Source organism: Triturus cristatus, chromosome 7 (assembly GCF_964204655.1).
Source record: "Triturus cristatus chromosome 7, aTriCri1.1, whole genome shotgun sequence".
Lineage (NCBI taxonomy): Eukaryota > Metazoa > Chordata > Amphibia > Caudata > Salamandridae > Triturus > Triturus cristatus.
This window is the reverse complement of record NC_140590.1, coordinates 241,663,733-241,735,821: the sequence shown is the minus strand read 5'-3', so window position 1 is coordinate 241,735,821 and position 72,089 is coordinate 241,663,733. Positions and strand designations below refer to the sequence as shown.

Here is a 72,089-nt window from a genome sequence, read left to right as displayed (position 1 = left end):
AGTGGATCCACTTTCTTAACTCCGTGGTATCTGGCTTGAATGAGCATGAGGAAATAGCGAGACAAATGGGGCAGTTATAAAAGGGTTACACTTTGCTTTGCCAGTACTGAATTGCCGGTACATGACATTTGTCTTTATTCTACACGTTCTGAACCACCCATGCTATTACTTTTTTGTTTAGGTTCAATAAGGTTTAGCTATTCTTGTTAAATTAACGCAACTCTTCGGCAACCGTTTGCACTGACCACGTTGATGTTATATATGTTGTCACACTGATAACACATCTCATGTTGCTCTTAAACAGATTTACAAGCTCCCATTGTTCCTCAATTCTATGCTCAGGGCGCATGCTCAATTGTCAGACAATCAATACAATGTTTTAACATATCCTATTTAACCACTTGCCATTGTGTCAGCCTTGTGCACTGACGGCGTTAATGTTTTATAACCCCAATGACAATGGCTCATGATGAAATAATATGCCGATAATTTTGTCTTGTGTGGGATCCAGTTCTCAATATTCACTGTGCACATTTGACACCAGCTATTCTAACAAAAAGCCCTGATGGCAGCCGTTTGCACTGACTACGTTGATGTTATATATGTTGCCACATTGATAATACATCTCACGTTGCTCTTAAACGGATTTACAAGCTCCTTATGTTCCTCAATTCCGTGATTAGGGCTCATGTTCAATTGTCAGACAATCAACACAATGTTTTAAACAGATTCTGTTAAACCACTTGCCATTACGACAGCCTTGTGCACTGACTGCGTTATTGTTTTATAACTCCAATGACGATGGCTTGTGATGAATTAATATGCCAACAATCTTGTCTTGTTTGTGATCCAGTTCTCAATATTCACTGTGTACATTTGACACTAACTATTCCAAAACCCTGACAAAAGTATTCGGGCTCACCGAACTCATTCTCAATCGATCTCTATGGTTGCTTAACAACCGGGCTTCACTTGACGTAACATCAACATGCACGCTGCCCGTTATGCCCTATGTAAGGTAGACTAGTAGCTCCTAGACAATAGGATTCACCCCTCGAGCTGCAGCAGGACTGACGCCTGCTCCTCCGCAGCCGAATCACTCCGCTACCAAACTTGGACTTCAGGTGAGCCACCGCAGGGAATTTTGCTAGCGCGGTGGCTCCATATAGTGGGTATGGTTCATTTAAAATAGGTACATACATTTTGCATTCAATTTTAAATGCCTAAGGCTTAGTCCATGGAGTTATTACCACCTGTCTCTCCACAACGCACATTTTGGCAGCGCGATCGTTTCAGGGGAGGATTTTTTAGAAACGTTTTTTTAGAAATGGTAATCATGACTCCGCTCATCTCGGCAAGATTGCACCCAATGAGTCGGATAACGTGTCCGCTAACCACCCAACCCCATACTAAGAGTGCCTGCCATCAGGCTTGGCCTCAACGCGCTGCACCCGCTCATTAAGCCTCTTACTATAAGCATTACAGATTACCCTGGCAGTCCTTCACTTAGGATGCCTTTAATTATGCTTGGCCTCACCGCGCTGAGCATGTGTACAGCTCGGTGCATGATATGTGTCCTACGCGCAACACTTCATGTTGGTGCTTTTCACTTTACGCTTACGGAGGGTCACGCTAGTAGGCTCCGCTTAGACCAACTTACCTTGCATAATAATTTTACCTTTGTATTCAACCGCTCAGCGCACCCACTCACGCACCGCGCATCATTTTATTTACAGCTCTTCACTTGCTGAGGATATCTCCAGACAGGTATCATTTAGGGACACATGCAGCCAGAACTTTTGTCCAGACTGGGTGAGTGGTCCACCTTAGTCTCCCTTCTTTACATATCACCATCATAAGCGAATCCACATGCCTAACAATCATGTATCTTTCATCCATAGGCTGTAACAAATAACCCCCCCCCCACCGCAGACAGTCCTGATGAAGACCGGTAGTGACTACCGAAAGGAGCACATCGTGGGTTGAAACGTCGACGATAGAACACGGCTCAGACCGACCAAGGCCCTGCTTACCCAAAAGAGCATTAATAGCAACCAGGGCTCATGGTTACGAGTCTGGCCATTAGAAACCTTGTCCTGTCCCCTGTATATAAATCCTGAACCCCTCTGTATATACTGCACAAATTGTTTTTTCACTTGAGCGCATATGTCACTTGAGCACCATAAATCTCACCCATTGCAAACAGCCGTTTTTTGTATCTTTGAAAAATGAACATATTTGAATGAATTAATTCAGATAAAATGCAAAGTGGATATCCATTTAATGTGTTTTTGTGATTATTGCTGAAAAGTGTATGTACATGTGTATAGGCGTGGGCGATATACATGCCCTGTGAATAGTTGGGTTTCGTGATACTTTGTACGCATATGAAATAGCGCTTGAGAAACCCGCCCAAACCACTTTTTTGATAAACTTTATACCCAGGGTCGCCCCTTTTTTATTTGTAGCGACAGGCTACGACCAAAAACATTTTCAGATGATTATCATGCACAGATGATTATCATGCACTGATGATTATCATGCACAGATTATTATCATGCACAGATGATTATCATGCACTGATGATTATCATGCACGCCAGCCTGCACTAGAGAGGCTTGTGCTGTCTGTTAGCTGCAGCACACTGACTGTCCGTGTCAAGTATTTAAGTCAAGTGAAGTCTGTGTGGCTGCGAGTGCATGTGTCGACGTTGTGTGTTCTTCCATGAAACTTACTGGCGGAAAGCAAGGCAAGCTGTGAAGCACAAAATTGGGAACTAAAACTTTATTACCCGCAACTACATTGAATTAACTGTACAACTTTAATTTATGCTCCTGCCCTGATTTATACTCCTGTCCGTGACCGCCTAGGGAGATATACTTGAATTTGCAATGACTGGCAGTGGCCAGGCTGGCGAGAGCTGCTGCATTTCTGTGTGCCGCCTGGGGCTCGTCTCTCTCAGGTGAGGCCTGGCTGGGTCTTGTCCGTGTCGATTGCAACGCGGGCGGGACTGCAGGCCGATTCTGATTACTGCAGCGCTGCGAGCAGCTCATTACCAGCAGCCTGCCCATTCTGAACTGCAGACCACATACGCCACAGGAGAGCGACAGCCTACAAATAACCCATAACTGTGACTCTGACACCTGACTTCACTCTGACGTCTCTGAGGTACCCATTGGCAGGCAATGACTTGACCTCCGTGGAAGATGCCGCGCACCCACTGTGGTTGAATGGTAATCAGTCCAGTCTTTATGTTACATTGTAGCGAGGCGAGCTAAGCCCAGCACCCAGTGGCGTAGCTAGAGCTTGTGGCGCCCGGGGCTATCCCTCTGATTGCCGCCACCCCTCCCCCGGGGGGGGGAAGGCCACGCACTTCAAAGAGATCCGAGAGACAGGTAGTATCGCCGCTAATAGTTACCTTGATCATGCAACTTACATGCACATACATGACACGGTCCAAGGCTACACAGTTGAATACAGCAGTGACTGGCAGTACAAAAGAGAACACACAGACTGCATGATCTATCTGGGGACTCAGAAAAACCGCATGTGACATCCATCAGAGAGCTGCGTGAACAATTACCTGGTAATCCCGTCAACACAATGCAAACATGCACATACATGACACTGTTCATGTAACCTTCATCTACAGCTGACATTAAATGACCATACATCATGCGGGCTCGATTTGTTGCATATATGTCTGGGCAGGCCTACTTCAGGGCCCTCCTTTATCTCTTCTTAGTCTTATAAGGACCAGTAAAACTCACTCTTTTCCAAATCTCTTTCTAAATATTATCACTTTCCATGTAATGTTCCTTTGATGGGAAGAGGAGGTTTCTGAGGTGGGAGTATCAGGCAAGTGATACTACTCAGGCTCCATCTGTTCGAGCCTTCATGGAGGATCCCTCTTCATTACTACCTCCACCTGACCCCGGACTCTGCAACACACTCCCTTACAGGCTCCCTCTGTGCGAGCCTTCAGGGAGAATCCCTCTTCATTACTACCACTACCTGACCCCGGACTCTGCAACGCACTCCCTTACAGGCTCCCTCTGTGCGAGCCTTCAGGGAGAATCCCTCTTCATTACTACCTCCACCTGACCCCGGACTCGGCAACGCTCTCCCTTACAGGCTTGATTATCCACTACTCCTCTCTCCAGTGCACCTTATCTCACAGCTGACCTTGGGCCCCAGCCCTATATCAGGCACCATCGGGCTCCACTTTGCTTTTTCCCTGTAAAAGCATTAGTAAAATCACCTTCAAACATAAAACATTGAATATAGCAGTAAATATAATTAGCATGCACTTTAAAGTATGTTCCACAGTAGCCCTTATGACCCGACTGCTAATTAAATAAACAAAAACAGAAAGACCATGACAGGGCTGGCTTTAGCGCTGATGCAAAAGTCTTTTTTGGCGCCACACTAATAACCTCTTTCTCCGTAAATACCTTTACTACCACCTTCCAACAGTACCCCTCATCCCTCCATGTCCCCCCTAGTGACCTCCTCCTCAGATTCCCTCACTGCCTCATGCCACAAGTGCCCCTCATCTCCCCATAGCCCCTCACCCTCATGACCTCCTCCTTGGACTCCCTCACTGCCACCATCCACCAGTGCCCCTTATCTCTCTGTAGCCTCTCCCCCTCATGACCTCCTCCTCAGACTCCCTCACTACCACCCTCCACCAGTGCTCCTCATCTCACCCTAGCTCCCCCTCCACACCATGACCTCTTCCTCGGATTCCCTCAGTGTCACCCATGGCACAAGTCCTAAAAAAAGAAGTGGGGGGGCGCTGACGTCACAACAGCAAGTGATGTCACGAAAGGTGGCTTGCACCATCAGACTCATTGCCTCCCCTCGCTCACCCCTTAGATGCCATTGCATCAGAGAAGCCAGCGCGGGAGCAGCGTTCTGAATGAGCTCCGATCTCGCCCCAGAGAGGCCAAAGAGTAAATGTGTGGCTCCATTTGCTCCAGTAATCGAGCTCCTGTTAAAATAAGTGAGGGGATGCCATCCACCCGCCTGGTACCCCGACTCGAGCCCTGCAGTCACCCTCCACCAGTGCCCCTCATCGCTCCACAGCCCCGCCAACTACCTCCTCCTCAGATTCCCTCACTGCCACCCTCCACCAGTGCCCCTCATCGTTCCGTAGCCCCTCTCTCATATGCATTTGTTGTTTAGTGCTACTCATATCAGTGTAGTGTGTCAGCACTTTACACCACGAACACATTATACAGAGACAATGAATCATACAAGTATGTAAATCAGTCTACAGGGAATGTCACATAAGCCAATGAGGATTACAAGGTGTAGGAATCACATGTCATCCATACTGGTGGGCAGTATATTTTGAGAGGGTTTGGTCTGGGGAAACACAACCTTAGGATTTAAAAGAGTATTCCATGGGGGTCAGCTTTACTGATAAAAATGTATCTCTGCCCAAACATACTCATTTTAGCAACATTAGAATGATGAAAGACTGAGGAAGTTCTAACTATATCACAAAACAAATCTATACCATTCATGCTTGTATGCAGCTCTTTGGTGACAGTTAATTGGTCACTGTCCTATGTTAGGATTGTGACATCTGAACCGCAAGTAACACAAGGATCTCTGTGGCAAAGGCAGCAACCCACTGAGCTTTCACACAAAATACAGTTCATCTGCATTTAAAAACTACTAACAGACAAATAATTGCTCTCCAGCGGATCATAATCTTCCACAGCGTTAGATGACTCTTTGGGGGTTGTTTGATGTGCATATTGCATCTATTTGTTTATGGTTTTATATAGTGCGAACATGGCTTATGGGCATCTTGGGAGGATGTACAATTGAATGACAAAGTTACAGGAGAACAGTTGATGGGAAATATACAGGGGGGTATTGCAAATAGACATTTATAATCACCAGTGTGGTGGGGATGGGAAACATACTTGGGACAATGCCAATAGGGAACTAAGAGATAAGACAGTTGCCATGTATACCCTAAATTCGGCATAGACCCTTATTATAGATGGAGCTGCAGTATACTCTGTTACATCAAAGACAGAAGGAGCTTTTTATAGCGCACATCCAGCACTCGTGTACTTTAAGGTGCTCTTAATTCAAGCAAAAATTAGGGAAAAAGAGACTGCGTGAAATACAATTTTTGCCAAGGATCGCACAGTGTGCCTGCTGGGCAGCTAGGATTGATCACAGGTTTTCTTGTTTCTCATTGTACAATTCAGCCACTAGATGGGTATTTTTTCTGTCGCTCTTTTTCGCATCAAAGATTAATTCTTTATCTACAATTTTTGGTGAATATGATTAGAGCGTGTTGACAGGCAAAAGCCACATGCAAGCTGAGCTCGTTTTTTGCTCCAGTGTCTAAGGCTCCATCTGACCCTTTCAATGATTCCTCCACTTTTAGGTAGTACTGGAACATGATTGGCACACATTCAGTCGACCACCTTGGCAGGATGAAGGGCTGAGCTGGCTAACCCTACTATTGCAGGCAGAGTTGTAATGAGCACTGAACCCACAAACGTATTGTAGCAGAGCCAGTTTAATAAAATTGTCCATGCTCAGAGCTCGTTTCTGGCTTCCTTACTAGGTGTTCTGGGAAATAGTTAAATCTCTTTGAAAGGAGCCAGGCGCCAGCGTTCAATAGTAGAACTTGTTCTTGAATGGAAGTTAATGTATTTTATTTTACTGTCTCATAAATGCATTCGTCTCCATGTTATTTAGGGAAAGATGTTGCGTTGAATTTAGGTTTGTTTGGAGAATCCCCAACAGACTTGGAGCTCACGAAGAGTCAGCCACATGTTAAGGGAAGCATGATGCGCGCGTGACTCGGTTCCAGCCCTACCATCCTTACAGACTTCAAAGACTGTGGGGCGCTGGACAGGTCACTAGGGCTCATGCAAACCCAACTACATGTTAAGGAATGTCTGACGTGTGACTGAACCAGCCCCAGACCCACCGGCTTTACAGAGACGTTCAACTGAGGGAAATCGACCCTTTTGCTAAAAGTTTGACCTGTCTTTTGTTGCGATGTGGCCCCCGCCGTTTTTGGACCCGAAATATCTGTTTTTCCGACTTCATATTGTTGGGAGGTCTGCGCCCCTTTGCCCCGGCACGAGCCCTTCCTGCAGGTTGTGGCCTCCGATCATGGGTCATAGAGAGACCTTCGTCACCATTGTTATTGGGGCATCTTTTATTGTTTGTCTTATTGTTGTCCTGCATCGGCCATAATGATAAAAACTATTTAAATGAAGCGCACACGAAGTACGTGTCCTGCTGGGCCTGCGCATATTTTTAATAAGAAAAGAAACCCATTCTTAGTCTTACCTACTAGTACTGCATTATCCACAGGGCACGGAGTACGGACGCAGCAGAGCAGACTGCCCCAGGCCACAAGGTCCTCACGACTCGAGAGTGCGTATTGGTGAAGCGCGTGACGCGTCACCGCTACGTTCTCATTGCGAGACGCGAGGGCCGGGCAAAAATGTAGCCCAGGGCTGCAGGCTGGGATGGGACCAGTATACGCAGGCGGCGCAGCGCGGGCAGATTAACGGTCAATGATGATGCATCAATCATCATCAATTGCAGCAGCAGGCGCTGACGCACTGGCACTGGCGCACACTACAACTAAGTAGGTCAGTGCGTGCAGTGCGCAGCGCGCTGCTTGCCTTGCAGTGTTGCACTCAAAACTGTGCCGCCCGGCCGCGCGCGCCGTTGCGGCCGCGGCGGGCTTTATAATTTATTTAGTGACAGTGTGCAGTGTCCCTAAATAAATTATAAAGGCCGCCGCAGCTGCCCTAAATATAGTGCCGCCTGGGGCGGTCTGCCCCCACCGCCCCCCCACCCCCCTAGCTACACGCCTGCCAGCACCGCCCCCTCAAGATGTTTGCCTGAGCAGCACGCACCGCTCTCTGCTTGACACTGTGCCTGAGCATTATAATAACAGCAGCAATACGGCTCGCTGCAACGCCTTGGCAGTAAGGCATTGGCGCTAATATGCATGACTTCGCATTTCAGTGCGGGGATGTGGACCACCACACTGAAATGCTTTAATATAATGCCTGATACATGGCACTTGGCAGGGCTGCTTTTCGGTCCTGATGTCAACATTGTGCCATGGTGATGGAGCCTTGAAATACGTCGCTGCGGAGACTAGGTGGTGAGTGGGGTGTGGATGTTTATGACTGCCCACTGAACCACACAGAGAACTTCCTAAACACGGTTTAAAAGAAATTAAACATTACTCCTGTGGGATCCCAAGGTAACCTAATTTGTGGTTTATGAGCCAACACCCAAATCCAACCACTGCTCTTTGTCCATCCCAGCGAGTCTCCACCATTCTCCCAACCGACCCCCCCAACAATCTAGAGATCCATCACCCTGCCACACGCCCTTCCCCCAACAATAGTCTTGGAATTGATTAATTCAGCGAGGTTCTACCTAAGCCCCCTTCAAACATTAGGCTTGGAATGGTAGAATTTAATTTCATCACTCTCTCCAGTTTGACTAAGTTTTGTTGGTGGATGCATGTGTTTATTATTTAGAATGTTTTGATTCATATTACATACATGAACTATAGAAACGAGCTCAAGCTTTATCATAAAGCCTGTAACACGGCAAGAGCCAACTATGTAGCCAAATCTATCTTTGAAGCTACAAACAAATCTAAGACTCTTTTTAACCTTGTAAAAGAGTTAGCAGGCTCGAATACATCAGCCAAACCTCTTCCTCTGAACAGATTCCAGTGTGAAGAACTAGCGAAATATTTTACAACGAAGATTGAGACAATCTACCAGGAGATATTAAAACAACACCAGGTTCATGCTAAAAGGGTTCAAGACCCCGGCCCTAACGGAGAGGACATTTCCTCTCAACCTCATCCGTCCTATGAGCCACTTACAGCGTGGCCCGGGATCGATGTTCAGGGTCTGCGAGACATCTTAGGGAAAGTAAAATCTGGTTCGCCTGTCGACCCCCTCACGATCTCAATACTCAGACTCCTGGACACTCCACTACTTGCTGTGATATGTCAAACATTGAACTTATCCCTTTCCACGGCCAAGGTCCCGTCATCCTGGAAACATGCCATGGTCTCACCTCTACTCAAGAAACCATCGGCTGATCCAAAAATCCTGGCAAACTTCCGTCCAATTTCCTTCCTGCCCGTCTTCTCCAAAATCTTGGCGAAACATGTCCATGAACACCTCGCAAGGTTTGCGGAGGCTAACAACATCCTGCACCCCTCCCAATCGGGTTTTCGCCCTGGTTTTTCGACGGAGACAACACTACTCGGAGTGATGGAAAATCTCCGCCTTCTGGTCGATAAAGGAGACTCAGCTGCGCTGATTCTACTCGACCTCAGCGCAGCGTTCGACACCATCTCTCACAACATACTGCTTGCCTTACTTTCCAACATGGGCATTAAAGGTGAAGCACTAGACTGGATCGCATCTTTCCTGACTCTCAGGACATTTCAAATCTCCTCCAGCAGTGCGGCATCTAATGTGCATCTTTCCCCCTATGGAGTGCCACAAGGATCGGTGTTGAGCCCCCTGCTTTTTAACCTCTATGTAACCTCGCTCGCCCAGATCGCTGAAGCAGCTGGTCTCAAAATGTTCACATACGCCGACGACTCACAAATTGTATTTTCCCTTTCTAATAGTGACAATGATTCCCCCTCCCTCCTGCAGACAGGCCTCAGGAACATCGCCACCTGGATGAGCACTAATATGCTTAAACTCAACGGCAGCAAAACAGAGGTTTTAATAGTGGGTCCTAACCAAAACCTCTGGAATTCTAGACACTGGCCATCTGAAATGGGCCCATTACCAACCCCGTCGCAACAAGTCCGTAATCTTGGCATTACCATTGATAATGGCCTAACTATGGAGCCCCAGGTCAACAACCTCACAGCTACCTGCTTTACAATTCTGAGATGGCTCAGAAAAATCATTTGGATGCTCCCGGACGATACACAAAAGACTGTGGTCAACGCACTAATCACCTCCCGCTTAGATTACGGTAATGTCCTCTATTTAGGGGCATCACAGGCAGTCATGTGACGCCTCCAACTGGTACAAAACGCTGCAGCCAGACTGCTATGCAAATGCAATAGGAGGGAACGCATGTCCGGTCACCTTAAAGCGCTCCACTGGTTAAGAATTGAAAATAGGGTCAAATTCAAAACTCTTAGCCTCATGCATAGAATAAAATGGGGCAATGCCCCCAGATACCTCCAAACCCTCATGAACACTTACACGCCTGCCTCGATGCCTGAGGTCCTCCACTCAAGGCCTTTTCTGTGTTCACACACAGAGCGAGGATGGGAGGAAGATCCTTCTCCCTTTTAGGCCCCAAGCTCTGGAACTCCCTTCCGCAACCTCTCCGTTTGGAAACCCGCTACATTCATTTCCGCAAAGCCATTAAGACCTGGCTTTTCAACCAGTAACATGCTCCGGTCTCTTTCCTGAGACTTTCTCTTGCCTTTATGGTTCAGTATCTTATAGCGCGAGGAAACCCTTTTTGGGTAGCTGTCGCGCTCAATAAACCCAATAAATAAAATAAATAAATGATACCTCTTGTTTGTAATCCAGCAGCAATCTCTAAGTGAAATCCAAGGTTTTATTGTAGTGAAATCCTAGGCCCACTCTGTGAAGAATAAATGGGGGTGGCTGAGGATGGCAGCTGTGTCTTCAACCACGGTACAAAAGGGGGTGGTGATGGACGGAGCATCAGAACCAATCAAACACTCACACCCAGTCAACAGATCTGGGTTTGATCCATCACCGTTCTTTAGCCCACTCTGCCACCCCAGTTCAGACATGGCCATATGCAAATCAGTCTGACCCTGTGCCTCATGGGAACTGTCCATCCCGAACTGCCAAGCCATGCCTTCCCTGGACCGGAAACAAGCTTCCTAGGACCGATTTCTGGCATTTCAGACGTCTTCAGCCAGGCTTGCTTGAATCCAGTGGCAAAGCGACTCAACGTCTGAGCATACCCTGCCAAATTATGGAGCACAAAGCGGTACAAAAGGGAGTGGTGATGGACAGAGCATCAGAACCAATCAAACCCTCACACCCAGTCAACAGTTCTGGGTTTGATCCATCACCGTTCTTTAGCCCACTCTGCCACCCCAGTTCAGACATGGCCATATGCAAATCAGTCTGACCCTGTGCCTCATGGTAACAGTCGAGCCCGAACTGCCAAGCCATGCCTTCCCTGGACTGGAAACAAGCATTCTAGGACCGGTTTCTGGCATTTCATCCGTTTTCAGCCAGGCTTGTTTGAATCCAGTGGCAAAGTGAGCAAGGTACTCAACGTCTGAGCATACCCTGCCAACTTATGGCGAACAATGCGGTATAAAAGGGGGTGGTGATGGACGGAGCATCAGAACCAATCAAACCCTCACACCCAGTCAACAGATCTGGGTTTGATCCATCACCGTTCTTTAGCCCACTCTGCCACCCCAGTTCAGACATGGCCATATGCGAATCAGTCTGACCCTGTGCCTCATGGGAACAGTCGAGCCCGAACTGCCAAACCATGCCTTCCCTGGACTGGAAACAAGCTTTCTAGGACCGGTTTCTGGCATTTCATCCGCCTTCAGCCAGGCATGTTTGAATCCAGTGGCAAAGTGAGCAAGGGACTCAACGTCTGAGCATACCCTGCCAACTTATGGCAAACAATGCGGTACAAAAGGGGGTGGTGATGGAAGGAGCATCAGAACCAATCAAACACTCACACCCAGTCAACAGATCTGGGTTTGATCCATCACCGTTATTTAGCCCACTCTGCCACCCCAGTTCAGACATGGCCATATGCAAATCAATCTGACCCTGTGCCTCATGGGAACAGTCCAGCTCGAACTGCCAAGCCATGCCTTCCCTGGACCGGAAACAAGCTTCCTAGGACCGGTTTCTGGAATTTCAGCCGTCTTCAGCCAGGCTTGCTTGAATCCAGTGGCAAAGTGAGCAAGGGACTCAACCTCTGAGCATACCCTGCCAACTTATGACGAACAAAGCGGTACAAAAGGGGGTGGTGATGGACGGAGCATCAGAACCAATCAAACCCTCACACCCAGTCAACAGATCTGGGTTTGATCCATCACCGTTCTTTAGCCCACTCTGCCACCCCAGTTCAGACATGGCCATATGCGAATCAGTCTGACCCTGTGCCTCATGGTACAAAGTCCAGCCCGAACTGCCAAGCCATGCCTTCCCTGGACTGGAAACAAGCTTTCTAGGACCGGTTTCTGGCATTTCATCCCTCTTCAGCCAGGCTTGTTTGAATCCAGTGGCAAAGTGAGCAAGGGACTTAACGTCTGAGCATACCCTGCCAACTTATGGCGAACAAAGCGGTACAAAAGGGGGTGGTGATGGACGGAGCATCAGAACCAATCAAACACTCACACCCAGTCAACAGATCTGGGTTTGATCCATCACCGTTCTTTAGCCCACTCTGCCACCCCAGTTCAGACATGGCCATATGCAAATCAGACTGACCCTGTACCTTATGGGAACACTCCAGCCCGAACTGCCAAGCCATGCATTCCCTGGACTGGAAACACGCTTCCCAGGACCGGTTTCTGGCATTTCAGCTGTCTTCAGCCAGGCTTGCTTGAATCCAGTGGCAAAGTGAGCAAGGGACTCAACGTCTGAGCATACCCTGCCAACTTATGGTGAACAAAGCGGTTCAAAAGGGGGTGGTGATGGACGGAGCATCAGAACCAATCAAACACTCACACCCAGTCAACAGATCTGGGTTTGATCCATCACCGTTCTGTAGCCCACTCTGCCACCCCAGTTCAGACATGGCCATATGCAAATCAGTCTGACCCGTGCCTCATGAGAACAGTCCAGCCCGAACTGCCAATCCATGCCTTCCCTGGACCGGAAACAAGCTTCCTAGGACTGGTTTCTGGCATTTCAGCCGTCTTCAGCCAGGCTTGCTTGAATCCAGTGGCAAAGTGAGCAAGGGACTCAACGTCTGATCATACCCTGCCAACTTATGGCGAACAAAGTGGTACAAAAGGGGGTGGTGATGGACGGAGCATCAGAACCAATTAAACACTCACACCCAGTCAACAGATCTGGGTTTGATCCATCACCTTATTTAGCCCACTCTGCCACCCCAGTTCAGACATGGCCATATGCAAATCAGTCTGACCCTGTGCCTCATGGGAACAGTCCAGCCCGAACTGCCAAGCCATGCCTTCCCTGGACCGGAAACAAGCTTTCTAGGACCGGTTTCAGGCATTTCAGCCGTCTTCAGCCAGGCTTGCTTGAATCCAGTGGCAAAGTGAGCAAGGGACTCAACGCCTTAGCATACCCTGCCAACTTATGGCAAACAAAGCGGTACAAAAGGGGGTGGTGATGGATGGAGCATCAGAACCAATCAAACACTCACACCCAGTCAACAGATCCTGGTTTGATCCATCCCTGTTCTTTAGCCCACTCTGCCACCCCAGTTCAGACATGGCCACATGCAAATCAGTCTGACGCTGTGCCTCATGGGAACAGTCCAGCCCAAACTGCCAAGCCGTGCCTTCCCAGGACCGGAAACAAGCTTCCTAGGACCGGTTCCTCGCATTTCAGCAGTCTTCATCCAGGCTTGCTTGAATCCAGTGGCAAAGTGAGCAAGGTACTCAACGTCTGAGCATACCCTGCCAACTTATGGCGAACAAAACGGTACAAAAGGAGCATCAGAACCAATCAAACACTCACACCCAATCAACAGATCTGGGTTTGATCCATCACCGTTCTTTAGCCCACTCTGCCACCCCAGTTCAGACATGGCCATATGCAAATCAGTCTGACCCTGTGCCTCATGGGAACTGTCCAGCCCGAACTGCCAAGCCATGCCTTCCCTGTACTGGAAACACGCTTCCCAGGACCGGTTTCTGGCATTTCAGCCGTCTTCAGCCAGGCTTGCTTGAATCCAGTGGCAAAGTGAGCAAGGGACTCAACGTCTGAGCATACCCTGCCAACTTATGGCGAACAATGCGGTACAAAAGGGGGTGGTGATGGACGGAGCATCAGAACCAATCAAACCCTCACACCCAGTCAACAGATCTGGGTTTGATCCATCACCGTTCTTTAGCCCACTCTGCCACCCCAGTTCAGACATGGCCATATGCGAATCAGTCTGACCCTGTGCCTCATGGGAACAGTCCAGCCTGAACTGCCAAGCCATGCCTTCCCTGGACCGGAAACAAGCTTCCTAGGACTGGTTTCTGGCATTTCAGCCGTCTTCAGCCAGGCTTTCTTGAATCCAGTGGCAAAGTGAGCAAGGGACTCAACGTCTGAGCATACCCTGCCAACTTATGGCGAACAAAGCGGTAAAAAAGGGGGCGGTGATGGGCAGAGCATCAGAACCAGGCAAACACTCACACCCAGTCAACAGATCTGGGTTTGATCCATCACCTTATTTAGCCCACTCTGCCACCCCAGTTCAGACATGGCCATATGCAAATCAGTCTGACCCTGTGCCTCATGGGAACAGTCCAGCTCGAACTGCCAAGCCATGCCTTCCCTGGAGCGGAAACAAGCTTCCTAGGACCGGTTCCTCGCATTTCAGCCGTCTTCAGCCAGGCTTGCTTGAATCCAGTGGCAAAGTGAGCAAGGTACTCAACGTCTGAGCATACCCTGCCAACTTATGGCGAACAAAACGGTACAAAAGGAGCATACGAACCAATCAAACACTCACACCCAATCAACAGATCTGGGTTTGATCCATCACCGTTCTTTAGCCCACTCTGCCACCCCAGTTCAGACATGGCCATATGCAAATCAGTCTGACCCTGTGCCTCATGGGAACTGTCCAGCCCGAACTGCCAAGCCATGCCTTCCCTGTACTGGAAACACGCTTCCCAGGACCGGTTTCTGGCATTTCAGCTGTCTTCAGCCAGGCTTGCTTGAATCCAGTGGCAAAGTGAGCAAGGGACTCAACGTCTGAGCATACCCTGCCAACTTATGGCGAACAATGCGGTACAAAAGGGGGTGGTGATGGACGGAGCATCAGAACCAATCAAACCCCCACACCCAGTCAACAGATCTGGGTTTGATACATCACCGTTCTTCAGCCCACTCTGCCACCCCAGTTCAGACATGGCCATATGCGAATCAGTCTGACCCTGTGCCTCATGGGAACAGTCCAGCCCGAACTGCCAAGCCATGCCTTCCCTGGACCGGAAACAAGCTTCCTAGGACTGGTTTCTGGCATTTCAGCCGTCTTCAGCCAGGCTTGCTTGAATCCAGTGGCAAAGTTAGCAAGGGACTCAACGTCTGAGCATACCCTGCCAAGTTATGGCGAACAAAGCGGTAAAAAAGGGGGCGGTGATGGACGGAGCATCAGAACCAATCAAACCCCCACACCCAGTCAACAGATCTGGGTTTGATACATCACCGTTCTTTAGCCCACTCTGCCACCCCAGTTCAGACATGGCCATATGCGAATCAGTCTGACCCTGTGCCTCATGGGAACAGTCCAGCCCGAACTGCCAAGCCATGCCTTCCCTGGACCGGAAACAAGCTTCCCAGGACTGGTTTCTGGCATTTCAGCCGTCTTCAGCCAGGCTTGCTTCAATCCAGTGGCAAAGTGAGCAAGGGACTCAACGTCTGATCATACCCTGCCAACTTATGGCAAACAAAGCGGTACAAAAGGGGGTGATGATGGACGGAGCATCAGAACCAATCAAACACTCACACCCAGTGGACAGATTTGGGTTTGATCCATCACCGTTCTTTAGCCCACTCTGCCACCCCAGTTCAGACATAGCTATATGCAAATCAGTCTGACCCTGTGCCTCATGGGAACAGTCCAGCCCGAACTGCCAAGCCATGCCTTCCCTGGACTGGAAACAAGCTTCCTAGGACCGGTTTCTGGCATTTCAGCCGTCTTCAGCCAGGCTTGCTTCAATCCAGTGGCAAAGTGAGCAAGGGACTCAACGTCTGAGCATACCCTGCCAACTTATGGTGAACAAAGCGGTTCAAAAGGGGGTGGTGATGGACGGAGCATCAGAACCAATCAAACACTCACACCCAGTCAACAGATCTGGGTTTGATCCATCACCGTTCTGTAGCCCACTCTGCCACCCCAGTTCAGACATGGCCATATGCAAATCAGTCTGACCCGTGCCTCATGAGAACAGTCCAGCCCGAACTGCCAATCCATGCCTTCCCTGGACCGGAAACAAGCTTCCTAGGACTGGTTTCTGGCATTTCAGCCGTCTTCAGCCAGGCTTGCTTGAATCCAGTGGCAAAGTGAGCAAGGGACTCAACGTCTGATCATACCCTGCCAACTTATGGCGAACAAAGTGGTACAAAAGGGGGTGGTGATGGACGGAGCATCAGAACCAATTAAACACTCACACCCAGTCAACAGATCTGGGTTTGATCCATCACCTTATTTAGCCCACTCTGCCACCCCAGTTCAGACATGGCCATATGCAAATCAGTCTGACCCTGTGCCTCATGGGAACAGTCCAGCCCGAACTGCCAAGCCATGCCTTCCCTGGACCGGAAACAAGCTTTCTAGGACCGGTTTCAGGCATTTCAGCCGTCTTCAGCCAGGCTTGCTTGAATCCAGTGGCAAAGTGAGCAAGGGACTCAACGCCTTAGCATACCCTGCCAACTTATGGCAAACAAAGCGGTACAAAAGGGGGTGGTGATGGATGGAGCATCAGAACCAATCAAACACTCACACCCAGTCAACAGATCCTGGTTTGATCCATCCCTGTTCTTTAGCCCACTCTGCCACCCCAGTTCAGACATGGCCACATGCAAATCAGTCTGACGCTGTGCCTCATGGGAACAGTCCAGCCCAAACTGCCAAGCCGTGCCTTCCCAGGACCGGAAACAAGCTTCCTAGGACCGGTTCCTCGCATTTCAGCAGTCTTCATCCAGGCTTGCTTGAATCCAGTGGCAAAGTGAGCAAGGTACTCAACGTCTGAGCATACCCTGCCAACTTATGGCGAACAAAACGGTACAAAAGGAGCATCAGAACCAATCAAACACTCACACCCAATCAACAGATCTGGGTTTGATCCATCACCGTTCTTTAGCCCACTCTGCCACCCCAGTTCAGACATGGCCATATGCAAATCAGTCTGACCCTGTGCCTCATGGGAACTGTCCAGCCCGAACTGCCAAGCCATGCCTTCCCTGTACTGGAAACACGCTTCCCAGGACCGGTTTCTGGCATTTCAGCCGTCTTCAGCCAGGCTTGCTTGAATCCAGTGGCAAAGTGAGCAAGGGACTCAACGTCTGAGCATACCCTGCCAACTTATGGCGAACAATGCGGTACAAAAGGGGGTGGTGATGGACGGAGCATCAGAACCAATCAAACCCTCACACCCAGTCAACAGATCTGGGTTTGATCCATCACCGTTCTTTAGCCCACTCTGCCACCCCAGTTCAGACATGGCCATATGCGAATCAGTCTGACCCTGTGCCTCATGGGAACAGTCCAGCCTGAACTGCCAAGCCATGCCTTCCCTGGACCGGAAACAAGCTTCCTAGGACTGGTTTCTGGCATTTCAGCCGTCTTCAGCCAGGCTTTCTTGAATCCAGTGGCAAAGTGAGCAAGGGACTCAACGTCTGAGCATACCCTGCCAACTTATGGCGAACAAAGCGGTAAAAAAGGGGGCGGTGATGGGCAGAGCATCAGAACCAGGCAAACACTCACACCCAGTCAACAGATCTGGGTTTGATCCATCACCTTATTTAGCCCACTCTGCCACCCCAGTTCAGACATGGCCATATGCAAATCAGTCTGACCCTGTGCCTCATGGGAACAGTCCAGCTCGAACTGCCAAGCCATGCCTTCCCTGGAGCGGAAACAAGCTTCCTAGGACCGGTTCCTCGCATTTCAGCCGTCTTCAGCCAGGCTTGCTTGAATCCAGTGGCAAAGTGAGCAAGGTACTCAACGTCTGAGCATACCCTGCCAACTTATGGCGAACAAAACGGTACAAAAGGAGCATACGAACCAATCAAACACTCACACCCAATCAACAGATCTGGGTTTGATCCATCACCGTTCTTTAGCCCACTCTGCCACCCCAGTTCAGACATGGCCATATGCAAATCAGTCTGACCCTGTGCCTCATGGGAACTGTCCAGCCCGAACTGCCAAGCCATGCCTTCCCTGTACTGGAAACACGCTTCCCAGGACCGGTTTCTGGCATTTCAGCTGTCTTCAGCCAGGCTTGCTTGAATCCAGTGGCAAAGTGAGCAAGGGACTCAACGTCTGAGCATACCCTGCCAACTTATGGCGAACAATGCGGTACAAAAGGGGGTGGTGATGGACGGAGCATCAGAACCAATCAAACCCCCACACCCAGTCAACAGATCTGGGTTTGATACATCACCGTTCTTCAGCCCACTCTGCCACCCCAGTTCAGACATGGCCATATGCGAATCAGTCTGACCCTGTGCCTCATGGGAACAGTCCAGCCCGAACTGCCAAGCCATGCCTTCCCTGGACCGGAAACAAGCTTCCTAGGACTGGTTTCTGGCATTTCAGCCGTCTTCAGCCAGGCTTGCTTGAATCCAGTGGCAAAGTTAGCAAGGGACTCAACGTCTGAGCATACCCTGCCAAGTTATGGCGAACAAAGCGGTAAAAAAGGGGGCGGTGATGGACGGAGCATCAGAACCAATCAAACCCCCACACCCAGTCAACAGATCTGGGTTTGATACATCACCGTTCTTTAGCCCACTCTGCCACCCCAGTTCAGACATGGCCATATGCGAATCAGTCTGACCCTGTGCCTCATGGGAACAGTCCAGCCCGAACTGCCAAGCCATGCCTTCCCTGGACCGGAAACAAGCTTCCCAGGACTGGTTTCTGGCATTTCAGCCGTCTTCAGCCAGGCTTGCTTCAATCCAGTGGCAAAGTGAGCAAGGGACTCAACGTCTGATCATACCCTGCCAACTTATGGCAAACAAAGCGGTACAAAAGGGGGTGATGATGGACGGAGCATCAGAACCAATCAAACACTCACACCCAGTGGACAGATTTGGGTTTGATCCATCACCGTTCTTTAGCCCACTCTGCCACCCCAGTTCAGACATAGCTATATGCAAATCAGTCTGACCCTGTGCCTCATGGGAACAGTCCAGCCCGAACTGCCAAGCCATGCCTTCCCTGGACTGGAAACAAGCTTCCTAGGACCGGTTTCTGGCATTTCAGCCGTCTTCAGCCAGGCTTGCTTCAATCCAGTGGCAAAGTGAGCAAGGGACTCAACGTCTGATCATACCCTGCCAACTTATGGCAAACAAAGCGGTACAAAAGGGGGTGGTGATGGACGGAGCATCAGAACCAATCAAACACTCACACCCAGTCAAGAGATCTGGGTTTAATCCATCACCGTTATTTAGCCCACTCTGCCACCCCAGTTCAGACATAGCCATATGCAAATCAGTCTGACCCTGTGCCTCATGGGAACAGTCCAGCCTGAACTGCCAAGCCATGCCTTCCCTGGAATGGAAACAAGCTTCCTAGGACCGGTTCCTCGCATTTCAGCCGTCTTCAGCCAGGCTTGCTTGAATCCAGTGGCAAAGTGAGCAAGGTACTCAACGTCTGAGCATACCCTGCCAACTTATGGCGAACAAAACGGTACAAAAGGAGCATACGAACCAATCAAACACTCACACCCAATCAACAGATCTGGGTTTGATCCATCACCGTTCTTTAGCCCACTCTGCCACCCCAGTTCAGACATGGCCATATGCAAATCAGTCTGACCCTGTGCCTCATGGGAACTGTCCAGCCCGAACTGCCAAGCCATGCCTTCCCTGTACTGGAAACACGCTTCCCAGGACTGGTTTCTGGCATTTCAGCTGTCTTCAGCCAGGCTTGCTTGAATCCAGTGGCAAAGTGAGCAAGGGACTCAACGTCTGAGCATACTCTGCCAACTTATGGCGAACAATGCGGTACAAAAGGGGGTGGTGATGGACGGAGCATCAGAACCAATCAAACCCCCACACCCAGTCAACAGATCTGGGTTTGATACATCACCGTTCTTTAGCCCACTCTGCCACCCCAGTTCAGACATGGCCATATGCGAATCAGTCTGACCCTGTGCCTCATGGGAACAGTCCAGCCCGAACTGCCAAGCCATGCCTTCCCTGGACCGGAAACAAGCTTCCTAGGACTGGTTTCTGGCATTTCAGCCGTCTTCAGCCAGGCTTGCTTGAATCCAGTGGCAAAGTTAGCAAGGGACTCAACGTCTGAGCATACCCTGCCAACTTATGGCGAACAAAGCGGTAAAAAAGGGGGCGGTGATGGGCAGAGCATCAGAACCAATCAAACACTCACACCCAGTCAACAGATCTGGGTTTGATCCATCACCGTTCTTTAGCCCACTCTGCCACCCCAGTTCAGACATGGCCATATGCAAATCATTCTGACCCTGTGCCTCATGGGAACAGTCCAGCCCGAACTGCCAAGCCATGCCTTCCCTGAACCGGAAACAAGCTTTCTAGGACCAGTTTCAGGCATTTCAGCCGTCTTCAGCCAGGCTTGCTTGAATCCAGTGGCAAAGTGAGCAAGGGACTCAACGCCTTAGCATACCCTGCCAACTTATGGCAAACAAAGCGGTACAAAAGGGGGTGGTGATGGATGGAGCATCAGAACCAATCAAACAATCACACCCAGTCAACAGATCCTGGTTTGATCCATCCCTGTTCTTTAGCCCACTCTGCCACCCCAGTTCAGACATGGCCATATGCAAATCAGTCTGACGCTGTGCCTCATGGGAACATTCCAGCCCAAACTGCCAAGCCGTGCCTTCCCAGGACCGGAAACAAGCTTCCTAGGACCGGTTCCTCGCATTTCAGCCGTCTTCAGCCAGGCTTGCTTGAATCCAGTGGCAAAGTGAGCAAGGTACTCAACGTCTGAGCATACCCTGCCAACTTATGGCGAACAAAACGGTACAAAAGGAGCATCAGAACCAATCAAACACTCACACCCAATCAACAGATCTGGGTTTGATCCATCACCGTTCTTTAGCCCACTCTGCCACCCCAGTTCAGACATGGCCATATGCAAATCAGTCTGACCCTGTGCCTCATGGGAACTGTCCAGCCCGAACTGCCAAGCCATGCCTTCCCTGTACTGGAAACACGCTTCCCAGGACCGGTTTCTGGCATTTCAGCTGTCTTCAGCCAGGCTTGCTTGAATCCAGTGGCAAAGTGAGCAAGGGACTCAACGTCTGAGCATACCCTGCCAACTTATGGCGAACAATGCGGTACAAAAGGGGGTGGTGATGGACGGAGCATCAGAACCAATCAAACCCTCACACCCAGTCAACAGATCTGGGTTTGATCCATCACCTTATTTAGCCCACTCTGCCACCCCAGTTCAGACATGGCCATATGCAAATCAGTCTGACCCTGTGCCTCATGGGAACAGTCCAGCCCAAACTGCCAAGCCATGCCTACCCTGGAGCGGAAACAAGCTTCCTAGGACCTGTTCCTCGCATTTCAGCCGTCTTCAGCCAGGCTTGCTTGAATCCAGTGGCAAAGTGAGCAAGGTACTCAACGTCTGAGCATACCCTGCCAACTTATGGCGAACAAAGCGGTACAAAAGGGGGTGGTGATGGACGGAGCATCAGAACCAATCAAACCCTCACACCCAGTCAACAGATCTGGGTTTGATCCATCACCTTATTTAGCCCACTCTGCCACCCCAGTTCAGACATGGCCATATGCAAATCAGTCTGACCCTGTGCCTCATGGGAACAGTCCAGCCCAAACTGCAAAGCCATGCCTTCCCTGGGCCGAAAAAAAGCTTCCTAGGACCGGTTTCTGGCATTTCAGCCATCTTCAGCCAGGCTTGCTTGAATCCAGTGGCAAAGTGAGCAAGGGACTCAACGTCTGAGCATACCCTGCCAACTTATGGCAAACAAAGCGGTACAAAAGGGGGTGATGATGGACGGAGCATCAGAACCAATCAAACACTCACACCCAGTCGACAGATTTGGGTTTGATCCATCACCGTTATTTAGCCCACTCTGCCACCCCAGTTCAGACATAGCCATATGCGAATCAGTCTGACCCTGTGCCTCATGGGAACAGTCCAGCCCGAACTGCCAAGCCATGCCTTCCCTGGACCGGAAACAAGCTTCCTAGGACTGGTTTCTGGCATTTCACCGATCTTCAGCCAGGCTTGCTTGAATCCAGTGGTAAAGTGAGCAAGGGACTCAACGTCTGAGCATACCCTGCCAACTGATGGCAAACAAAGCGGTACAAAAGGGGTGGTGATGGACCGAGCATCAGATCCAATCAAACACTCACACCCAGTCAACAGATCTGGGTTTGATCCATCACCGTTATTTAGCCCACTCTGACACCCCAGTTCAGACATGGCCATATGCAAATCAGTCTGACCCTGTGCCTCATGGGAACAGTCCAGCCCAAACTGCCAAGCCATGCCTTCCCAGGACCGGAATCAAGCTTCCTAGGACTGGTTTCTGGCATTTCAGCCATCTTCAGCCAGACTTGCTTGAATCCAGTGGCAAAGTGAGCAAGGGACTTAACGTCTGAGCATACCCTGCCAACTTATGGCGAACAAAACGGTACAAAACGGGGTGGTGATAGACGGAGCATCAGAACCAATCAAACACTCACACCCAGTCAACAGATCTGGGTTTGATCCATCACCGTTATTTAGCCCACTCTGCCACCCCAGTTCAGACATAGCCATATGCAAATCAGTTTGACCCTGTGCCTGATGGGAACAGTCCAGCCCGAACTGCCAGGCCATGCCATCCCTGGACCAGAAACAAGCTTCCTAGGACCGGTTTCTGGCATTTCACCCGTCTTCAGCCAGGCTTGCTTGAATCCAGTGGTAAAGTGAGCAAGGGACTCAACGTCTAACGCAGATCTGTTGACTCACACCCAGTCAACAGATCTGGGTTTGATCCATCACCGTTCTTTAGCCCACTCTGCCACCCCAGTTCAGACATGGCCATATGCAAATCAGTCTGACCCTGTGCCTCATGGGAACAGTCCAGCCCCAACTGCCAAGCCATGCCTTCCCTGAACCGGAAACAAGCTTTCTAGGACCAGTTTCAGGCATTTCAGCCGTCTTCAGCCAGGCTTGCTTGAATCCAGTGGCAAAGTGAGCAAGGGACTCAACGTCTTAGCATACCCTGCCAACTTATGGCGAACAAAGCGGTACAAAAGGGGGTGGTGATGGATGGAGCATCAGAACCAATCAAACACTCACACCCAGTCAACAGATCCTGGTTTGATCCATCCCCGTTCTTTAGCCCACTCTGCCACCCCAGTTCAGACATGGCCACATGCAAATCAGTCTGACTCTGTGCCTCATGGGAACAGTCCAGCCCAAACTGCCAAGCCGTGCCTTCCCAGGACCGGAAACAAGCTTCCTAGGACCGGTTCCTCGCATTTCAGCCGTCTTCAGCCAGGCTTGCTTGAATCCAGTGGCAAAGTGAGCAAGGGACTCAACGTCTGAGCATACCCTGCCAACTTATGGCGAACAAAGCGGTACAAAACGGGGTGGTGATAGACGGAGCATCAGAACCAATCAAACACTCACACCCAGTCAACAGATGTGGGTTTGATCCATCACCTTATTTAGCCCACTCTGCCACCCCAGTTCAGACATGGCCATATGCAAATCAGTCTGACCCTGTGCCTCATGGGAACAGTCCAGCCCAAACTGCAAAGCCATGCCTTCCCTGGACCGAAAAAACGCTTCCTAAGACCGGTTTCTGGCATTTCAGCCATCTTCAGCCAGGCTTGCTTCAATCCAGTGGCAAAGTGAGCAAGGGACTCAACGTCTGATCATACCCTGCCAACTTATGGCAAACAAAGCGGTACAAAAGGGGGTGATGATGGACGGAGCATCAGAACCAATCAAACACTCACACCCAGTCAACAGATCTGGGTTTGATCCATCACCGTTCTTTAGCCCACTCTGCTACCCCAGTTCAGACATGGCCATATGCAAATCAGTCTGAACCTGTGCCTCATGGGAACTGTCCAGCCCGAACTGCCAAGCCATGCCTTCCCTGTACTGGAAACACGCTTCCCAGGACCGGTTTCTGGCATTTCAGCTGTCTTCAGCCAGGCTTGCTTGAATCCAGTGGCAAAGTGAGCAAGGGACTCAACGTCTGAGCATACCCTGCCAACTTATGGCGAACAATGCGGTACAAAAGGGGGTGGTGATGGACGGATCATCAGAACCAATCAAACCCTCACACCCAGTCAACAGATCTGGGTTTGATCCATCACCGTTCTTTAGCCCACTCTGCCACCCCAGTTCAGACATGGCCATATGCGAATCAGTCTGACCCTGTGCCTCATGGGAACAGTCCAGCCCGAACTGCCAAGCCATGCCTTCCCTGGACCGGAAACAAGCTTCCTAGGACTGGTTTCTGGCATTTCAGCCGTCTTCAGCCAGGCTTGCTTGAATCCAGTGGCAAAGTGAGCAAGGGACTCAACGTCTGAGCATACCCTGCCAACTTATGGCGAACAAAGCGGTAAAAAAGGGGGCGGTGATGGGCAGAGCATCAGAACCAATCTAACACTCACACCCAGTCAACAGATCTGGGTCTGATCCATCACCGTTCTTTAGCCCACTCTGCCACCCCAGTTCAGACATGGCCATATGCAAATCATTCTGACCCTGTGCCTCATGGGAACAGTCCAACCCAAACTGCCAAGCCATGCCTTCCCTGGACCGGAAACAAGCTTCCTATGACCGGTTTCTGGCATTTTAGCCGTCTTTAGCCAGGCTTGCTTGAATCCAGTGGCAAAGTGAGCAAGGGACTCAACGTCTGAGCATACCCTGCTCGAACTGTCTGCTGCTTTTGACACCATCTCCCATAAGATCCTTGAGCAAAGGTTATGGGAGGTTGGTGTCAGGGGAAACACCCTTAAATGGTTTATCAGCTATCTATCCGAACGCACCACTACTGTTGAGATGGGAAATTTTGTTTCCTGTGCAAGATCAGTAAAAATGGGAGTCCCACAAGGCTCTATCCTGAGCCCCACTCTTTTTAATCTTTATATGACCCCTTTGGCTGAGGTGATCAGATCACACGGCTTCGATGTCATATCCTATGCAGATGACACGCGGATTCGGATCACCTTAGGTCCTGACCCAATCGATACTTAAAAACGTTTTAAGAACTGTCTTATAAACGTTGACGAATGGATGAGATCAAATCATCTCCAGCTAAACGGGGCCAAGTCGGAGATCATGCTTTTTGGTAAAGCTATCAACCATTGGTCACAGGACTGGTGGCCTTCCAGGTTTGGCCTCTGCCCTGCTCCTTAGAATACGGTCCGCAATTTGGGATTTCACATGGATGACTGTTTATCCATGCGTAGCCATGTTAAACATGTCATTGGCACCTGCTTTGGTGTCATGCGTAGCCTCAGAAAGGTTTTTAGATGGCTCCCAATGGAGGCACGTAAACCCCTGACACAAGGGTTGATAACAAACAGAATGGACTATGGTAACGCACTATTGCTGTCAATAAATGAAGATCTTACAGACAAACTCCAGGTTCTACAGAACACAGCTGCAAGACTGGTTCTTGACCATCCGTATAGATCCCCTTCTGCAGCTTGGCTTCCGGTTAAAAAGCGAATTTGCTTCAAAGTATTATGTCTCACGCATAAGTCTATGCATGGAACCGGTCCAAAATACTGGCGAAAAAAGCTGCAGTGGTATTACCCGTCCAGAACACTACGTTCCAGTGATGCGGCATTGCTAACTCCGCTAAGAATTAACACCGTCAGACAAGGAGGCTGTTCGTTTTCCTTTCTGGCACCATCGCTCTGGAATAAAATGCCTTTGCATCTTCGTAGCATACCAGAACATGGTAAATTCCATAAAGAGTTGAAAACCTGGCTCTATGTTAACTAGCCCTGGTCCGTCCAGTGGAGCTGTCTGCAAGCACCACGAGATTCATGTTGAGTGATATGTGCGCGATACAAATTTTCGTGATTGATTGATTGAAAGCGGTACAAAAGGGGGTGGTGATGGACGGAGCATCAGAACCAATCAAACACTCACACCCAGTCAACAGATCTGTTTCACCATTCTTTAGCCCACTCTGCCACCCCAGTTCAGACATAGCCATATGCAAATCAGTCTGACCCTGTGCCTCATGGGAACAGTCCAGCCCGTCCCTGGACCGGAAACAAGCATCCTAGGACCGGGTTCTGGCATTTCAGCTGTCTTCAGCCAGGTTTGTTTGAATCCAGTGGCAAAGTGAGCAAGGGACTCAACGTCTGAGCATACCCTGCCAACTTATGGCGAACAAAGTAGTACAAAAGGGGGTGGTGATGGACGGAGCATCAGCACCAATCCAACATTCACACCCAGTCAACAGATCTGGGTTTGATCCATCACCGTTCTTTAGCCCACTCTGACACCCCAGTTCAGACATGGCCATATGCAAATCAGCCTGATCCTGTGCCTCATGGGAACAGTCCAGCCCGAACTGCCAAGCCATGCCTTCCCTGGACCAGAAACAATCTTCCTAGGACCGGTTTCTGGCATTTCAGACGTCTTCAACCAGGCTTGTTTGAATCCAGTGGCAAAGTGAGCAAGGGACTCAACGTCTGAGCATACCCTGCCAACTTATGGCGAACAAAGCGGTACAAAAGGGGGTGGTGATGGACGGAGCATCAGAAACAATCAAACACTCAGACCCAGTCAACAGATCTGGGTTTGATCCATCACCGTTCTTTAGCCCACTCTGCCACCCCAGTTCAGACATAGCTATATGCAAATCAGTCTGACCCTGTGCCTCATGGGAACAGTCCAGCCCGAACTGCCAAGCCATGCCTTCCCTGGACTGGAAACAAGCTTCCTAGGACCGGTTTCTGGCATTTCAGCCGTCTTCAGCCAGGCTTGTTTGAATCCAGTGGCAAATTGAGCAAGGGACTCAACGTCTGAGCATACCCTGTCAACTAATGGCGAACAAAGCGGTACAAAAGGGGGTGGTGATGGACGGAGCATCAGAACCAATCAAACACTCAGACCCAGTCAACAGATCTGGGTTTGATCCATCACCGTTCTTTAGCCCACTCTGCCACCCCAGTTCAGACATGGCCATATGCAAATCAGTCTGACCCTGTGCCTCATGGGAACAGTCCAGCCCGAACTGCCAAGCCATGCCTTCCCTGGACTGTAAACAAGCTTCCTTGGACCGGTTTCTGGCATTTCAGCTGTCTTCAACCAGGCTTGTTTGAATCCAGTGGCAAAGTGAGCAAGGGACTCAACGTCTGAGCATACCCTGCCAAATTATGGCAAACAAAGCGGTACAAAAGGGGGTGGTGATGGATGGAGCATCAGAACCAATCAAACACTCAGACCCAGTCAACAGATCTGGGTTTGTTCCATCACCGTTCTTTAGCCCACTCTGCCACCCAAGTTCAGACATGGCCATATGCAAATCAGTCTGACCCTGTGCCTCATGGGAACAGTCCAGCCCGAACTGCCAAGCCATGCCTTCCCTGGACTGGAAACAAGCTTCCCAGGACCGGTTTCTGGCATGTCAGCCGTCTTCAGCCAGGCTTGTTTGAATCCAGTGGCAAAGTGAGCAAGGGACTCAACGTCTGAGCATACCCTGCCAACTTATGGTGAACAAAGTGGTACAAAAGGGGGTGGTGATGGACGGAGCATCAGAACCAATCAAACACTCACACCCAGTCAACAGATCTGGGTTTGATCCATCACCATTCTTTACCACAGTCCAGTCCTACAAATGCAAACTAAAATCCCACAAGGTGTCTGTGACTTGTCTTTGGTAACATTGCTTAAGCAGCAAATAGGTTCTATGGTGAAATTGGAGAAGGTAAAACGACAGTACAGGCAAAAGATATAAGGAACTTCAAGGTTCAAACCAGGTTTAGATCACATAAATATTTACTAAAACTTCCGGAACAAAATGATTTTAAAAAACGAGTTTAGTATTTCAAGACTTACTAACTGTCCTAACCTAGCCTAGTGAAAATAAAGGATTGAACTCTTCAAGTATTCTACAAACATGAGAAATGGTAACTGTACAATAAACTGTATTATACAGTAAACGTCATTTTGAAACAGTATTGAACCTGTTCTCACATCAGTAATTGTCTTACAGAAGCCATCCCTGATCCAGGTGCTGGCGATTCGAATCTCCAATGAAGTACAATGTGGAAAGCTGATGCAAAATGCTAGGTTTGATCACCTATAGAAGGTATCAAGTCACATCCAATTGGTTTCAAGCTGTAGAAATGTCTGGCAACCCCGATGCAGGCAACTGAATCTGAAATCATCCTTCGGGTCTTCCGGGTGGTACAGAATGGTCAGCCAGTCAGTTCGACTCTTCGAAGAGTACAAAAGGTTGCATTGAAGTGAGCACTGGGGTTCAAGATGGCAGTCTGAGCAGGAATCTTTGGAGCTGTTGAGATCGATTTGTGGAAAAGTTCCTATGATCTTTTCAAATTCTTAGACATCTTTGGGTCAATCTCTAAAATCACTTATTGCTTGACTTCCATCTGCAGGGGTGTTCTCATAATATGCTGACTGCCAGGCTTGCTAGGCTCTCTCAATCACCTGGGGTTAGCAGGAAAGGAGTCCTAAAGGACAGACATGACATCGGAGTCAGTCCTAAAAGTCCTGCTGCCATCTTTCTGGTATTAGAACATTAGATTGTTGAGTGCTCCTTTAAAAACAATTGAGTGTCCCCGTCTTCTAATGGCTGGCAGAAGCCCGAAGCATCAGCATTCCAATGCTAACAAAGGCCTCACTGAGCCTGAAGGGGTTTCAACCCAATCATGCTCCCTGAGGCCTTTGTTTTATAAATTAGAACATTCTGCCCTCTAGGGGTGGAAAGTTCTAATAGCCTTAGAGACCTCTATGGTAGGCTCTACCGACCATTAGAGACCTGTTACCTTGTTAAAGGCCCTCACCTTCGCTCATGCTTTAAACGCTGGAGGGGGCTTTTAATAGACCGTATAGCCTGCTACATCAGGCTCTAAAACTATAGTAGAAACATCAAGCAGGTCCACCACTATCTATAGTGTCTGCACAACCATTTATGCTTGGAAGCCAAAGTCAAGAGTTTGTCTGGCACCACTCTTTAAACCAGGCCTTGAGGTACAGTGTATTCTTTCCTCATCAAACTTGCAAGGTGGGTCGGAGGTTCAGTGGCCCTTGTAGCTGGATTGATATGGTATAAATCTATTCCATAGGCGATAATATGCTGTCCAACCATCCAACAATTTCCACACTAAACTAAATCTGTATATTGAGGCATGCTTGGCTCGATCTTTAAAGAGAAGGAGGAAGTCTCAAGGATTTTTCCTCTTTTGTAATGAGACATGCATGAAAATACAAAGTAGAAAAATGGTTCTTTAGAAACAGGTCCTTAGAGGCATGCCCCTCTTGAAGACATGAACCACTGCCGAAATGAACGAAACCTGACATTTACAGAGTGCAAATGTATACAATTGGTGCAAATCTACTAGCAAACCACCTCAAAATTCCTACAACATTCTGCAGACTTTTGTACTATGGAATTGTGTATTTCCTGCATTAGAAGATTTTTTTTTTGGTTTGTGGGAGTACCTAGTGAAAACTTAGCTCACCTCAGTTATGCATAGGGGAAGTTCAGTATTGATTCTTTGGATTAAATCGCTTGAATCTTCAGGACATTAAGTCAATGTTGTCTAGTAATCTCGCTGGGGAATATGATTTCTCCATTTCATTATGCAAAGCCTCTAAGTTATCTGAATTACCAAATCTGATTAAGGCTTTCAGCACCTGCCTTGTGCGGAAGCCATTGTCATGTAAAATGTCAAGGGTCTTCATTCAGCAGTGTATAAAGATGGCAAAGATCAGGCCTCTGCCCTCATCAGATCAATTACTCTCCTCAACAAAGAAACCAACAACTTTTTCAGAGACTTTGGACAATACACTGAATTCTTTTTTGCCAATTTTATTATGTGGCAACCAGAGTGGCTTTTTATGGGCCCATCAGGGCTGTGATTAACCCACATTGCCCGTCAAAAGGTATTGAGATGACCCCACTCTTGTTCATGACATTCTGCTTCTGGCCTGTCTTTATTTCATGAGTCAGAGCCTTATATGTTCACCGTGAAGTAAAGGTTCATCTGCCAAGATCTGCTCCCCGTGGTTCCCATTGAGGGGAGTCAATGCGTAGAGTGGTGTAGTCCTCTTGTTGCTTTCTTTGCTTGCCTTCCATCCATTTTCAGCCACATGGTGTACCAATCTGTCCATCAAAGTCCTGCTCAGGCGTTCCCAACCCGTCCAATAGAACTCTTCCCTGACAACTCACTCTTCTGCATTGAGTACATTGAGTACTTCTGCTTGCTTTTAGGGCCACAATGGGATGATGACAATTGACAGCTCAACCTCCCCAAATCTCTTTGCAATCTCTGCAATTCTAAGGAACATGTGCAGCCGGGCTCCATGGAATTTCCTTTCATTGGATTGATCCTCCTATATATATTTGAGTGACCACAGGTTGGTAAAATTTACATTTCATTGACTTGCCCCCTCCTTCAAATGTACTTATTCCCCTTGAGTTGTACACCAGCTATATTATTGATATCCCTCCGTTGCTTGCTAGGGTTAAAGAAGATATGCTCAGATGGTGGATCCCAATGATTTCAATGGATGGTAGAACGGCTGTAGTAAAGACATACATTTTACGCTCTTTTTCTTTTCCTGTTCTCCAAGCTCCTGAACACAGTCCCAACTCTTCCTTTGTAGTTCATAATAAATAAATGTTTTCCCTTCTGGAAATATGTGCGCTAGCGAGACTCCTGCCACGACCACTGCTCTCTATTATTTATGTTCACATTTGAAATCTGTGGTTGATCTCTCATCCAAAAAAGGCAGACATTGCTTAAGAAATCAATCAGAAGCGTAATATTATTGTTTTACTGATTTGTTTCAATCGCCTTTCTTCAAGTCACCCAAGTCAATTCAAGTTCACCTCTTCCTGGACTTGATGCATAATGATACATTGACAAACCTAGGGCTGGCATGTCCCTTCTGCTTGTCCCTATTCTGTCTCATTGTGGCTCAACAGTCTTCTGCTACTCCCCGGGACTGTGTTAGGTTTGCTCAGCAAAGGAAATCGAGCCTGGCTGAAATTATCATTCAAGAGTGGTCTACTCTTGAACTTACTGGGACTTAGTCACTCTTGACCCACTTATCAATTCTGCTTACAGAGGTACTGGAAGCCTCCAAATAGGGAAGCCACTCTCTACATACATTATATTTGCTTGGGGAAGTTATGTGCTAAAGGAAAAAGTGGCAAAGACCTATCTCTGGGATTTTCTTCTGTTTCCTAACTATGTCTGCTTTTGACTCCCTGAGGTATTTCAAACACCACTCTGAGTAGGATTGCCTGCTCCATAGCAGCTGCTGAAACAGCTGAATCTTTCTTCAAAATACTATTGTGATGGTATAAAACATATATAATAAACTGCTGTCTGAGGGTTCACTTGTATCTCTTTTCTTTATTGTTTTATATGGTCTTCCTCCAGTTGAGCTACTCAGACATGCCCATAGCCCATGGATTTATGTTGATCCTGTGTTAAATTTGAAGTATAAATCTGTACTTTATTTGTTTTATAATTTTTTTATGCTTTATACTGTTGCTCTTTTTCAACCTTATTTAGAATCTTTTTTAATCAAACGATGACAATAGTTTTGAAACCTTTGTGGGATCCTTTGCAAGATGTGTCAATGCTATTTGTCAATAAAATCAAATAAAAATAACATAATAAAAGAAGTAGCACAAATTAGTCTAATTTATTGGAGGAATGTCCCTTGTTCTGCCCCACATAGCACATTTGGGCTACCAGGCCATCTGCATTTGTCAGGAAATGATCTTCTCCAGTGTTTGTGCCACTCCATTCCATGATTCACAGCCTCCCTTGTGAAAGTGCATGCCACTGCTTTTGCTAGATGACCTTCCCCACAGCAGCTTCCATGATCCACAGTCTCCTACCCCTTCTTTGGTGGGCATAGGGAGTGGGTCAGCTCAACCGGAAAGTCTGAAGTCCTCAAGAATTAGGAGAATCTGATGGTGAAAACGGGAGATGCACCTAGGTATGATTCACATATCCAAATGTATGGTACGGATTCCCCTCATTGATAACTTTCTGATGCTGAGAGCCAGAAGTCACTCACGCTTTGCGTGACTCAAGGACTTTGGCCTCAACTGTGGCCTATTCTAGGGCTGGACCACACAGTGCCAGCTTCCTGACTAAACAGCAGGAGAAACTGGTTTAAGAAGTCAAACTTCCTCTATTCTGTCAATCCTGCCTGTCTGCCCTGGATTACAGCAATTCAAAGCCTGCCAACCTGCTTGTGCCCACTATGCCTTGTCCTGGCAGGTGATCTGCTACTACCCAAAACTGCCTATTCATTTCTGTAGGCCTAGAAGCGGCAGCTTATAGTAAAGCGACTGCTGGGTGAGCCAGAGAGTCTGCGTTCCTGCTCCTAGGTAATCTAAACCTCTCAGAAGGCAGGCCAGTGAGCCCCTGAGCTTGCGTCTGCCTGGCTTATTGTACCTGTAAATGTAATTGTATTTATATAGCACTTACTACCCTTTATGAGACGTTGAAGCATTTTATGCTTGGCAGCATGCTGCTCTGTAACCATAGATTAGTCCAGTATTTATTGGTTATTGTTGACTATTGGGATTAATCTTGTGTTCCCAAGCAAACCATTCCATGCATTCACTCATTCACTCCAGTTTCTTGTGGTGATTAGATTAATAGAAGATTTTGTGATCATTAGTGGGCGGTATGTGACACATGCACCTGGTTGGTGGTATTAATAGCTGAGCTAGAGGAGGTTAGGTATTGCTGGATTGCAGGGGTGTGACTTTCCTCATGGGACACCGTCGGCCACCTTTCCCTGCTGAACTTTACCTTCTGAGAGTATTTTTACAGAAATGTCTTCTAAGTCCGAAGATAAGCGCCGACCGGGCTCAATCCACTATTTGTATTCATTGCGTTCTCCATCTCGGTCTGCCACATTTTTCAACTTTGACCCAGTTTTATGCAACTAGATGTCTGCAGTTGGTGCTTTAATCTATTAGGCACTAGCTTTTACCTTAAACTTAAAAAAATCATAACTCTGGTTCTAATGATTGGACTTTTGTCATTTTGATGTCTGTTTTTCTAAATTGGTGAGGGTTTTTTTTCTTGTATTGTGTTTTTACTTTATTACTGTTTGTGTGCTTCATAAATACTTTACATATTGCCTATAAGTTAACCCCTGACTGCCTTTGTGCCAAGCTACCAGATGGTTAAGCACAGGTTAATTTAGTGAATTTTGTAGTTCCCTCTGACAGGGACTGAGGCTGTTACTTGAGCAGAGATAACACCCCACTCAACCAACAATCCAATTTCTCAGACTCCAACTTTGCAGAGAAAAAAACTAAACTCCAATATACCTTCTAAAAAACATAAGTAGCAATTTGTGAGAGGACAATGCCTGACTTTTAACTTCTGTCTAAGAACGCTCCACAAATCGTACAAGATATAAACCACCGTTAAAGGCATCTTTATTGCTTATTCACCTTCTGAACTACAGCATTGTTATTTCGCGGGTGCTGAGCACCCCTTCCCCCCAGCATCCCTACTTCAAGCGCCTATGAGGTGAGTCCGTGAGGTCCACCTGGCTCTCATAAAAGGACATTATTCAGAAGGTGGTTGTATTCAGTGTCTACGCGGATGTCACCCAGCAGGCAGCGATTCACATGAAGTGTGTTTTGGGACATGATTCAGCAGGTGCTCGCGCCGCGTGTGCTTCACTGCCTACCAGATGATGTCCGAAGGCCTGTGACGCACTACCTGCTGCCTCATGCCCCCAGAGGCCCTGCTGTAGTGCTTTGCTTGCTGGGGCCACCGCTCCCTCCAAGGCCCTGTCCCGGGCACCCCTGAGCCCGTATCTCCGTCCTCGCCCACCCTGCCGCTGCCCGTGGAGCTCGGAGGGGCGCTGATGCAGTGTACGACTTGAGGAATGTGTGTCAGCTGTCTACACCCGCTCCTGTCAAGATACGAGCAGCTAAAGAAAGAAGGCGACACATTTAGAAACTCCAAATAGGGTCCTAATTCAACCGCCGCGAGCAGTGACCAATGAACACCTGTCCGGAGACCGCCCCTCCTCACGGGGGCAAGGTCGGTGTTTTATCGGGATGAGGAGACGCCAAAAGCCCCCTCCGCGGGCCCAGTGTCACTTATTGCGAAGGGGGATGAGGCCCCCTGGTATGAAGCTCACAGCCGGAGCGCAAGAAGGTGAGACGACGTGGGTTGGGAAGTGACAGAAAGCCGTATGTATGAATGATGCTGGGCTGGTGCCATGTTGTCGTCAGCCTACCTGCGAATGATTGGAGCGTGAGAATCAGGGGGTAAGTATGCCTGAGTGTATCTGGAGCTCACAGACAGGTTTCAAAGAGCCCAGTGCATGTTTGCATTTTGAATGTCACAGACTCGCGATGTGAGTCTGTGAGTCTAGACCTCGCGGTCAGGATTTCAGGAGCTGAGTCTCGAGCGCACAGCCAGTGTCCAATGCGATGAATCTGTGTGCGGCACGAGCTCACAAGCGGAACTGGGAGGGAGAATGAGGTTAATCAGCAAATATAAAGGCTGCTTGGCAGCCAATTGTTGTTTTATTTGATAGAATCTGGAATTTTTAATGGAAGCCTATAAAAAAGATTTGCACTAGGCACAGTCAGCGTATTACATACCTTTTCAAAGCACTGTAAACATTTAAACACAAACTTTTTGCAACTGCCGATATCTACCGTGTGCAACAAAACGAATGACTTACATATTCACAATGCTTTTTGTCACAGTCTGGACCCTCATAGCAGTATAAATGGATCTCACTTTTTCCAGTGCACTGACCAGGATTCAAATATGTGAGTGACCGTCTGGTTACACCCACAGACATCTGAAGCGATCGCATTAACCAACCGAGCTTTCCTATCAGAAAAATGCATTTCCCACAAAAATATTTCAGTTGCATTTATTTTTCATTTAAGGTGTGTGCATTATATGTATACACAGTTACCTTTAGGTGAAAGCCCAGCAAAATAAAGACTATTTTGCAGGGCTTAATTTGAGCCAGTGGGTTATGGTGCTCGACACTGGCACTTAAATGTTAGCACCTGCTCTAGTGACAGTCCACCATATGGTGACACTGTCTGTCTAATTTTGACATTAGCACATCAACAGTGTTTAATAAGTCAATATACATTAAGAAACAATAATACCTGTTGCTCACACTACTATAGCTTTGCGTGGGTTGGAATAGTCTGAATTGTCACTCTTGTAGGTGTGCGACGGCTAGTAGTTGTGTTGATATTGTCATTGGCCATGTTGGCAGGGGCAATGGGTAGTGTAGGCTGCAGTGGGGCCCCAAGAAGGGCCCTGGCACCTACTTTTTTATTTATTAATTAATTAAGTAGTGCTATTTTGTGTTTTTTAGCCACGTTACTGACCCCGTCCCCTCACTTACTGACCCTTCCCTCATTGTACTCTTGATCACAGTCCCCATACTTTTCTTTGTGCACTTTGAAAACTGCTTGGAGGTCACAGAAGTTGCATGAACGTAGTGATTGCCTACAGCCGGTGATAATTCCAACCCGGCTGGGTACACAAATCACAAGTGGAAAAGAAAGAAGGGACGAATCAGTCAAGGTTTACGAATTGAAGGGTAATCTTAATTAACCACACAACTAAAAGTAGTGCCGCTAGTAAAGAGTGTGAACGGATCCAGAGAATGTTGTGTTTAGTAAGTATAAGTGTGGTACACATGTAGTGGTAATCGGTTGAAGCAAAGAGACCAGACACGAGTGTGTGTTCGAGGTCTCGATTGACAGAGCAGCAGCTCACGCGTACCAGCGGCACCCGTGTAGGCAAGAAATGTTTTGTTACGTTCATGCAACTTCTGTCAGCCCTGAAGATTCGTGGGTTCATCTTTCCCCGACGAAACACGTGTCGGCTGGTTACGCTTCTCTAAGGATTAAAGAAAATCTGTTTCATCCTAATAATTGTGTACATTTTGTTGTTCTCACTCTACCAGGGTCTTCTAGAGATGAGCCGGTGTGCGGTTTGAACTCATAGTAAGGCTTCAAGGTGCTGAGGGTATGTTTGTACTTGGAGGTCAAAGCCAGGGCCACGCCAGGTGAGGGTATCTGAGTCCAGACGTCCTCGTAAGGATCCCAGGATGTGAGTCTTTGTGATTCTGACTTTGTCAGCTGTGCGCCCAATAGATCAGTCTGTCTGCACGTGAAGCTCTCAGACAGGGCCCAGATGATGGGCCTGCATGCACCAGGAAGTCCCCGTTAAGTTCCCCGGAGGTGAATCTCATATTCTAAGAAGAAGAGTGTGCACTCACCGAGCTCTCAGTCAGTATCCGATAAACTGAGTGTTTGGACCTCACAGCCAGGGCCCAGAAGACCGGGCTTTTTCTATACTTTGTGTAATCTTAGAATAGACTATCTTCCTATTTAATATGCAGATGGTAGAAGTTGCTCTGTGTTGCACAATTCATATACTCAGTCTACCAGGACTGTTACTCTATCAGTCTAGAGGTCGATTATGAGAGTTCTGGTATTAGGTGCACAGTCCCCACATCCATGGCGCTGTCTTTCTTCTCAGTCCACAGAACTTCTAAACAATGTCTATTCCTGCTGCTCAGTGTACATGTATTGGTATTCAGTTATGACGTTTGATGCTTGGTGTAGAGTTTAGGTTTTTAGTGTACATTTCAGATTATAACTAGGCAGTTCTGATGTTGATTATACGGCTATTATGTTGAATATTAAATTCCTATGCACTTGTACAATTCTGATAATCTGGGGCAGCTCTTGTCATCAGTGTACAGTTCCTTTAGTCGTTTCATAAAGCGCCACTTGTCATTGTGTGATTGATTCGGGGCGCTGGCATTCCAGAGAGACATGAAAAATAACGTAATTGTATTTATATAGTGCTTACGACCCCTGACGAAGCCTTGAAGCACTTTTCACTGAGTTGCACGTTACTCTGGAACCCAAGGTAGATTAGTGGTGGATTAGAATAGGGAAATATAAATTGTTAATTGGAGCTGTGACCATGTACGTATGCTAGTTTTTAATAAGATAAATAAGGATAGATGAGATCCACTTCATCCATTGGATCACTTCTTTCCTCCTGCCCCTGGTCACTTTTCCCCCTAGATAATTAATTTAAGTTTCTCTGCATTGTGCATGGTGCCCAGGGTGCTTGTCACCAGTGCTTAATTTGAACTGGTGTTTTCTGGTACTCAGCACGGACTCGTAATTGTCAGCATCAGTTCTTGTGACAGTCTACCACAAGGTGGCGCTGTCTGACTAATGTTGAGGCGACCACAACAACAGTTTATTAATTCAATATACATCAACAACTTCTGTGCTCCCTTCCACCACTTGCCCTACCGACAAGGGCTGCCTTGATGGTGTAAATTGCTCCAATTTTGTTTTTCTTTTTAATAAAATGAATAGAGTGGAAAAACACCCTAGCTGCTGGAAAAGTAAAAGTGAGTTATAAAGGTTAGTTCTAAACTGACCTATTTTCAAAACTTTAAACCTTCCGGCGAATTTTCAGAACATTAGCGGCTTGCAGAAATGCACGATTTTTCTGGATTTCATTTTAAAACATTTAGGTGACTGCTGCTGGTCTCAGAGCCGAGCTATTTCTTTGTCTGTTCCACAAGCCCACACGGAGCTTTCACCCTCGAGGCTGCTAGAGCGCAGAAGTTAAAATGGATTTGTCAGCTGGCTGTAGTTAAGGTAGTACAAATGGTTTCCACTGCACGGTGATTTAAAAACATATGAAGATATCGCATAGCAGTTCATCCAAGACAGAGGTTTGCTTAGCATTCGGGGAGGTGTAGTCCAATTTATACAAATATAAAATCAGGACTACAAGTTCCAGAAGGCAAAGTAGAACCTTTGACTGGGTAGCCTGCTCACGCACATGTAAACATTAGAACTCGGTACATGCACTTTACTAGTATACATGCCTTTGGGCGCTTTTAGGAGTTGGCGTTAAAGTTCGACATATTAATAGTCCTACAAGTGCGTAGCCCTTATGTTCTCATTTTAAGCGATCTTTGATTTCAGAGGGAAAGGCACCCCCAGGGCCTGTGATTTGGTACCAGTGCCACTGACTGAGTGTTCAACTTTTTCTGGTTCTTGTAAACAGCTAATCCACTCCAAGAGTTTCACTACTTGAAGGCGACGTCACCAGTAGGCTTATTTCTGTCTCTTGTCGCTGGGGAGCGAAACGAAAGCTGGACACAGCTTCTCAAAGCAGAAAAGAGCCTTTAGGCAAACGGAGACGCAGTTCTGACTGTCTTACGTACAAGTGAATCCCGTAGACCGAGCCAGCTGTCCTGTCAGTCTGTGTGAAACGTCACAGACAGAGAGCCACCTGTCCTGTCTGTCTTGGGTGAATTGTCAGTCATTTTCATTCAAAATTTCTCTGGACAATTGTTCCCAAAATGATTCACTTTTTGTGAATTATGTCAATGAATAGTTTGAGTGCATGGTAGAGTAATACGTGGAAAATAATGTTTCCCCCCTATTTTCTGTGGCTAAAATTACTACTTGCGCACTTGATGTATTTAAGGGTCTCTGCATACTTACTCTGAACAAAAGGCCGGGATTCCTTCAGTCTGTCGCGTTAAGAGACGATTTGCATGTTCATATTTTATTTTTCACTGTATCTTTGTGCATGGTATTCCAATTTATTATAAGGAACACAGAGCCATCAAGTATATGTACTGATGACTCTTCAAGTCAGCTCGAAGTACCAGGACCTTTTAAAAGAAGGTTTCCCGGTTTTATGGTATTTATTTTGTTGACATTTCCATCTATATTTATACATATTTATTTTTTGGTAATGTTATCTGTACTTATCCATATTTATTTTGGGTTTGGTGAAAAAATGAAGTTGAAACTAGTAAATTTCCACATTTATGTAACCGATTTTAAAATGAATACAGACTGGAAGATAAATGGTTTTCTGTCTGTTTTTAGCGGTAAAAATCAGTAAAACCTGAAAACAGGGAGCATAGGGGCATATCAACAAGGGTTTTATCTCTGCTTTTTTGGCTTTAAAAGGCAAAAAAGCAGAGATAAAACTAGCACCCTATCAACAACAGGGTGCTAATACGCAAATTTGCATGTTAGCACCTCTTTTCTCTACGCTTCCCCTTGCATCTCTAATGAGATGCAAAGGGAGCGTTCCAGAGTAAAATAATAGGAGAAATGTCGCTAAGCGACATTTCTCCTATTATCAAGAATATCGCTAACCCTGTTAGAGACAAAAAAAGCAGCGCTAACCACGGTTAACGCTGCTTTTTTACGTCTGGTATTTTTCTGACTTAGCCATGATATCCTATGGAAAGAGGATATCATGGCTAAATTTGTCTGTCCCTATCAACAAGCTAACATGAGATTATCGCTGGGTTTCCAGCGATAATCTCACGTTAGCCACTTAGCGTGAGGATTTTTATCGCTATTGAAATAAGCGTTGCTAATAGCACGCTATTTCAGCAATAAAAATCAACGCTAGCCGGCGATAATTATCCTAGTGCTAAGTGCGCTTAGCGATAATTATCGCCGGTTGCTGTTGATATGCCCCATGATTTTTAATTATTCGGACAGTGGATCTGTGTCTCTGTGGTCACGAGACAGCTTGGTGATATGCAATATTTTGATTAAATATGGTTGTGTAATTTTATCATAGATATAATTATCCAAATTAACTTTACTCAATTTACGAATCATAAAAGAATGGAAGACTGTGCCATACTTCTCTAAATTTTGGAAAGTTTTGTTGAGGTTCGTCAAAAGGGGTCAGAGTTATCAGCAACACAAAAAACGCTTAGGAAAAGCGTTTTTTGTTCACATAAACCTGCTGTTCCTTAGGAAAAGCGTTGTTTGTAATGCTAAGAACTTTGACACCTTTTGACGAATCTCAACAAAACTTTCCAAAATGGACCTACATTTTAACTAGACAGTGCATGTAAGTTTTGAGGTGACCCATCAAGCTGGTGTCGAGAAAAAAGTGGGGTCCCAAAGCACAAACTCCCCATGCATTTTCTATTGACTTCTTTAAGAAGGGCTACAGCAAAAACTACTGAACGGAATGACACTAAATTTGGTAGGAAGCTAGATCTTGGTCTGCAAATAATGCTTTTCATGATTTAATGTACATGCGTTCAGTAGTTTTTGAGAAATTAAGTTTAAAAATATAGATATCTGGACGGTTGGGTCAGTGAGAATCTCGAGAGACTCTTGCGGGAGCGCCAATTTAAAAAGGGAGCATTCTGATAATCCTAGAGAGCTATTTTACCCTTGGGCTAATTTGCTCCCACAGGCGTCAGACTTCAGCAGGAGTGAGCTGATTGGCTGCCAGGAACATCAGAAAAATGTTGCTGGTAGCCATTACTGGACTTAGCCCCCTGTCCAGCAGTATTAAATAAAGAAAATATAAGGGGGAAAGGGACCTCCCTGGTACCAAAATAAAAAAAAAACCTGCAGTTTCTGCTGCGATCCGGATGGGAAAAAAACCCAAAACAAAATAGAGACCGGGCCACATCATTCAATAATAGGCCCTGGGGATCCCAACTCTGGGCTATCTTCAATAAGGTGTGTGGCAGCCATGTGGCCCCCTGCCCGAGCCATTATAGGCCCCGGGGAGCCCACCTCCATGGCCACATTCAACAAGGGTACAGGGGTGCGTGGATCCCCTCCTCATCACATGGGGAACCCATCTCCAGGCTAAAATTAACAAAAAAAGGGGAGGGATGCCATGCGACCCCTCTTCCTGGGCCATCACAGGCCGTGGGGCCCCACCCCTGGGTCCACAATTGCTCAAAAAGGCGAGGGGTCCTACCTGACCCTTTCAATCGCCCTGGGGACCCCAGCGCCAGGGGCCAGCTCACTAGCAGCATCCTGGGGAGCTCACCTGCGGGACACAACGATTTTCTCACCCAAAGTCGGCTCCTAGTGGACGGGTGCTTTAAAATGCTTCTGCCAGATGAGAACAGACTTGAGCTCTGTTTCCCTGTCCACACTGTTATGGGCAAGAAAACAGATTAAGAGATTTCTCCCACCCGGAAGGAGCAGCACAAACATCTGCTGCATGCAGGCAGGAGTAATGCCAGCTCCTGCAGCATGTGGGGAGCCGGCTGGAGCCAAGGGCCCAAGACTTCCCCTGTGACTCCCAACATTGAAGATGATGGGTCCCTCGGGTGGGCACCAGGGTACCCACCTTCAGTTAATGCAACCCTGGAGATGGGGTCCCTGGAGCCAAAAACATCTTAGGGAGATGGGCCAAGCGGCCATCCCTCCACTCAAAAAAATACACAGCCCTGGAGGAGGGAGCCTCAGGCCCTTTTAAAGGTTCTGGGAGGGGCGCCACGGCCTCCCTCATCATTAATAATAAAAAAGGCCCTAGGTATTGAGTCCCCAGGGCCTAATAAAGGCTCATTGAGGGTGCCACATGATCCCATTAACTTTTAATAAAAAACACAACCCTGGGGGATGATTTCCCCAGGTCCTAAAGAGACCTTTTTTGTAAGTTTTGTCCCCGTCCCCAGCAGTTGGCTCGCCAGGGCCTATTGTGACTCAGGGAGGGGGGCCACATCGCCCCGGGGGATGAGGTCTCCAGCGCCTAAAGAGGCTCGGGAGGAGGGGTCACACTGCCCCTCCCCTTAAAAAAAGGTATAGCCCTGGTGGATGGGTAGGGGGCTTAGAGGCAGCCTTCCCGTTAAAAAAAATGAAAAAGCCCCGGGGGATGTGTCATCAATGATGTCATTTGAGATGTCATCAGTCGTGTCATAAATTATGTCATAAAACATGTAATCAGTTATGTAAAATGTGGGGTCGTAAGCAGTGCATAACTGTGAAATACATGAGTTGTAAATGCTGCATGGTAGAGGCACTACATGGTAAAAACATAATTTTAAAGGATTTTTCCATGAGTGGCATCAGGTGTTCTCTAAGGAGCATGGACCCAGTTCAGCAAGGCATGTCAATCCGAAACACTAAGAGCATTAGCTGTTCCATTAAGGAGGGCTGTCCACTATTACCAACAGTAGCTCTTAATCCAGGGACCACACATGTGGTCTTCTCTCTTTCACTCATCAACATAGATTTCCCAGCAGGCACTACAGAAGTACAAGCTACTGGTTCAGGTCAAGATGAACAAGGTGGAGTAGGAGATTTTGCAACTTCAGAGATAAGGATGTAGACCCAATCAGGTGACCCAGGTCAAGACACCAGAAGCCTGAATCACTCCATAGGGCTTGATTGTGGAAAGCAAGGTTTCAAACGCAATGTTTGCTAACGGGTGAGGACAGGAGCCTGAGTTTTATTTGATGCACACACCAAGATGACCCAGTAAACCACAGCCTGTTAAAAACCTGTGCTTTATTGGCACAATGCACTGAGAAGAGTCTTGTTGGCCACATACAGCTGTGATGCCCTGCCATCCACTCCAAGTGTAGGAAGGTTATCAGGGCAGACATTGGCTCGCATTAGGACTTGTATCAGCATCATTAATGTTTCTGTGACCTCCGACTTACAGACAAGTATGTGCTTTAATACTGGGGACCGTGATTTGATAAATGCAAACATTTTTAGAAAGATGACAAACAATCAAATTGCTTTTTGCGGGGCAGAGTCCTAGCCTCAAAAATTCTTGTTAATGAAGATTCTTGGGAAAAATATGATTCATGGGAGTATTTCTCAAAGGCGTCACCCTGAGGGTGACATTTGGGATTCGAATCTGAATAACGGCACTGATGTCAATGTCTCTTCATCTTCCCCTAATTCCCAGGGTTCCTAGCGGTGGATGAGAGCAGCTACAGACCTGACGTCAGAGGAGATGAACCATCAAGGTAGGTGCGAAGGTAGGGTCCACTATTTAGGCAAGGGGTGGTTTACTGCATAGGATGGTTGGTGGGTCCACCTGTCCAGGGAATTGGGGGGAGGGAGTCTTCTGTATCCATAGGCACGGCGTGCATAGCTGTTACACTTATTAGTTGATCCCGTGTTACAAAATGGGCAATATGCATGGTGTGTGCCTGTGTGCACATACATACGCACATGCCCTTCTCTCCCACCCACATGAAAACTTTAATCCTCTTCATACGGCTGTAACTTGTGTGGTAGGGAATAAAGCTCGAGCAATCTTGTTTTGATTTGATTTATTTTTAATGTCCAAACTGCTGCCAAAACACATTTGTAGCAACTCTGGCAAAATTATCAGAGCACTACCTCTCTGTTATAACAAATACATTTAACATCCATGTTGGAAAACGAGGCAGTATCTACGAGGTCTGCACAAATAACATGACTACATTTATTCTTCACTGGGAACCATACACCCCACTGTAGTGCTTGCCTCTCAGAGGGTAGAGTTGCAGAGCAGTCTAAGGCTCACTCAAGGGAAGTGGTGTGGGCTAGTAATCACCATTTACTAGTACGCAGAAATAACACTCAATAATTGATTGTCCAGCCTGTACTTTGCTTTATAAAAGGACAGTACATTTATTAAACACACACACTACTCAATACTATGCACCAAATTACAAATATACATAAGCTGTTGGAATTACTTTGTGACATTGCATAACATTCCCACCCCTTCCGCAGGGGGGTGGGGTATAGTACCACCACTCCCATGTATGCACATCATCTTGCCCCCAATACAGTAGGTTGACCATAACCTGGAGTGAGGGCCTTGCCCACTGGCACCATCCCAGTGGCGACCCACCCCCTTTATCTCAACAAGCATTTAAAATGGACACACCTGCCATGGTGACACATAACCCTGACTGATCATCTCATACTGACCTTACAGTATACACCTCTGCATCTTAGGGGCTAACAGTCTGGGTTGTTCTTCACCTAATGCAGCTGCAAGAATACATGTTTAAGCATCACTTAAAATGACAGTACTTATCATAGCTGACAACCATTATAATGCAATGCAAGAAAAGCCCCTAAAAGGCATCACAGTTACAATCACAATCACAGGAATAAGCATATTCAGTCAGACACCCTAGCAGGAATGTCCAGCCACATAACCCCACATTGCTTAGGACTTCACATTACACATGTGACTTTCAGTCCCTCAAAAGAAATGACATTGGTAAATGCACTTCTCATGCAATTGCACCTCTTCACCTTCAGGGGATGCCCTTCTCCAGACATCCCCAGCTCAGACCTTCATACCTTGGTGCAGTCCCTAATGCACCCCCAGCTGAAGAACAAAAGTTCCAGCCACAGAATGCTGTTGATGCAAAGCTGAGCCCTGAGGGGTTGTTTGTTTCAAGTCCTCCAGAGACTTAGTTTGAACTTCTCTTCATGCTGGGGGAGACTGTGAAACTCCTGCAGCTCCCCTTGCACCTTTACACGCATTTGGCGGTGACCCCGTCCTCCAGGGGTCACCACACGCAGAGAACCATCCTCTTTTCCTTGCAGGCCGGTCCGGGCCTGCAAGGCATTAGGGGCCTAAGTGCTCCAGCCTCGTGCATAACATTGTAGCGGCTTTTCGCTACTCGGGGAGAGCTGCGCCTCCTGTGTTGGCGGCCTCACGCCCCTTCTCCATGCTGTTGGGGGCCTGGTCCCACCCGGACCCCTCACGCCGGGTGAGTGGTTGCAGCTCAGGCAGCCCACCCCCGGCTGCTCCGGCCACCTCTCGAGTTCCCGGTCCCACCCGGGCACCCTGCCTTCACAATCGTTGGGGAGTAGCTTGGGGAGCCCACCCCAGCGCATCCAGTTAGCTCCCCGATGGGCCAGCACCCTCGCGTGCTGCCATGGGAGCCGGCACCTCTGTTCTCTTCTGCACGCTCCTGGGGGCAAACACGGAGACTCCCGCTGGTCCAGCCAGACCTCGGGGGATTGCGACAGCACTCCCCCCACCTTCCTCCTACCACGGGGAATGCGGCGGCACTTCCCCACCCTAGCGGAGCACACTGGGGCCCGGAGTTGGGGATCCCCGGCCCCATAGCTGGCTTTGCGCTCCCCGGCTTGGCTTAGGGGCCTGAGGTTGGAGTCTCGGCCCCAGGACCCTCTTCGAGGGGAACGCGACGGCGCTCCTCTCCCTCCTGTGTTCTCGGGGGTCCGGGTTGGGCTCCTGGCACCCACCTTGGGAATTCATTCACGGGGAGTGCGACGGCACTCCTCGACTTTCTTTTCTTGTGGGTCGGCCCCCGGGACCTGACTCTCCCCAGGGGCACATCCGTCATCGGTCCTCTCAGAGGTCAAAGGTCGCCTACCTTCTTGGGGGCATATCTCGGGTCCCAGGCAGCCGATGTGAACCATTTGGGCTTCTTCTTGCTCCTAGTGGCCCACCCCAGCCACTGGAAGCCCTTTCCTTCGCCCTCCTGGTCTCAAGGAGGGTGAACTCAGCAGGGAGCTGCCTTCACTGGCTCCCTGAACCAGCCTTTCTCCTGGCTTTCCTCCTGGGCTGCTCTTCTCCTTGCGCAAAGACCCAGGTTTCTGACCACTGGTCCTGGACTCCCCTTTTGGCGCAATTCAGGGTCCTGGGACAGTCATGGGGTTCTTCCTTCCAACTGTCCATGGCGCCAGGCTCCAGCACCAGTCTTCCTCAGCAGATCGCACCCCAGAGAGAGCTCCTCCTCCTGTGCAAGACCTTTTAAAAGAATTTAGAGGGGGCTGGCAGGAAGGCTTTGCTTTCCCAATCAGTCAGCGACACATCACCTCTCTGCCCCTGCTCCTTCCTTCCTGCCCAGGCCTCTGGGATAGTTCAAAATGGCATCGTCCAGGGGTCTCCTGCCACATGGTCTTTGAAAAGCCCCCTTCCTCCCTTGCTGCCTTCTCTCCAGAGTAGTTTGGTGCCTGGCACCAGATGACAGCTGCTGACAGATAACCTGCAGCTCCACCCACCATCTCTCCCTTTTGGAGAGGAGACCTTCACCCTTGGAATGCTTGCAGTGAAGAGCTAGGCCTCTGATGCTTCAGTTTAGGGAGGAAGGTCATTAATCCAGCCTTGCAGGTTCGGACCCAGCCAGGCTCTGGTTATGAGCTGAGTGAGAGGAATATGACATTTCTGGATGTCCCATAAGCAGTACATATATGGTTTTGGACTCAGCAGAATACTTATTTTCTCACTAGTTACAGTGTACTTTGGTGCGTGTCTGGAATTTGTAAACTACCCCATGTTATCCCCATCTTCATAGGAGAATAATGGAGTGGTCCTTCAGTGAAAACAGTAAAGCACACTGGCTTTCCCTTACATGCGTCTTCCCATAGTATAAAGCCTATTCCAGGTCACCACCCAACTCTGCACAATTCCTGCCACATCGTTCTATCAGTAGCCGGTCCTGGGCTGCGCACACCAGGACTCTCCCCCACGCTGCCCCTACTCATGTGCACACGCATGTACACATGTGTCTTCCTGTAACCAGCCCGGTGCCCCTTACTCTGGCTGCAGCGCAGCGTCCTACTCTCACTAGGGGGACAACAGTAAAATCCACAAGCAGTCTCTTTCATCATGAGTTCACTGTGGGTCCCAACTCATGAGGCTCTCCCACAGTAAAAGCTCACCAATAGCTGTTCAAAAAGCAAAAAATTCAGGCGGCTCAGATGTTCAGAACCACCTTCTAACAATCCACTTATAAACTCTTATATGAAATCTAATGCCCACACATAATTATTATTTTATTCAAGTTATTTGAATTTTTGATGTCTATGCTTAGTAGTTTATCATTACATGAGTAAAAAAAATCCCTTTTAGCATGTTCTCACTCAAGAATTGAATTATTAAGTATAGCGTCCATTTTTCGAAACAAATTTAAATTTGCAAGACTGCTATCAAACTTTAATTTGCATGTATGCGTGTGGGCACAAATAACAATCATATATCAAACACTGTTACATGTAAATGTCATAGGTAAAGAGCTGCTTGGCCTGATCACATGTTTAATGATTAAGGCTCCCGGTTTTCCGTTTATACGGATTTTTACATATAAATACAGACGGGAAACTATTTTTCCTTTGTCTGTATTTATAAATAGAAACGGTAAAATACTGTCGAAACTGATTCAGAAACTTGTACTGCGCAGGCATGCTCCAGCACAGGGTTGCCACTCCCCTCTGTCTGATGTAGATCTGTGGACGCACTCTGCCTGCCGCCAAACCCCTGCTGACATTTCCTAATTAGTTTCTTTCACCTAATCGTGGTCGGATTCGTGTGTAACAGCCCCCCTCAGCCACTTCAAAGCCAATGTAAGTGAAAGGGAGGGTGCCCATCTAGGTTTTATTATTTGAAAAGCGCGGAGCGAGGGAGGGGGAATGGCCTTTTGTAGTGTAAACCTCGCTTTAAGTGGAAAGGTGAGCGATCCTTCACGCCTGCATCAGACATCTCTGCGCCACCTTGAAACTCAGGTTTTGGGCTCTATATCTGGTGCCAGTGTCCTGGTTTAAATCCTGACTGGTGTTAAGGGAGAAATTACAGCTGGATGGGGCTAGTGCAGATCCCCTCTACGTGCTGAATGCTATGTTCCTCCGTTTATTATATGATGTTTAAACTTCTGACTTTTCAGAAGCATGAGCGCGCATTCATTCTAAACGACCAGGGTATCAGAGTGCACTATTTCGAGATTGACGTTTTTAGCTGCAGCGGGTGGGAGGTGAAGCAGGGTGTGTAGAGGGAAGCCCACAAAATAATAAATAGCTGGACAGAATGGAGTGCGGGATCGGCATGTACTCCTGGCGTGCAGTAGGTGGCGAACAATTACTGCTGGTTGATTTGCTCTGACCGGGATAGGGAACATATAACTTTTTACAGACACCAGTGGTTTATTTTGTCTTTATTGTTTTGGAACATTGCAAGTTGTAGCTATTATATGACATCATTCTCATTGTTTTACTGAAGATTGTTTTAAAACCGAAGTATAGGCGCTCCTAGGAAGCACATATAACAATGGATCACAACTTGTCCTATGTCATTGATCCTGCTTTGTATACAAATAATTACACACGTCATGAAAAGTGCTACACGACTGACTGGCGGCGGGCTGCAAAGGGAAACAGCTCATATGGTCCTCACAAACACTCTGACTCTAGGAGCTTGAACATGTGCTTGTACACCAATGGAAAAGTTTTCAGATTAATGTAATAGGTAAACTTAATTTGGCATATATATATAGCAGCACATGTCTGTCTGGGCTTTGAAAATACTAAATTCATTCACTGTTTATAGGGGCATCTGTGAAACCGGAAGGGCTGCTAATTAATGCAAAATGTCTCGATAGTTCAGCGCTCGTTGCTGAAACATGCAGTGAAAAGCAATCACATGGTTGAATCCCTGGATTCCTACAAGGCTGAAAAACAATAAGAGGGAAATAGTAGCACGTGTTATCTGCAGCGCTTAGAAACAGCAGAAGTGAGTTATAAAGAATACATAAAAAACAAGTTGTCATAATTAATACTGGGCCAGCCTCTTAATATAGACAGCCAATAGCTTTTCAGGGATGCCAGAGGCCCTGAGGACCCTCGCCCCCCAACACGTTTGGGTTGTAAAAGACAGCCATGATTGTGGTAGAGAGGCTGCATCGCATCCCTGGGCCCTGGTGCCACTGCACCTGTTGCACTACTGATGGGCACGCCCCTCAGAGCACTTTGTCTCCAGTTCTGAACTTTCAGTGTAGAAGTGGCCAGATGATGTCAGCATGTTATTTTAATATGTTTACAAGGCACCCGTTCACCCGGCTGTGACTTGGCACTAGTGAGACGTCAGAGCACAGAGCCTACTCACGAAGACATTTTGGAGTACTTAAAGTGGTTATCTTGTGGGACGCTTTTACGTGATCATAAATGCCTCTGTGAATTGGGCCCTAGAACATCTAAATTAGGATTAAATGGGAATATTCATACACAATTAGCATAAATAGAAAAACCTTCACCCTCTTTGCAGTTTTAACAATAGGGAGTGGGCGTTTTGGAGCCAGTGGGCCAATACACAAAGGCCACTGGGAGCACAGCACCGTGACCAGCGCTCTCAATGGAACTTTTGACGATGCCCCCTAGGCGGAATCCAGAACCTTCTTTGTTACTACGGTGCCCGAGCAACCGTGGCCAATGGAGCTCTCCTTTGCAGCTATAGAGGAGTTTGGCTCTGGTTCACCACTCGGCCGTCACTTACCCAGCCGGACATCGGACACAGTTTTCCTCACCTCCCCATTGTGTTTCTTTCCCCTCCCCACCTCCTCCCTCCATGATTCTTTGTCTGCCTCCCCCGTTCCAGCCTGACTTTCCTGTTTCCCCTAACTACTTTACCCCTTGCCGGTTTTTTTCTAATGTTTATTCTTTGCTTTTGTAACTCATGTATCTACATTATACTGTTTCCCACCAATATAGGTAACCTTATGTACTTTCAGTGTGAAAACCATAGACATTTGAAGGAAGATGTCTAGCTGGCTTTAGATGGAAATACAGAAGCGCTGGCACATGTTTGCTCCTGATAAGTGCTTGTACTCTATCCTAAAGTGTTTTTATAGCAGAACTGAGAAGCACAGGTACTCTCCTTTTCAAATTATTGAGTACCAGACATTTAAAGCACTGCTAAAGCCACAACAATCGCTAGTTTAAGTGAGCGCATGTGTGCATTGTCAATTTAAATAAATGTGGAAAAATACTAGCTGTAGCGTCGTCTTTTGCTTGTGGCAAAAATAAATGTGGATAAATACAAAAAAAATGCCCAAAAAATAAATATGGATAAATACAGACGGAAATGGCAAAAATAAATACCATAAAACCGGGAGCCCTATTAATGATATACAAATATATGCAAGCTTAGACAAAGTACTAAGCCTGTGTTTGACTGCATGGTAAACATGAAAGAACAACACTAAACGCAATGGAGACAGCTCAGCCATTTGTCTTTTTGGGTATTGATGGCAGTTATTGATAAAAGTGACACAGCTCTGTTAAACTATAGGAAAAACCAGAAATGCCAAAAGAGGGCAAACGGAGAATTGACAATACAGCTGGCTGCTTATTGGAGCCTTGGATCAACCAGTGAATACAGCGGGCCAGATTTGTAGTATTGGCCCTTCTGGACTACTGCAGTATTCTCTACACAGGTCCTCCTAGAAAGCTCACTGACAAACCAAAAAGAGTCAAAACCAGGTAGCCAAATTAGGGCTCAATTTGCAGAAATACAACTGCAAACTACCCCTAAAAGCACTCCACTGGCTCCTGGTGGATATGAGGATACATTTCACAGTATTCTGAATCCCCAAAAAGTGACAACGGAGCCAGGTAGCTGCAAACCCTGCCTCCCCAGTACACCCAGGCCAGGAATCTATGATCAGCCAACTTTTACCTTACCAACAAAGCACCTTCCTTCCAACAGGAAGAAGGAGGCAGGTCACTGGAAGTGCAGGACCCAATCTCTGGATCACTTTTATTCCCACGCTGAGAGTAGGACCCAATACCCTCCAATACAGAAGGCACCTGACAACACTTGGCACTAGTTTAAGACAGTGAATGATGAATGCTGGATAGGGTCTATACCATATATTCAGCTGAACTTGGCTACCCCAGACCTACTGTCATAAATGAAGCATTCATTTTCTTCTTCAGTGCTCTGTGGTGGCTGCTGGTGGTATATAACCCCCTCCCAGATAAATAGATACATTAAAATTTGGTAAAAAAACATTTCTTCTTTCACTGTAATGCAGTGGAGCCAGCAAATGCCTACCCGGTTCTGTTCTGGACAAGATTTAGCAAAGATATTCTCATTATATGTATATGCAAAGCTCTTTTAATAGGTCGGCGCTTTGTCATCATCCGTTGCTCGAATGATAACTTGAGTACCTTTTTGCAGTCATCCCTGGAGTCCACCTCGCAGACCAAGGGCAGAGTACATCAGTATGTGGAAACCTGCAGAATCACTGCCTACATGACGCACAAGGGAGAAAAGTGGAAACATCCAGGCAATGTCTGATCAGAAGATCCCTATAAGATCTGGGAGCAAGCCCCCCTCCACTGGCTGTAATGTCTTGAAGAGGGGACAAGGTAAGATGTATGATTGTGTATAGAAGCTACAGAAATTGTTGAGGGACAGCAGTGTGTGGCTGGCTTTATACAAGTATGACGTCAGTGCTCTATTGTCAGGCGATGTTGGAAGCTCCATTGGCCGGAGTTTAGTTGCAAAGGACAGCCAGGCTTTGGATAGACTCTCAGACTAGGTGAAATGTGCAGTGCACTGCCAGACATTGTGACATGTCCAAAGATGGATCATAGTTATATAATGTACTACCAGGCAGAGGGGGCAACACCATGACTAGATGGTATGTGCAACCCACTGCCAAGGCGACCTGTCCCTGGTACTGTGCAAGTCAAGCATCAGGCAACTCTGTGACCGGATCATAGTGTCATTGCATTGCCCCTGAGTGAAGGTAGCTTTATGGCTAAAGCGAAGGTGCAGTGTACGGATAGACAAACACCCTGTAAACCAGCCAGCAAATCCTTTAGCACTGTGAGGAAATATCTAATTGTGCTAAAGTAACAAACAAGAATTGGCAATGCCTACAAGTCTGTCTTATGAATGTATTGTCAAGCCAGATCTAAACCTAAAAATCCATGTACGTTAATGACTGCGCTCCTCCCATCTGTGCTGCTGACAGAGACAAACAACCCAAATTATGTAGTTATCTAAGGTCCCGATTCACAGAACTAACTTAAGACAAAATCCTAAACTTACTACTTTTGGTATTCACAGAAGGCATTTAGTAGTATTAAAGTTAGGATTTTGTCTTAAGTCTGTTTTAAGTCTGTTTTAAGTCTGTCTTAAGTCTGTCTTAAGTCTGTCCTAAGTTTGTCTTAAGTCTGTCTTAAGTCTGCCCTAAGTTTGTCTTAAGTTTGTTTTAAGACTGTCTTAATTCTGTCTTAAATCTGTTTTAAATAAGTTTGTCTTAAGACTGTCTTAAGTCTGTCTTAGCTCTGTCTTAAGTTAAACTTAAGACAAAATCCTAACTTTACTACTACTAAATGCCTTCTGTGAATACCAAAAGTAGTAGGACAGACTTAAGGTAGACTTAAGACAGACTTAAAACAGACTTAAGACAGACTTAAGACAAACTTAGGACAAACTTAAGACAGACTTAAGACAAACTTAAGACAGACTTAAGACAAACTTAAGACACACTCAAGACAAACTTAGGACAGACTTAGGACAGACTTAGGACAGACTTAAGACATGCTTAAAACAGACTTAAGACAAAATCCTAACTTGACTACTACTAAATGCCTTCTGTGAAAACCAAAAGTGGTAGGGCAGACTTAAGACAGACTTAAGACAGACTTAAAGCAAACTTAGGACAGACTTAAGACAGACTTAAGACAGACTTAAGACAAACTTAAGACAAAGTCAAGACAAACTTAGGACAGTCCTAAGACAGACTTAGGACAGACTTGAGACAAAATCCTAACTTTACTACCACTAAATGCCTTCTGTGAATACCAAACGTAGTAGGACAGACTTAAGATAGACTTAAGACAGACTTAAGACACACTTAAGACAAACTTAGGACAGACTTAAGACAGACTTAAGACAGACTAAAGACAAACTTAAGACAAACTCAAGACAAACTTAGGACAGTCTTAAGACAGACTTAAGACAGACTTAAGAAAAAATCCTAACTTTACTACTACTATATGCCTTCTGTGAATACCAAAAGTAGTAAGTTTAGGATTTTGTCTTAAGTTAGTTCTGTGAAGCGGGCCCTAAGACACTTTAATAGTATTAGACTGTCACATGTGTGCTTTGAATGTTCAAGCTTAGGCAGTTGGATACTTAAGAAAATGAGCACAGCTGTGTGGAGAACCCCTTTATGCGTACGCACACAACGTCTTCCCAATCAAAACATGTTCTTCTGCCTCTCAACATGTGAATGGAGTCAAATCCCCTTTCATGGTGTTTCTCGCATAATTGTCTGGTAACAGGCGATCTGCTGTCAGGCTACTCCATAAAAAAGGGTTGTGGTCAGAAATCCCATCAAGATCTGAAGTCAGATTCACATATAGGATAATGTATTGCTGACTCTAACAGGAGAGTAAGGAAGTGCCATGCATTGTAATCAGTCTACGCTTGAGGGGCGACAGCGCTCTGTGCGAAGGCAGTGGTGAATAATTATAAACAGGAGGCTTCTGGTTTTTTTTTCAAGGTCGACTTTTTCCTTAATGGTTTGGACAGACGGAGCACTCTGAAGTCACCAAGAAGAGAAACGTCTGAACATCAGCGGATGAAAGGTACAGTACGAATTCATTTCAGAACACGATTAACACTTTTTATATGACCCAAAGAAGTGTGTCATACAACTCTGAATATTTTCACAGGAAGTGAGGTCATGCTAGAAAGAGCTAATGTTTCACATCCCTTTCCAAGGTCACATTCAGCCGATCTCTCAAACATGAAAGAATTGTCTTAAATGTCAAAAGTAGTTTTGAGGTCTCTTGAATTTCTGTCGTCTGAAATTAATTTGCTATTTGCCAACTTGTTTTTTGCTGCATCTTTAAAAAGATAACACTTTTTGCGCATACAATGCGAAATGTAATTTCTGTATCCCAGGACTATATCTTTCCTGATTGTAACACAGCTGAAACTTTGGTATGGATGTCCATCCTGAGGCATAAGGGATGGGGATACATATGTCAATGAAGAAACACCTTCCCCAACAACTGCTCTCTCTGGATGCTTTAATAAAATGAATCAAAGGGTAGGCAGGTGTTCCCAGTGTAAAATACTTGCAAGGCTATTGCAACTGGAGGTCGTTCATTTTCCTACATCGCACCCAAGACATGGAACCATGTCCCTCATCTCCTCGAAGCGACCTTCTCACTTCTGGAGTTCCGCAAGAAGCTGAACACCTGGCTCTTCATATGAGCACCTTGGGACCACACACCTACACACCTTGCCCAAGCACATGCCCATTCCCTCGTGGGTGATTAGTGCACAATACAAATCAACATAACATCACAGGGTATGAATGAGACTCTGTGTAACTGGATGTAGATAAACAGGGTTTGCAAATGTGTGTGCTTTACTGTTGTGATGTTTAATGGATTTTATGATAAAATAACTCCCTTTCTATGAAATTTACTAGTTTTATAAATGTATGATTCATATTAAAATCAACAAATCGTTGTGTTGTAAACAAAGTAAAAATGTAAAGGTATATATTTTTTAAAATCAGATGGGACGTGTAACAACTGAAAGCAGTAGCCATAGTTTAGTAACACATCGAGGCTTAGTTGAGGAAAGTTTACTAGCCACATCGCAGAATTAAAAAGATATGCTTCTTTAAGCACAGGCGAGGCATCGATCTCTAAAAAACAAATTTTGGAAGAATAGTATGCACTTGTTAAAAAGCTAAAATAATAGAAATTTAGACTTGGCTAGACTGCTAGGTCCCTTTGAAAGTGTTATCTACCTATCATGCACTCTTGCCTGCGTTGACCAGGTGTCCCCTGCATGATTAAGCTCATTACAATATTACTCTGGAGTGTAATGACCATGGATTACTAACGAGACCTGCTTTATGAATGAGATATGGCCTGCTTCCAGCCTTTTAGAACCGCCATTGATCACATGGAATACTCTCAGACATGTATAATATTTGTAGATTTAGGTGAAAAATGCCCAGGGGTTTTTATGAATCACATAAAAGTAACGGCTTTAGTTAACTATTTTGTGTAATCCTATGACTCGATCTGTCAGCTTCTTTTTTGCCAGTGGTCCCTATGTATATTTTATTAATGGAAAACAGCCTTGAATTTAGTTGTGCCAATGGGCTACAATAGGGTTCTGTTAATTTAACTGCATGCCTGTTAGTGGTTTTCATGTGTACAGAGAGTGTCAAGTATCTTTCTTCTTTTTCAGTTTCTGCACCCCTCTGTGAGATGGATGGAGTCCCCTAACTGCGACTCAAACGAATGCAATGCTTTTCTAAGAGCACTGGAGGAGTACATGGACAAAGGGAAGGTTTTGTTAAAACATGTTCATAGGGTCGTAACTGAGAAAGTTATGCAAACATATTTTTCTATCATTTTGGTTAACCAAACAATTTCCTATTTACGTGCGTTGCTCAATCTATGACTTTGATTGTAAGCAATGTTGGAGATATCTCTGCAAACTTGAGGAATTATAGGAAGGTACATCTTGAAGGGACATTCTTAGTCTTCCTACCCTCAAATGTATGGGGCAGAAGCAGTCACTCTCGGAGAGTAATCTCTGAGAGCACAGAGTGCTGTGCAGAGATACAGCACCAAGTGTGGTGATTCCACCCCGAGTGAAGAGATTCCACCACGAGTACGGAGGCTCCATACTAACAACTTTACTACACGTAAGTTACCTTTGTGAATCAGGCCCTGGGCATACTGTGTCTAGGATTCAACAGCCTGGAGCCAATTTCCATTAGTCAACATACACAGCCAAACCTCATCTCTAAAGCTCTAGGGACACACCGAACTATGCTTCTAATGTAAAGCTCTATGCACAACTACACTCCATTATGTACAACCAAGCCCTTTTTCTAAATCTCTATGCACAATCAAGCCTCTTCTCTAAATCTCTATGCACATGCGCAACCTATCTTCTTCTCTAAAGCTCAACGCACAATCACAACTAATCCCCTTCTTTAATGTTCTTCACCTTGTCTTCAGCATGTTTTCTAGCCTGTTCTCTACAGCCATGTGTAGCTATCATGACCATCTTGCATAGTTAGCATCTCTGCTGTACGAAAACACAATCTGTAACTCTGTATCCTGTCTCCTCCTTCTCTGCATCCTATATGTGTATTCTCTTAAATCTACAGTTATATATTACTCTCCTATGCTACATTTCTCTATTCGCATATTTCTATTATGTATCTCTCATTTCTGTAATGCAGCTGACTGTATGAATCTAATTTCTTTCTGTACTATGCTGTTCTGTATAACTAATTTATATTCTATATTTCATTGTCTCATCTTTCATTCCTGCCTGTTATCTTTATGTAATTTGTATGCCTGCTGCTCCTACAACAACAGCCATTCTGTGTTCTGTATCTTCCAAGTTAATATAGCTCTCTCTGTATAGATATCATATTTATCCCGTAGGTATCTATCGCTAGATATGTGCTATTTCTGAACTACATTTCCATATCATTGATCTGTATGTAACTCCCTATACCTATGTTTGTGTGCATCTTATCAACTGTGCACCTGTGTTCACCTGTACCAAATCTGCTCTGTATCTTTTCATGCTTACTGCATTCCTATTCTTTATCTTTGTATGACTCTTGATTGTAACCCCTGCCTTGGCACTGCTGCCATCTCTGCCGTGTGTTCTCTGCATACATTCTTCATTTTACTCTAAGGATGTGTGCATCCTCCTGCATCTATCTCTGTTTCTAAGATGCCCTGGGGCAGCTGTCCAGGATTCCTCTCCAAGGATCCAGCTTCTCTTCGTTGTCTCAGTGGACCGCAGGAGTAGCGGCATATTCCTGAGTGTGTGCAAACCCCTTGCTTCTTTTCTGCATTTCTTCTATCGCTGTTTTAATAAAAAAACACAGATGATTGTTCTGTCCTTCTGCTGTCTCTTTTCATTTTTTTCTCTACTTGCTCTCTAGCTTTGGGCTGCTCTGACTATATATTAAATTATCACTTATTTGCCATCACATATTCACATTTGCGACTCCTCAACCACTGGTTTAGAGAACATTCCTCCAGCTTTTCTTTAGTATTGAACACATTCTTCAGTTGTGTGTCTGCTGTTGACTCAGAAGCCAAATACACTCTGAGTCAAATTGCATACACGTGTATCGAGTAGCAATGAAGAGTTTTTAGTGCACTTAACTAGGCAGGAATTTGTGTTTTGTCACATTTTAGACTGTATCTGAAATTACAAAAAATTGCCAGTGAAGACCTGCGAGGTAGTGCAAAGAAAATCTGAGATTTTATTGAACATACAGAGGTGGATACTATTAGCGACTGCATAATTTCAACAACTAATATTTTTCGAAAGTTTTTTTATTAAACAAACCAACTTTTTCTGTGTAAGTCATAAAAAGACTCACAGTGTGGCTTAGTTTTTTATTTGTATTATGAACTATTACCCTATCAGTTAAACACACATCTGAAACTTTTAAGGTCCTAATTCGGGAAAAGAATCATAATTCAGCTTGCAAATAATGGATTATTTGTTGAAACATTCCCTAATTTATTAATTAAAGGAAAAGTCCTACTTCTGTAAGTAAAATAAATTTTTGAGTAGCATCAGTTGCAAAAATTATGCAAGCACTAATTAATACAGAACAAAACACGCAAACTCTGGTCCTGGAGTCAGTGCTTAATTTGTGAATGAATAATTGCCGGAGCCAAGAGTCTTGCTCAGAAGAAGGGCTGCGTAGACTTGATTCCACCTCATGCCTCTTTAATCCACCACCATTCATGCCCATTTATCTCACTCTTGAAGGTCCCTGCTTTCTCTCTCTTTCATATTTTTTCTATCTTTCTCTCCCTCCTTCCTCTCCCTCGGTTTTCACTCTCATGCTCAGGGTCAAAGCCTGATAAGCTAAAATATGTGCCTTTCCCCGTGGTTAATTTGTAAAACAGTAAGTGCCAGGCCCACCTTATTTCCCAGGAATCCACCAGGGCTCACACAATCCACTGCCCCTGCTAGGTCTGCCAGATGCCAGTTCCAGCATTTACTATTACCCATCACACTATACAAGTATGACATTTTGCACTATTCCAAGTCACCTGGATACCCTACCAGGTGATAAACTGCGCTCTACAATTCCATTTAACATAACATAAACTCGAGTTCTAAGAATGGACTAGACAAACAAGTTCATTATGTTTGTTAAGTATATTGACCTGTCAAATACTTTTCCGATCTTAAAAAAGTCAGTTTCATCATGTTGTGGACTGTCATGATAAAGTGCCAGTGTTTGTAAATAAGCACGGACGTAAATTAATCACAGGCTGTTCCCAAAAATGAGTGCTGGTGGCACTACCTGCAAACACCAACTCAAACCATGCACTGACTGCACTCGAGACAGGACCTGTGTTAGGAAATGCGCAATGCCAGAAACAACACGGAGAGAGCACAACAGTTAATCTACATCTTCTCTATTTTGAAAATATTAAAGGTGCAAAACAAAATGATAATACTGAATAGAGACAGAAGTTGTTTTTACTGTCCAATAGATCTTTAAATTTAGGGTCTTGTAATAAAAGGCTTACCTAGACCCATCAGGGAGCTGAGCCTCTGAGCTAGGTCGGATCTGGACAGACCCTTGTTGACTTGAAGCAGATGTGAAATGAAAGAAATCTTATAATGCGCGACTAAGCCCAAAGGCATCAAGGCGCCTAACCAAGAAAAATCATACGGACCAGGGACCAAATTACGGGTATGCCTTGGCAAAGGGTCATGTCTTTAAAGCCTTCCTGAACGTCAGGACAGAATGTTGAGTTTTGATTTCAGGGGGAAGGGTGTTCCACAGTTTAGGGGCTAAAGACGAAAAAGCCCTTCCTCTCCATTTCACTCTTCGACAACGGGGCACTGACAACAGGCTCTTTCTCGAAGAGCGGAGGTTTCTGCAAGGGGCATAAGGTACCAGCAAGTCCTTCACCCCCCCAACCCCAACGCCGGATAGCGCCCCATAAGTCAGGCAAAGGGTCTTAAAAGCAATCCTGGCTTGGATCGGGAGCCAGTGCAGACTCTTCCTAGCAGCTGTAGCGGAAGAAAGCCTAGGGGCATCGAGCACAAATTTAGCCTCCGCATTCTGGGCAGTTTGCAGGCGTTGCATGAGGCCCTTATTTATGCCGGCATAGAGAGCGTTGCAATAATCAAGCCGTGAGGCGACCAGTGCAACAACAATCTGTTTACGAGCCTGCAGAGATAGGTAATGTTTGATTTTCCTGAGGATCTTAATGATGCCCCAGCAAGTAGCAACCGTCCTATTTACCTGCTGAGCCATGGAAAGAGCGGGGTAGATCATAACTCCCAGGTTACGAGCCGAGTCCGTAGGTGTGGGACACGCTCCCAAAGAAGGAGGCCACCATTCAGAAGACCAAATGTCCCTATTTCCACCAAAAACAAGGACCTCGGTTTTCTCCCCGTTCAGCTTCAGTGAATTGTGAATCATCCAGTGAGAAACTGCCTCCATGCAGTTTCTGAAGCTAAGAGCGGAGGTACTGACCGAGTGGGAGAGGGACACCATAATCTGGGTGTCATCAGCGTATGATACCACCTCCATCCCGTAAGATCTTATTAACCTGGCAAGTGGGGCCACATAGATATTAAAGAGGGTTGGACTTAAAGCCGACCCCTGTGGAACCCCACATTGCACAAGTGTGGATGGAGATAGATACTCTCCCAATTTAACCCTCTGTTCCCTCTGATCGAGGAAGGAGGCCAGAAGGCTCAGTGCCGAACCTTCCACCCCTATCTCCCTAAGACGAGATGTTCGAACCAAGGGAGATAGGGTATCAAAGGCGGCTGTCAGGTCTAGCAGAACCAGAAGAGTGGTGTGGCCGTGGTCGACCTCAGTGCGGATGCTGTTTAGCACTACCATGAGAACCGACTCTGTACTGTGGCACCTCCGGAAGCCATGCTGAGACTGATCCAAAAGACCCGAAGTATCCAAGAAAGCCACCAGATGCTGATTTAGATGAGTCTCCAGCATCTTTGCTGGTACCGGAAGCAATGAAATGGGGTGAAAATTCTTAAGGATTTCAGGGTCTAATGTTGGCTTCTTTAAGAGGGGCTTAACCACAGCACTCTTCCACGGGGAAGGAAAAATACCCTCCTGCATCGCCCGGTTCATAATGTCCAGGAGAAGGGGCAATAGGGTTTTCCTACAATCTTTAAGAACTTTAAGAGGGCATGGGTCCAGTGGGGACCCCGACCTAGTCTTACTTAGGCGCAAGTCCAGTTGTTGTAGGGAGAGCGGCGGAAAATTGGACAGGCTCGCAGAGGAGGCCAAGGTTCCACATCGTATGGGGGATGTGACCGAAGTGGGGGGGAAAAGCATTGATGCCCTTTGCAATTCAAGGGCCGAATAAATGTTGGCTATTTTAGAATGGAAGAATTGGGCGATCTTGTCACAAAGATCTTGGGAGCTAACAATAGGGTCGGGCATTTGCAGGGTGCACAAAGAGTCTACAATTCTAAAGAGTTCTCTGGGAGAGGTAAGGGCGGTAGTTAAATTAGAAAAATACTCCTGCTTTTCTTTAATTACCTCCGCTTTATACCCTTTGAGAAGAAGTTTGTGCTTTTCCCTCTCTTGATTGTCCCAACTCGCCCGCCAGATGTCTGACTCATTGCCAACATTACCTTCACAAACTTAGAAAGTCATTTAGGGTTTAGTGAAGTTAGAACTGCTCAATAAAGTTTAGGGCTTACACTTCCCCAAACTCTCTGTCCCCACTCTGGAGAGCTCCTGATGGCAGAGAATTAGTTGGTTGTGTTGTGTCTCTGACCCACAGACCACTTATGGTCACTACCTCACTCCAAATCATAATACACACTGTATGGCCGCTGGGTCACAGTGGCAGGTATGCCACTGCATTCGGGTTATGTTGTCCACCAATGATTTTTCCTTCCTAGGACTGGTACGTAAGGCATGATGACCCTGGGCCAGATAAGAGTGAAATGTCCTTGACGTGCAGGAAGAAATCTCCCTGCTTATTGAGGACAATTTTAGTTTGCTTTTCAGAAGGAAATCCATGCTCTAGGGATTCATATCTGAAAGCAAAAGAGAATGCCCAGCGGCCACATGGACACATTCCACTTAGCATTCAGGTTTTACTAAGTGGGATCTGTAGCATTGGATGTGCACTTTTATTAAAGTGATCCTTTCCAGGTACATGGGGATCTGTAAACAGGGTAGGTGGACCTCTGCCAGAAGGTGGAAGTAAGGGCCTTTTTCTATCTGTACCCAGTGGGCCAACCACCAGGGTCTAAATATTGCCCATAGAGATTTCTGAAATGATACGTAGGTAGGAAAATCACCTGGGGAGTCAGTAGTATATGGATGTGTCAGGGTCTCCCAGGTTTGGCTTCATGAGTTGTTTGTGATCACCATTCATTCAATTTTATAGCTGAAATGGATTTTCAAAGGTTTTTTATTGCTTATTGAGTGATTGGAGGGCTTGAGTTCCAAGTTACTCCTCTTGTGGGTGCTCACTGAATGCAGATGAGCAAGTCTTGCAGTGCTTCTTTCTGGCTGCAGTCTGCTAAGTGTTTTAGACTAGCTCTCCGGCTGAGCCCTTGGTCTACTAAGCTAACAATCCCTTATGCTTCCATAGATTAGGAGGCAAAATTTAGAGCTGCTGCTATTGATTGCCTTAGAACAATGGTACCTGACAGACAACGACAGGCTTCTCAATATTGTATGGTAGTCATAAGCAAATAAATCCACAGCTCTGACATGACAGTCTCCCCAGACTTTGGAAAATGTCTCAGGAATCCTGGAAGTCTTGAAGGGGGTGTCCTACCCCTTTCTGTGGATATCCGCTTCTCTGATATGGTAATCTTTCCAATCCCATGCTTGACTTGTAAAACAAAGTACTTTTTAGCTTAACAAAGCAGCCTAAAGTAATGTGTAAACTTTCAAAGCATCCAGTCTAGCTTCAGTGGCTATCCCCCATACTTTCCTGGAGAGAGGCCGAGGAGAATGTAAAAGCATAGTTCCCATGGAGATCCAAACAGCACCATACAAGCTCTCGAACCTAAGAACGATTGGATCCCAAAAGCACACTATAGCATAAAAAATCTTCATATAGCATTTAGGACAATCTGTACACAAATTATCTTCACCCTCTTCCTAAAGATACACCAGTACCCTTATGTTTCTGAGTTTCCAACACCAATGATGTTTTATAGCTTGATCTTGGATTCTAACTGTGGATTCACATACATCCCGGGCAACCTTTTTTTTTTACAGCGTTTTATATAGCACAAACTTGACCCGAATCGGGTATCAGAGCGCTTTACATAGCACAAGTTGCATTACATGAAGGCACATTCATTTTTGTTGGGCACGGGAAGATTAAGTGATTTACCCAGAATCACAGGATGTTCAGCGTCATTGCCAAGACTCAAACCCAGTCCCCCAGATTCGAGGTCGACTGCCCTATCCGTTAGGCCAACTCCTCTCCCTTGTACTATGGTTGTACGTTGAGCTTAAGATCTCATCCTCAATATTATAAACCTTTTCCTGCTCCTTGGTGTTCTTCTGTTCTGGTACTAGGGCCTGCTTACTGATTTGAAACTAATGAGATGAGCAGTGGTCATAGAGACTATGATACTGGCTACTGTGCCTGATGAAGGATGTTAATTCCACTCTCATGTGCTAGAATATTGCATCTATTATTTGTGACACAGATGCGTCTTGTGGTACAATCCTGTCATCCTAGAAGATCTATTAGGGTACAATGGCAGATTGAAATTGACTCAGTGTGAGAATTGTGGTCTCATTTGCTGCTTCTGATGCTTTCTGGCTGCAGTGCTGCATATGTCTGTAGGTAAAGGAGGCCTGGAAGCCACTCTCAATATTTGATCCCTCTTCTTGAGATTAAACCGGATACTAGTGGCAGTTTCTCCAGAAGAGGCATGCTCAGTGAGCTCCAGAGCCTAATGTACACGTGGGCAGACTTGGCAGGGCATTGGCACTTGTAGGTGGGTTAGCAGAAGTTGTCATCAGGATGGATATCACTGTCAAATGTAGAGCAAACTCTTAATGAACCTCTATGGATGATTAAGAACTAGGTGGGGCCTGCTGTCTTCAGCCTTTTTCTGCAATGCCCCATTACCCACCATGTGCTAAATCGTCCTTGCTCTATGTTGACGATACACTCTGGCATAGTCTTGCACATGCCCTTGAGAACTTGAAACTCTAGAAACTCTGAGATACCTTCAATGGGAATTGTGACACAGTGGGATACAGCAAGTCTGTCATAGTCATCTGGGTTTACTCAGCAAGTTGCCATCAGTGTTCCACTAATAAATTCAGGTTTTCGTTGTGCAGCCTAGTGGCATATATTGATTTAGGGGGCAATGCAGTCATGCATGATAAAAGCACTCAACCACATAATATTCATGTGCCAAATCTAAAGAAACAAGTGTCTTGTAATATAAAGTTTTTTTTTCCACTGCCTCCCAAAATGGTTTCCTAAATCAACATTTATATCATCAAGTTGTAGCATGAGCATCTCATGGTGTAATCTCTTCTGCAGTTATATCCACCTACAAACTACTCCTGTATCCACTCTAGTATTTCTTGCATGGAGAGATAGGGGTGCATGATTATGGTGACAACAATCTATTTTTCGTTCGCCTTAGATGAAATTCCTGACACCCTGTTGTGAGGATCTGGGTGTATTTTATGATATGGCTAGATAGCCTTCTCAGGGAATAAACTTGCAAAACCTTTTTGAGTCCAGTCAGGCTCCATTGAACAACCTTAATTCAACCCTGGGTGGCTATGGCTTTCGAGCAGCAGGGAACTTAGTCTAACACATTTAACAGTACCAAATAACAAGAATAAGAATCATATACACATTTAACAGTATCACACAACACAAATGATACACAACACCAATTTATAAAAATTAAAGTATATTTTTATGCATTTTTTAAGAGTCCTAAATTAGCAAAATCGACCAGGTGGTTCCATAGTGATGATTTTAACACTTTAATGTCAACCGCAGACAAGCATAAGTTAACAAATAGTTTGTAAACTTTTCAAAAGTTTGTGAAAGTTAGCTTGACTACTCTCGCTCAGCTTGGGCAATGAAATCTGGCTGGACGAAGGTCTGGGGAGGCAATGGCATAGATTTAGACAGTTATCTGGTCACTAGAACGTTTTCCAGTCTAGATCCAGCCTTTACAGCATGACTTCCATAGACGTTAATGGAGTGGTCCTGTTGCTGGGGATGCATGATGAAAAGATGCTCAAAGATATTCCGGTTGCCATGTGGTCAACAGGGGTGGCTTTGTGGTGTTTACTCAGTCCATGTATGATATGGGGTGACTTTGTCCACAGAGGTCGGGGTCCCACAAAGACTTCTTTCTGGGGTAGAAGGATAGCGGAAGCTGGGCTTTTGATCTCCTGAGACAGCGTTTGGAGACTAACCCTTTAGTGCAGACTAGTGTTCCTCTTGGGCAACCAATCTGGACTATGATGGCACACCTGGGTCCAGCTGACTTGGGTGGGACTTTTGGCCATCAAGTATGGATCTCTGGGGGCACCCAGCTTTAGCTAGCAGTGAATCTTCTACAGTGGCTAGCAACCTGCCGGTTTGTCATTCTTCAGCTCTTTTGTCCCTGGAGATGGTCCCTTTGAGTCACTTCTCTGGCTGAGGATTAACTTTTCCCTGAGCTAGGAGCCACAGGTATAGTCTAAATTTCACTAGCCCAAAGTTCAGCAGGTGCAGTCCAACAGGCAATGCAGCCTCTCTTTGTGCAGTTCTAAGGGCAGCAGGGCAGCCCTTCTTTGGTCCTCTTTCCAATTCCAGTGTGAATTAAAATTCAGGGTACAGGGGTGCCATATTTATGCCGGGAAAGTGCCCCAAGGGGACAAAGTGGTCACTAGCCATGGGCTACGAGGTCTCCTCCTACTTGAGGATGAATGTCTGACAATGTGTGACATCTGGCGATCTCAGAGTGCACTACTCCAGTCACTACCAAGATGCCTCAACCTTCAACTCAACCTTAAGGAGCTTGGTAGCACACCCTAGAGGTGTGGCTACCTGAGGGCTAGCCACCCACTGGAAAAACAGTTTGGGCACTGCATTGGTCTTTCCTCTCTGGCCCTGTCTCCAGCCTGTCTGAATGAACGAAGGGCAGCCCCTCAGGAGTGTTATCACCAAAGTGGAAGACAGCTTCCACTTTGAAGCTTGCCTTTTGGGAATAACACCCCAAGTGGCTTTCAACAAGGGGGAGTTGGCACCTCTCCCTGCAGTGGGCTGCTATTGTTGGGAGCTGTACACACCACTCCCCAAGTGAGCAGAAAGCTGTCTGTGGGCTTGTGTCCTATGCCTTACATTCAATTGGTAGCCAGGGACTTAAAAGTAATTCAGTACTTGCCAACTGGGGACAGACAATTCGTCATACACTTTGTAATGGGTAAGAACACTGGCACTGAGATCTGGTTAGCAAGCCTCGGTGCACTCTCAGAGTTAAAATACCAGCAGCTAGTACTCTAAACGGGAGCAAAAAAGTGATAGGAATCCTGAAAAAAGCCTCTTTCCTTACACTCATCCATTTTATAACTCACCCCCAAGGTGACGTGGTGTAAGAATGCCCCCCTTTTGAGAACCATGTCCCGAATAGACAATTCACTTGCTTGGCATCCTTCATCGGTCCTATAGATTTGCCCCGCGATGAATGTTGCCTATACTCTCAGAAGGCATAGCTTGAGAAATATCAAAAGAAATCAGACCCTACTTGAGTGATTAAAAGGCATGCCAAGGTCTCATCACTCCCAGAATATCCACACATCGAATCAATATCAACATGATTTAGACATGATTTTAAGATTGGTTGGATCACCAATACATTAGTGAGTCAATCAATGAGTACCTTGGACCTTTGTAACAATAAACCTCTTTCATTTCAACTCCAAGACACACTTCTGCTTGAGCATACACTTCACAAATACACATGTTTTTATGTCTAGACATCAAAGATGTCACTTAGTGAGTGAGAGTTATGAGAACACGCTTTCAAAAAAAGCTGTAGGAGAGCACCCTCAAAATGTTTTTTAAATGGAGCCTAAATAATGATTTGTTAAACAGCGCATTTTCACTTGTATTTGCCAGAAAGTCCCACATAATTGTTTTACAACTCATCAATATTATCAATCAATAACTTAAACACTACCTCAAACAGAAATAGTCATAATAACCATATGAGAGTTTAGTGTACTCACAGCCAGGATGAGGTGACCAGGATTCCCGAGACACTATTAGCAATAAAGGTCTTGTGAACTGATTTAAATCTCAGTTGGGTTGTATTAGCAAAAAGGGCTCTGATAGAAATAATGAACTCATCTAAGAATTGCAATATTTATCATCCTGGATTATTATCAATATCTATCATGGAGGGAGTTAGAAATAATGTCCTGTACATCAGGAGTAATTTGCAATAAGGGACTAAGGAAGGACTAACAGTAGTTAACATATCAAAGAGGTATAGCACTGAAGATGTGAAGGAGGATTCTTCCAAATTCATTGATCTCCAATACAACAGGCAAAACTCCTGCCCCATCATCACACCCCAGTTCATGCCCTCATCTATGCACAAGGACTATATGAAGGATACTATAAAGTCCATCCTTCATTACTGTCTCCAAATTATAGCATGAATCAACATTATCAGAATCCTTAATTTTCATCCTCAATGTTCCTAATCATCCCAGTTATTAGGTGTGTGTGCCTTCGTTAAGGCTGCTTTTCTTTGGTATGTAGTACCTGAATATATAGAACAGTAACCAATCCCCATGTTTTATAAAACAGCTGCTTGTTTCCTCATTAGCTTGCTTTATTTTCATCTCTCCTGTTATCCATCTCGTTTGGCACTTAGAGGCCCATGTTTATATATTGCAATTACCAAAAAATTCCCTCTGATGATATCCTGCTCACGAATGTCCTGTGCTTCATTTTGTTAACTTACTTTCGTCCTTCATCTACTTTTATAATTTCACTTAGGTACATAATTATTTCCTATGCCTTGCTTCCTTTATCATCATCTTTGTTGTACATATGGATTTTGTACTCCTTTCTTTTTCCTTGTTTCAATAAGTTTTACCTTGTCTTTTATTCTTTCATTTAATGGCTAACTTCCTGTATTTCTTCTCCGCCTGTTCTTGTTGCCATAGTCATTCTCTTGTCTTTCTTAATTTCTTCTTAGTACTTTCCACTCTCTTTTCTCCTTCTGCATTTCATTATTCTCGCTTTCATCTACTTCCTATCATTTATTTATTTTATCTGTTTCTCTCATTAATTCTCTTCCCTCTTGCACTGTCTTTATCACTTTTATCTTCTTTATTTCCTCCTCATTCCCACTGCCTTGCATTCCTTGCCATTTTCTTTCCTTCCTTCTCATCTTTCTTCTTTTTCAGTCTACATTATGACTCTTTTATTTTTCCCTTTCCTCATGTCTTTTTCCCTTACTGCTCATACTTCTTCTGAGTTTCTATTTGTACCGCCTTCTTTCCTTTTTCGCATCTTTTTCCTTTACTTGAGTTTCTCATATGTTTCTTTTGCTAATTTATTTTATTTTTCATCTCTATCCATGCTTGATTATTTAATTATTTTTAAATTTGCATTCTTTTTTCTTCTCTTACTTTTCTCCTTTCTTCTCTTTCTGTTGCTATCTTTTCCTTTTATTCTTTTGTCTTCTTTTCTTTTTATTTCCTGAGTTTTTTCTCTCTATCAGCTTTCTTCTTTTTCACTCACTTATTGACTTTCCTTTTTACGACTTCCTTCATTGTTTCAGCATCATTTCCAAACATTTACGTCTTTCTTCTTCTTTTGCATACTTTCCTTATTTCTCCTTTCTGTCTCATTCATTTTTTTATTTTGCTGTTTTTCCTACTTCCTTATTTGTATGTAACTATTATGTCTACATTCGGCCTTTTGATCATTCCATTGTAGGCTTCCTTCTCATTCCTTTTTTTCATTGATTAGGATCTGTTTTTTCTTTCTTCTCTTTCGACACCAGGCTTCTGCATTTTACCTTCATCTTACTTTCTCCCTGTTTTGTTTTTCTAATTTGTTGAGCAATTTCTTATTTAATAATACTTTTCTCATTCCTTTTCCATTTAGCGTCCATGTTTGTCTCTTATCATTCTGTCTTCTTCATCCTATATTGTCGTGGAGTAAAGGCAGAACTATACTTTTTTCTCCTATTTTCATGATTTTCATTATTTCTCTTACTTCTTTCTTCTGTTTTCTTTAAATTGTATCTTCTTTCATCAGCCCTCTTTTTACTCCACATTTCTTTTTTTCTACCTGTTCCTTGCTGATTTCATGTTTCCACCCTTCCTTCTTCCCTTCCTATATGTATTATAATTCCTGTCTTGCCTTCATCTCCTTACTGTCATCTTTGTTTCTTCTCTTCCCTTTCTGTGTCTCCCTCCTTTTCTACCATCTTCTTTTTTCACTTTCTTGCTTTTTTTATTCTTCTGCATCCTTCGCCTTCCTTCCTTCTTTTGTCTTTTTCCTTCAGCATTTTTTCTCCATTATTCATTATTCTACCAACTTCTTTTTTGATTTCTTCTTCTTCCTTTTCTTTCATCTCATTATGTTTTTACGGTTCTTATCACACCTATCCCCTTTCCTTCTTATAAATTCTATTCTTGTGTTCTCATTTTTTCTCTCCCTCTCTTAGGGCCTTATTATGAATTTGGCAGTGTGGAAGTGGGCCGCCACACCAGCCCCCATCTCTCCTGCTATTTTCAGACCACCCGCTGGATTCTGACTCAATTCAAGGTCCGGCTGTCCTGCGACAGCTGGCCTACGTCGGTGCCTGTTTAAAGGCTTATAGGAGAGCTATAACAGGCACCACAATAAGAACTCCATTGCAGCTTCTAGCAGGGAATGAGCTGTTAAGTCCATGCCATGCAGGAACTGGGGGTGCATGCAGACAGGGGGTACACTATGTGCCTCTCTGCATGCATCCCCAGGTGCAGAGGCAACAGAGTGCCTGTAGGGCCCCTTTGTTCCTTCTCCACCAAACATGTGATGGAAGACTCACTGCCATGAAAACCGTGGAAGAGAGGAAAGTTGTAGTATGTTCGGTGGGACTGTAGTGGCCACCAAGCATATTGCGGCCTCAAGACCACAGCCGCACCGCCAGGGATGTCTGATCCCTGGAGGTTGCAGTGGTGCCACTGCGGTCTAACTGCTCAAGTCATATTGGGGTGGTCGTACCACTGGTGTGGCAGTGTCTGCATTGTCACCTTGGCTACCATGGTCCGCTGTAGTCATGATAAGGCCCCTAGTCTATTTTGCTTACTTGTGTTCCTCATTTTGTTTTTTTTCACTACCATTCATTGCTTCATTTATTTGTTCCTCTTCTTTTCTGCTCTTCTCCAATTTCCATTCTTCTCCTTATATTCCCTTTAATCTTTGTGTTTATTGAATTCTTTCTTTTACTCTTCATTTTCCTTTATTTTGTTCTATTTCTTTATTCATTCTTATTCTGCGCATCAGTGCTTTTGTCTCCTTTTTTCTTTTGTCTCAATTATTTATATTTGTTTGATTTCCTTCATCTGGTCATTACTGTTTTTCTTACATTATTTCTTCTTCAAATCTATTCTTTTTCCTTCCTGCTTTGGTTATGCTTACATTCATTGTACTCTTTCTCATCTTCCTTTTTTTTCATCCTGTTCAATTCTTTCTTTTCCTACATTTCTACTGCTATTTCCTTTTGTAGATCTTTTTTATTTTGTTATCAAACCTTCTGCTGTATTCTTTATTTAGCAGCAAGGCAGGATTGATGTTTCAATCTAAATTTGGTATTAGTCTTAATATTTTCTTCTGATAACTGTCTTCTTTGTTACATCTGCATTTCATCTTCTTTGCACTATAAGTACTTCTTCACTATCCATTATCTCTGTTCTTTTCTTACTTCTTTGATTCTCTCCATTCCTTTTCTCTTCTACTCGCTTCTACTTTCTACATGCTTTCCTCTATTATTTTTTCTTCTTTCTACTTCTTTCCTGTCTTGCTTGCCCTTACATTGTCCTTATTCTTTTCTTATGTACTTTTTCACTATTTCCCTCCATTTTCACCTCCCTTTTTTCATTTCTTACGATTTTCTCTTTTCCTCACTTGTTGTTTTGCTGCGTGTTTTGAGGTTGTAATTTCTAGCATTCTTTTTACCTCTTCACGCTTGCTTGCTTTTTTCCCTTTCATCCTATCTTTCTTTGGTTTCATTTAATTGTTCTACATATATTTTATATAGTTTTTGCTTTTTATTTTTTCTTCTTTCATCCTTCTTTCACATTTTATTTAATTGTTATTTCCTAACTGCATTGCTTTTCTCTTTCCTTTGTTCCCTCCTTACTTCCATGCCCTCAATTTTCCTTCATTTATTCATTCATTCTTTCCATGCATTCTTCCTCCTACTTTATTCAACCACCTTAAATACTTTTTCCATTGTAATTTCTTGTGATTTCATCTCCTTGATCTGGTTTCCCTCTTCAATGTTTCATCTTACTTTTATATTCTTCTTTTGTTCTTCATTTCTTAGTGTCTCTTCCTTTCTTCCTGTATTCTTTCTTCTATTGTTTCTTAGATTCCTCTTTCTTTCTTCATTCACTCTTTCATTCTGTCTATTCTTTTGCTCTTTCTTTTTCTTGTTCTCTCTGTTTCGTTCTCTCTTTCATGTTACTTTTTTGCCTTCCTATCTCTCGCTCTCTTTCTTTCTTTTTTCTTAATTTCTGTCTTTTCCTTATCATCTTTCTTTTTCCCTTCCTCCTTCTTCCCTGCCTCTTTCTTTTAGTCTTGCCCTCCTCTTTTTTCTATTCTTCCACTTTCCTTCTTTCTTTCCCTCCTCATTCTTCTTTTTTATGCTTCTTTCTAACTTATTTATCTTTCTTTAATTTCCCTCTTTCTCTCATTTGTCCTCTTTCTTTCTTTCTTTCTTTCTTTCTTTCTTTCTTTCTTTCTTTCTTTCTTTCTTTCTTTCTTTCTTTCTTTCTTTCTTCCCTTCCTTCCTTCCTTTCTTCCCTTCCTTCCTTCCTCCATTCTTTGCCTTTCTGCACTTTCTTGCAGAGCTTATAACTTTCTTTTGGGCATTTTCTTTCTTTTTTGTTCTATCTTGCTTTCTCTCTTTTTTCTCTTTTTGTTTTTTTCTTCCATCCTCTCTTTTTCTTCTTCTTTGTTTTGTTTTCTTTATTGTCGTCCACTTCCTTGCTTTTCTTCTCTCTTTCCCTCATTCGTTCTTTGATTTACTTTTCTGACTTTAGCTCATTCTCTCTTTTTTATTACGTTACTCTTTCTTTCTTTCTTTCTTTCTTTCTTTCTTTCTTTCTTTCTTTCTTTCTTTCTTTCTTTCTTTCTTTCCTCCCTTATTTGCATTCCTGTCTCTATTTATTCCTGGCATTGCTTTATTGTTGCTCCCCTTTGGGTATTCTTTTTCTTTCTTTCCTAATCTTTCTTTTTTCCTAATCTTTCTTTCTTTCTTTCTTTCTTTCTTTCTTTCTTTCTTTCTTTCTTTCTTTCTTTCTTTCTTTCTTTCTTTCTTCTTTCTTTCTTTTTTGTTTCTTTTTTGTTTCTTTCTTTTCTTTTCCTTCTTCGTTTTGTTTTCTTTCTTGTCTTCCACTATTTTGCTTTCTTTTTCTCTTTCCCTAATCGTCCTTACATTCACTTTTCTGTCTGTTGTATCTTCTTTCTTTCATTTTCTTTTATAACTGTTTCTTTTTTACCCTCCTCTTTTTTCTGCTTTATTTATTCAATTCTTCTTTTTTCTATTCCTCTTCCTTTCTTTCTTCCCGCCTTTGCTTCTTCTTTGTTTGTTTGTTTGTTTGCTTGTTTCTTTCTTTCATTTTCCCTCTTTATTTCCTTCCTCACTCTTTCTTCTTACTTGTAGCACTTTTGTCTTTCATCTTCTTTCTTTGTTTCTGACTTCCTACTTCTATGCTATCATTTTTTCCCTTCTTGGCTTTTTCATCTTTCTTTCTTTCTTTCTTTCTTTCTTTCTTTCTTTCTTTCTTTCTTTCTTTCTTTCTTTCTTTCTTTCTTTCTTTCTTTTCTCGTCCTCCTTTCTTCCATTTCCAGTGTTTAATTCCTTTTTCCTTTTATAGTATTCATTGCATCTATTTTCTTTTTACTTTGATACTGTTTTCTAATCAGCTGTTCATCTTTCATGACAAATTCTTTGACTTGCTCTCTTTTCTTTTGTCACCCACCATCTTCCTATTTTCTATTTCTGTATTTTACCTCTTCACCTTTGGTTTGTTGCATTGTTATTGCTAAGGTTTTTTGTTCT

At 45.5% G+C, this 72,089-nt stretch overlaps 1 long non-coding RNA gene across 1 annotated transcript; it reads left to right on the top strand.

Annotated features, from left to right (window-relative positions):
- The first annotated feature begins 34,195 nt into the window (after positions 1–34,195).
- Positions 34,196–56,666, top strand: LOC146809311 (uncharacterized). The gene is made up of 5 exons (XR_014966398.1): positions 34,196–34,322; positions 42,903–42,963; positions 50,925–51,115; positions 53,266–53,350; positions 54,981–56,666. It is a non-coding gene; the product is annotated as an uncharacterized LOC146809311 (long non-coding RNA).
- The last annotated feature ends 15,423 nt before the right edge of the window (positions 56,667–72,089 follow it).